General features: G+C 42.0%; 2 protein-coding genes across 11 annotated transcripts; one reads left to right on the top strand and one right to left on the bottom strand.

The window, feature by feature from the left end:
• Positions 1–14224: 14224 nt before the first annotated feature.
• On the bottom strand, positions 14225–32182 carry ANKRA2 (ankyrin repeat family A member 2). Of its 4 annotated transcripts, none has more exons than XM_034773357.1 (10): positions 31877–32178; positions 29633–29733; positions 28800–29204; positions 26530–26688; positions 24765–24830; positions 23057–23154; positions 22276–22401; positions 17799–17865; positions 17602–17682; positions 14225–16158 (listed from the first exon to the last, which is right to left on the bottom strand). In XM_034773357.1, the coding sequence occupies exons 3-10, from the start codon at positions 29086–29088 to the stop codon at positions 16103–16105; spliced, it is 942 nt and encodes a 313-aa protein (XP_034629248.1). In that variant the 5' UTR covers positions 29089–29204; positions 29633–29733; positions 31877–32178; the 3' UTR covers positions 14225–16102. The 4 variants fall into 4 exon arrangements, with proteins under 4 accessions (XP_034629248.1, XP_034629249.1, XP_034629246.1 ...); XM_034773358.1 differs by having other exon boundaries at positions 32031–32178; XM_034773355.1 differs by lacking the exon at positions 29633–29733 and having other exon boundaries at positions 32031–32182.
• A 109-nt stretch (positions 32183–32291) lies between these two features.
• UTP15 (UTP15 small subunit processome component) lies at positions 32292–44452 on the top strand. Of its 7 annotated transcripts, none has more exons than XM_034773347.1 (14): positions 32292–32463; positions 33038–33090; positions 33324–33514; positions 34304–34396; positions 34507–34691; positions 35714–35892; positions 36958–37083; positions 37970–38105; positions 39266–39350; positions 41224–41373; positions 41731–41832; positions 42035–42162; positions 43041–43099; positions 43752–44452. In XM_034773347.1, exons 3-14 carry the CDS (start codon positions 33425–33427, stop codon positions 43973–43975), a joined length of 1557 nt encoding a protein of 518 aa, XP_034629238.1. In that variant the 5' UTR covers positions 32292–32463; positions 33038–33090; positions 33324–33424; the 3' UTR covers positions 43976–44452. The 7 variants fall into 7 exon arrangements, with proteins under 7 accessions (XP_034629238.1, XP_034629240.1, XP_034629243.1 ...); XM_034773348.1 differs by lacking the exon at positions 32292–32463 and adding an exon at positions 32492–32592; XM_034773349.1 differs by lacking the exon at positions 33038–33090.
• The last annotated feature ends 27637 nt before the right edge of the window (positions 44453–72089 follow it).

The following is a 72089-nucleotide window of genomic DNA, read 5'->3' as shown; positions in this document are numbered from 1 at the left end:
CTGTGCTACACTTTCTCAGTTATTCCCACTCAGTTTGATATGCTGCACAAGGTCTCAGATGACATACAATGGCAACCTCTGCCTCACTCCGAACCCTCTTTCCAAACACACTGAGTAATGCATTTCTTCTGCAACCGTCATGTGACTCTTTGTGCACTGCCTGCTGGTTCCATGCTTAAATGTCAAGTGTTCACAGCTGTTACAAATATGTTATTAATAATTTAATATTGCTATTCATTTAAAATGCAGAACTGGTGTTTCATTTAATTTTTTCCTAAGTTAAGAATTCAAAGACATTTGAGAGTTCTGCCTGTTGCATGTGATGGGGTGTACCAGCCCCGCACTTGTTCAGCAGGGGTTAATCCTACTCCATGGGCCAAGGAGGCCATGTTCCCTCAGCTGTGCTGAGCATGCTCCAGTTGGAACCAGGATATAAAAGGGAGCAACTTAGCTCAGCCTAGGCTGACTGCCAGAGGGAGTGGAGGTGCGCTGCAGGCTCCTGTGGAAGGACTGCTGACATTTCAGGATTCAGAGGGCAGCCAGATGGTGATGACCCATGACCTCCAGGCTTCTGAGGCCACAGAGGGAGGAGAGACCATGAACCCTGAGACGACAAGCTGCAGAGAAACGGGTAGGAAGTAACTCATGGGAATTTAATGGGGAATGGGTTGTAGAACCAGAGATTAGCGTGGCATTTTTTTTGGCAGGATCCCTGCCAAGCTGGTGGTGGGCAACCCTGCCACCGCCAGGGCCCTGGGTTGGGACCCAGTGGAGAAGGGAGGGCCTGGGTCCCCCTTCCCCAGCCGCCACCCAGTTTGAGGTGGCAGCCTACCCCTCCAACCCATCAGCCACTAGGCCTCACAGCCCTGACAGAAAGGGCAGCCCTATTGGCTCTGGCCACTAGGCCTCACAGCCCTGACAGAAAGGGCAGCCCTATTGATCTCTGCCATTAGGCCACACAGCCCTGATAGAGAGGGCAGTCATATTGACTCTGGCCATTAGGCCACGCAGTGCCACCTGGGAGGGAAACCCCATTGACTCTGGCTATTGAGCTTCATAGGAAAGCCCAGCATAGGAAGGCCACCTTGTCGACCCCAGACATTGGGCCATAGGGCAGTCATTCAAACTAAGCCGCAGGACCATAATGCCCCTCCACCTCTCCCCCAAAGGGTGATTGGCTGTACCACTCTCATGACACTGCAGTTGAAGGGAGGGAGAGAAAGCTCAGTGGTTTGAGCATTGGCCTGCTAAACCCAGGGTTGTGAGTTTAATCCTTGAGGGGGCCACTTAGGGGTCTGGGGCAAAAATCAGTACTTGGTTCTGCTAATGAAGGCAGGGGTCTGGACTCGATGACCTTTCGGGGTCCCTTCCAGTTCTATGAGATAGGTATATCTCCATATATTAAGAAACCTCTGGGTCCTAGAGGAAACCCAACTGCAATACAGGTTAAATAGCTAATTTGATCCAGTGTTGTTGTTTTTTTTTTAAAAAGGAGCCACTGAGAATATCGAAATATGCTGACTGTAGGAACTCTGCTAGGTCGCACCAGGCCTGAGCCCTGTTATTTCAAGAGAGTCAGCCAGTAATGGAGGAGCAGACTAAGACCTCTTTTACACTGGCTTTACAACAACATTTAAACACAGTCTAGAGGTCAGATCTGCTCTGAAAAGTGACCTTTAAGTGACAGTGCGAGGTTCCATGTTTGTGTCTCAGCGATTTCCATAGCAACTGTGCTCCATTTACAAGTAAAACGATATTTTAACTGCCAGTCCTGAAGACTCAATTGGGATCTAAGAGTTAAGCTGCGATCTTTGCTTCTCATGCATTAGGACCTGTAAAAAAGGTTCTGCAGGCAAAATCAGTCCCTCAGCTACATATATGAAGCCATATGGTTAAGAACTGAGAACGGCCATACTGGGTCAGACCAAAGGTCCATCTAGCCCAGTATCCTGTCTACCAACAGTGGCCAATGCCAGGTGTCCCAGAGGGAGTGAACCTAACAGGTAATGATCAAGTGATCTCTCTTCTGCCATCCATCTCCAGTGACAAACAGAGGCTAGGGACACCATTCCTTACCCATCCTGTCACATTATGCCTACAGTCATAATCCCTGGGTGAAACTATCTGCAACTTAATAAAAAATAGAATAAAATCCAGTTTCTGTGTTAACTGTGTTGTCTCTGCAGGGCTAACATGAGCAAAAAGCAATGAAAACTCATTTTAGCCACTAAAATGGGCCACATATGGCTCTGAATACCCAAAGGAAGAAAGCTGGTACCATTTTTACAGTACTTTTTTCAGAGTAGAACCCCACTTTAAGTTCCATTGCAGTCAAACTGGTTTCTAAAATTGCTTGGCCTCAACTATGCAGGCCACTCAACCAACATTAATATTCTATATTACTGCATTATGGCAATTCCCAAAGGTGCCAAACAAAATTGGGCCTTATAGACTCATAGACTTTCAGGTCAGAAGGGACCATTATGATCATCTAGTCTGACCCCCTGCATGATGCAGACCACAATGTGCCTTGGATAAGCCCATAGTGAGAGAGAGTCACTGCCCACATATTTTACAATCTAAGGTCCCAATCCTCTAAAGTTACACAGGAGTGTAAGTGTTTACAGGATTGGGAGGAAAGCAAAAACCAAATTAAGTGAGGGAGAGCTGGACAAAATATAATACCAAAGTCATAAAGCACATAGTATGTTAGTTCCAGCTTTTGATTGGGCATTTTTATTTTTGTTCCCAGGACAAGGGACAAACAAGGGATAGGAGACAGAGATATAAAAATGATCATCAGTCACCCTTCTGGCTGCTTTGCACTGCTCAGACAGCACACAGGAGCTGGAAAGTTGCCTTATAGAGGTAGCTGGGGATCCCTCTGGTACAGGGGGATTCTTGGATGGTGTAAAGCCATCATAGCCAGCTCTCTGCTAGCCAGCCACTCTTGTCTCCAGGGTTAGGAATAGGGGGACATGATTGGTGCAATGTGGGGATATGATGGGACACGACTGGAGTGTGTTATGCTCCAGTCATCCCTAGCCAGAGGAATGGTCTTCAACAGACTGTTCCTGTCAGTGTAATTTAGAGCAGCCTAAAGGCCCCAGGATTGGTGTAACATAGATAAGTGCCAGCACATTAAACATGCTAAAAGGGCTACATGACATCCATCATTCTCTGTCTGATAATGATCTGGAAGGGTTGGCTCATTCATAACATATTATCCCAGGATGCGTGCAAGAAAATAACTGGATTTCAAAGATACAGTATGTGAGGAGAATGCCAGCCCTAAGGCCACATTTTGTATCCGAAAAATCAAAATACTAACATATCATAAAATTGTGCTGGCTATGGAAAGGTCTGTCATCCAGCTGTATTCGCCACCCTTTCATGCAGCTGCTCCACAGAACAAATGAGTCCAAGTAATTTACCACCAATACAAGCAGTGCTGCTTGTTAGGTTTCTAACAGTTCAGAATTTCTTTGGGGTACCCGGGATTACTTAGCCTCCTTCAGCAGGAAATTCACAAAACATACAAGGATCTGTGTGTGGATAAACTGCTGCAATTCACCTTCCTGGCCCTCTTTGTGCTGTGGCTACTTTGTGTTCCAGACTATTTCCTTCTTTCCACCTAGTTTTGCTACTCTCCCCAGATCCTCTAATTCTCTTGTGTGCATGGCTGACTTCATCAGTGCTTGTCTGTTGAAGACGGATGTGCCCTTCAGTCCTGTATGCCTAAAGAACTGCTAGCTTCATTTGGTGACAAATCAACCTCAACTGAGAGATCTATTCAGACATCTTCCCTGGGAATAACCCCTAACAATATCTTTGATCTTTAACGTTCCAAGTGACTGGATTCTTAATTCACCCAGTTGATACATTCATTGCCAGACATTGCAGTGTACTTCCTGAAAGCATACATGTTGCACAGCAGGAGGTGCATGCAAGCGGAACTGCTATAACAATACTAATGAAGATCTGTCCATTGCCAGGCTATGTCTACACTCCATGGTTTTATACCATTGTTTGGAGAAAACATTGCTGTCCACAATGGTCAGGGAAACTGTGTGCTGGAATGCTAACAACCATCTTTCTGGTGTAGGAGTGAAGGACTGGAGCAGTCATCACATGATCAGCCTTTTCTTGTTTCCATCCCCCGTCATAAGAATGATGAAAAACATTTTCTTTAGTGAGTCATGAGACTATGGAGTCACATATGGTTCATTTTGCAGTAAATGTGAACTATTTAGGAGGAATAGATTACCTGAAATTGTGGATAAACTCTGTTTAACTGCATCTTTCATTGGTGATGATATACTGCTTCCAACATGCTTGTCCAAAAATGAAAGCAATCCTAAAATAAAAATAAGAGCAATAAAATATCTTTGTCTCTAGTTTATTGCTCTCTATACATGTTCTCAGTTGATTCAGGACTCAAAGCTTGCTTCAAAATCATATAAAAGTTATTAAATTATGAGGCCATAAGAAAAGAGGCACCTTCTCTATGGAAATCTAAAATTAGTCCTAGTTTGTCATGGCTATAAAAAGGGCAGATCGTTAATGACTGACAATGAGATTGTTGCTCAAGGCATGTTTACTCTGTGGAGTGTGCTTGAGATGGGCCATTTTATTTGCACAAGGAAACATAAGAGGCATAATGAAAACAGGCCAAGAATAAAGGATAGGAAGTGGACAGTTTTCAAATCTGGCTCACAGGATTCCTTGTGTGGATACCAAACTACTCTTTTATTACTATTTAATGGCTGATTTTAGTCCCCTCGAGAGATCCGTAATCAGAATGTTTCTTCAGACCTGGATAACATTTGTAGACAAATGGTTTGAATTAGCTACATGCAGAGAGCTAGAGCATCTCTACATGAGAGAGGGCAGAATGGCCAGGGAGTGGGACTCGCGAGTTTTCCCTTTGGAACACAGCCTACTCCCACTGGTATGGCCAAGGGTTGTGGTCTCCCATCATGGATCTCAAGACAATGTGGAAGCCTGATACTGTGCTGCAGTACTCCCATTGGCTCCCCACCCATGCCAAACCTATCCTTGGTTGGGGGGAAGGAGGAGTAACAGCACAGCATGCTGATAAGTTCAAAAACACGATGGAAAATCCACACAAGGGTGAAGGGGAAGAAGGCTGCAGAGCAGCAAATGCTGGCTTCAGCCCCTCCCAGCTCAGCCACATCCCCACCAAAAACACCAAGCAGCAAGCACCTGGGAGGGACTACCATGAAGAAAATGGTATATGGTTAAGACCCCACCTGAATCATGGATGATCTTCAAATAATTGCACCTGAGTTGCAGACAAGACATGGAAAATCGCAGATAAGTAATAATGGACCTTTTATTAATAGAGGTAATTTGGAAAAGCCACAGACTTATTTGCTTAAGCCACAGTAGACTTATTTGCTTAAGCAAAAATTGCTGGAATGCTATAAACACTCCACTATTGTTATACCTGTGAAATTTTTTGATAACCAGACAAATTGGTGCATCTATATTACATTCATTAAAAAAATGACCAGTACAATATAAAATTCAAAAGACTAAAAGTCTTAATACAACTGCTGTAGAAATTGAGCCCAGTCACTTTAGCCATTTACATTTTTCAGGCATTGAATGTTAGTGCAGTAAACCCTGCTGCAGTGGTTTCCTTCACGCCCTGTCTTTCCTTTGTGAAGACTTGTCCGTACTGAAATACTGCACGCTCGGCCTCCACATAATCAGGCAAGTTCAAAAGTGATCCCTTTGCTGTCTCTGGACAATGCTGTACAACTGCAGGTGAATCCCGAATCTTTCCAAAATAATTTAATGTACTAGTGTGTGTTGCAAACCTCAAAATGTGTGCAAAATTGTGAACTGGGCAAAGTAAGTTCATTTAAAACAAAATTGCGGTGAAAACCTAATACTGCGGAATCTGCAATTTTTGCAATATTGCGAATGAAGTAGGACCTTATATATGGTCACTATAGATGGGAAGCCTCAGGTGTAGAAGGGAGAGGGAGGGAGTTTAGAATACATTAACTGGGAGCTTTTTGAAGGGCATAGGATACATGAAAGATCACACCAAGCTGGGAGTGGATGGATGAATGAGACAAAGGAAGCTAGCAGGAGAGAAGTTAATTTTGTATCTTCTGCTGCTCCCATTGAAGCCAAATGACAAAGTGCCCACCTGGCTCCAGTAAGAGCAGGGCCCTTTGCTAGTACAAGTCTTTAACAACCAAACTTTAGAGAGAGACTTGCCAGCAATGAAATGCATTGCTGTACTGTGCCTTGCCATTTCATCACTGACATCCACTCCCAGCCTCCGTCCGGGTTTTGCCCCCAGATGTAGACAAAGTAAAAAAACCAAACAAACTAGTAAAATGCAAATGGAATAAGAAGTATCTCTAATCTGAGCCTGTTGTGATCCTTTGTTTGTCATCCCAGGTTGTTTTATGTCTAACTTAGGGCCAAATTGTGATCAGCCTGTGCATGGGGGCACACGCAGGGGAGCCAGGAGCCTTCTTTCCCCCACATGCAAAGGCTAAGCTCAATTGTATTCTTTGCACTGGGGGAATGAAAGGCCGGCTCTCTCGAGAGGCCCAGGAGGCATGAAACATGGCGGTGGGGAAAGGGTAGGAGTGGTCATGTAGCCAGAACCTGCCTCCAACTCCCAGCTGTCCCCACGAAGGATATGTCTACAGTGCAGGTGGGAGCAAGCCTCCCAGCTCAGGTAGACAGACTCATGCTAGCAGGGCTTGAGCTAGTGCGCTAAAATTATTGGTGTGGATGTTGAGGCTCCAGCAGTGATTCAGGCTAGGTGGCTCAAAATCCCTGTGACCGGAGTCCTGGGGGACCACACTGGAGTTACTCAATTAGGGTGAACTGCAAAGAAAGGGGCAGACAATCCCCAAAGCTGGTGAATATTCCAATACTTAGATTTAACAAACCAGCACAAAACAGCTTCTATAATACCTTACTGGTTACCCAGAAGCCTTAAAGCAACCCAGCCTTCGGCCTCCACCCAGACACTCAAGTCAAATATGATGAGGATTACTGAAAATTTTATTCATAATATAAGAAAGTTCTACCAATCTCAAAGGATCAGACACATTACCTCCCAGGTTAATGAATATTCCAGCTCGTACCCATACATGCTTACAGACAATTCTTATTAACTAAATTAAAATTTATTAAAAAAGAAAAGAGAGAGGGTATTGTTAAAAGAACCATATACATACAGACATGAGTACAGTTCTTGAGATTCAGATTCATAGTAGAGATGGTGAACTTTGCCATTACAAAGAGTTCTTTCAGAATTAGTTCATAGGTGTGACGTTATTGACATAAACTGGGACCATATAGATCACTGTTGCAACCAAGGTCCTGTAGTGGCACCCAAATCTTGTATAAAGGGGGTCAAATGGGGTGTCTAAGACAAGATTATGGTTTACTGGTTATGATTATGCTGTCTATATGTGTGTATCAGTTTTGTAGTTGAAGTTATGAATATTGGCTCTATACTGTCTCCATGGCAAACTTATGCTATGCTTCTGGGTGACATCTCAGACAAGCTGGGATTAGCTCTGCCTAGCCCGCTTGATGGCCCATTAAGGACCATAGCTATACAATGGACCCATTGAGAGAAGGCAAATATGCCTTCAGACTCAGCAAAGTATGCAGGAACTGGCCCATGTGACTCCAGACTCCATTTTGCTGTAATTTTCCACAGTAAGAACAAAGAGGTGTTCTTACACCTGGAAAAGACTATATAAGGCTGATGCCTCATCTCCATTTGGTCTTCAATCCTGCTTCTTACCTCTGGAAGGACTTTGCTACAAGCTGAAGCTTTGAACAAAGGACTGAGGACCCATCCCAGCGGGGGATGTATTCCAGAGACTTAATTTGAACCTGCAGTTTATTCTGTCAAAGCTACAAGCCTGAACCAAGAACTTTGCCATTGCTGGATGTAACTGATTCCATTTAACCAATTCTAACTCTCATCTCTATCTTTTTTTCTTTTATCAATAAACCTTTAGATTTTAGATTCTAAAGGATTGGCAACAGCGTGATTTGTGGGTAAAATCTGATTTGTATATTGACCTGGGTCTGGGGCTTGGTCCTTTGGGATCTGGAGAACCTTTTTTCTTTTATGAGGGTATTGGTTTTCATAACCATTTTTCCCATAATGAGTGGCACTGGTGGTGATACTGGGAAACTGGAGTGTCTAAGGAAATTGCTTGTGAGATTTGTGGTTAGCCAGTGGGGTGATACCGAAGTCCTCTTAGTCTGGCTGGTTTGGTTTGCCTTAGAGGTGGAAAAGCCCCAGGCTTGGGCTGTAACTGCCCTATTTAAGCAATTTGTCCTGAGTTGGCACTCTCAGTTGGGTCCCGCCAGAACCGCATCGTCACAATAGGTTATAGTCCAATGTTTATATTCAGAGTGATTCCAGGTTAGGACTGGAGATCTCAGCCTTTTGGCTTAAGCTTCCCCTGCATGAAGCATCAAGCAGATCTGAGATAAAAAAGATCAGGACCCCAGACATTCTCATACAGTTCTAGGTCTTCTTTGACAGCTCGGAATCCTCAGGTGCACAATAGGCAATTATGGAGATGTTGAAATAGACCTATTTCCTAAGCATCACCGATAATTAGCTATATGGCTTAACATAAGGCAATTGCCCGTTTTCCACCATTCTCAGGTGATTTGCTATACATTTCAAAGAGAGATGAATACAGTGATTTACAATGTTTACAGTTCATTTAAATGTTATTTCCTTTTTGATCGCTGAATTAATAGCTATAGTGACAGACAGACAAACTGTCTGTTTACATGGCTAACATCTAACATGATATAAATACATACACAGTTAGTATCACCTCCAATTCTCTAACAATACAGGTTTGAACTTCAAAGTTCTAGCCCAAGGGGAGGCAACTTTTCAGAAGTGGTGTGCCGAGTCTTCATTTATTCACTTTAAATTAGGGTTTTGCGTGCCAGTAATACATTTTAACGTTTTTAGAAGGTCTCTCCCTATAAGTCTATATTATATAACTAAACTATTGTTGTATGTAAAGTAAACAAGGTTTTCAAAATGTTTAAGAAGCTTCATTTAAAATTAAATTAAAATGCTGATCTTATGCCGCCAGCCTACTCAGCCCGCTGCCAGCCTGGGGTTCTGTTCACCTAGGCCGGCAGCGGGCTGATCGGGGCCTGCGGCCGAGATGCCAGCTGGCAAGGGGCCGGCAGCCGGGATCCCAGACCTGGGGGGAGGGTTCAGGGGTCAGGGCAGAGGGCTGGGGGTGTGTGGGGGGTGCAGAGTAGAAGGCTGGGTGTGGGGGGGGTTCAGGGGTCAGGGAAGAGGGCAGTGTGGGGGTGCAGGGCAGAAGGCTGGGTGTGGGGGTTCAGGGGTCAGGGCTGGGGTGTATGGGGGTGCAGGGCAGAAGGCTGGAGGTGTGTGGGGGGTTCAGGGGCCAGGACAGAGGACTGGGTGTGTGGAGGGGTGCAGGGCTGAAGGCTGGGTGTGGGGAGGGGGATCAGGGCTGAAGGCTGGGTGTGTGGGGGGGTTCAGGAGTCAAGGCAGAGGGCTGGGAGTGTGGGGGGCTGCAGGGCAGAAGGCTGGGGGGGTGGGAATTTCAGGGGTCAGGGCAGAGGGCTGGGGGTTGTGGAGGTGCAGGGCAGAAGGCTGGATGTGTGTGGGAGGGTTCAGGGGTCAGGACAGAGGGCTGGGGTGCTCAGCTCGTGGGGGTGCTCCCAGCCCCCTGCCCTGAGCGGCTCATGGCAGGGGGCTGGAAGGGATATGCCCTGTTCCATCCCCTTCCCCAAGACCCCATCCCTACCTCTTCTCTGCCTCCTCTCCGGAGCAGCGACCACGCTGCCACTCCTCCCCCTCACAAGGGTCATCAGCTGCTCAGCGCAGGGAAGGAGAGGAGGAGGGGCTGGAAAGCACCACGCTGGGGGAAGAAGCGGGGGAAGGGAGAAGCTTAGCTGCTGCAGTACCAAGCTTCTGCCTCCTGCCCCCGCAGGGGAGAGTGGTGGGTGGGCGGGCGGGCTGAGTGGGATTGGGGGCCGGGACCGGGACCGTGGCAGGCAGCAGCGTGCCACTCAAAATTGGCTTGGGTGCCATGTTTGGCACGCGTGCCATAGGCTGCCGACCCCTGTTCTAGCCTATCTAACATGGAGTGGCCCTAATTACCATTTATATACTTTTCTAACATGGCTCTACAGGTTGACTCCGGGTCATTTAGCCTGCAGGATACTTAACCCTTTCTGGCCATGTATTACACTTTGAATAAGATTTGTTGCAATTATATAACAGTGGTAGCAACAATGCTTTGCATGGTCATATTCTAATTAGATAACATCACATCCCCCAGGCTTGAGCTCAGGTGCCTAGCCCAAGTCTCCACCAGAGCTGCAGAGTCCACACAGATGTTTGTAGTGTCCCAGCTTGAGCCCCACTAGTGCGATATACTGATCTATCTGGGCTAGGAGGCTTGTGCAGACATACCCATACGGGCTCACTCCAGCCAGCAGCAGGAGTTGCTTAAGGACACAAGGGGAAGCCCTAGAGACTACCTTTGGCTGCTTAAACTTTGGAAGTGTCTTCTGTTTGGCTGGTTGCATGTACCTGTCTCATAAGCACAAGTGAGGAATTCAGACTGGGAGGCTGATGGACCGAGAGGGCAACAGAGTGGAGCCAAGAGTGCAGGGCCCCATAGCAGAGGAGAAGCAGCAGGGTTGTATATACAGCCTAGCAGTTTTATAAAGTGCCTAGCACACTTTGGACACTAAATAATAGTTATTCCCATTACTTGTGGTTGAGAAGAAATTTCCCTAATGAACAGATCCCCCCCCCCCCCACCACCACCAATTAGCCATTATAAGGATTCTTGCATCTCCTTCTGAAGCATCTGTTACTGGCTCCGGTTAGAGGCAGACACTGGACTGGATGGAGCACTGGCTCTAATTCACATATGCTAAAAGACTGCATGGTTTCTTCGGGCCTGCCAATCATTACAAGCTACCACAGGGAGATGCGTATGGATTTCAGAAAAACAAGTTCTTAAGTTTCATCTTTTGTATAAAACTCTCTTAACAGGATTGTAATCTCTTGCTGTGTAAATTGTGTATCTATTTATATTCTCTTATGAGGACTATTAAATGAACAGACCTTTTTTAATAGTGTAAATATTTAAAGTGTTTTATTTGCGGTTATTCTTTATCTTTCCATCACTGCTGCCCCTTTCTCTAATCATGACCACAAGCCAAATAAGTTCCCCATCTAGATCATTAACTCTTGAAATGACATGGAAAGCAGAAGTGTTAATTTTCAATTTTTAGTTGCTGTAACTCGTACTGCTGGATTACATGAACAGAGCTTCACTTTTTTCTTTGGCTTTCATTAGCCTGTCTTTAAGATCACTCAAGGTTGTCTTCTGCTGCCAAGTGATCTCAGCCTGTCACTAACAAAGTAGCAGCTTTGTCAATGTATTGCAGTCATGTACTTTTAGTTCTAATTAATTTATTATGTGCCCTCCCCAAAGTAGATCACAATACACTGCAACTTGGAAACATGAATGAACAGGAGAAAGGCTTTTACACCGCTCTGGAAATGTATTGGATACTGCACCACATAAAATCGTAACAAGCAGTCTGTCCTTTGTGAGACAGACTGCAATAAATCTAGGATGGAAGAGCTGCTCTGGTGGTAACAGGCCCATGGTATACAGAGTAGGGCTGGCCAAAAATTTTCTGTTTAAACTTATCAGAAAACTGGGTTTGTGACTAAACATTTTTTTGCAAATTGTCTACTTTCCAAGGAAAATGTTGATCTTTTTGTCAGAAAAACAAATGCCCCAAAATTGAAATATTTCATCTGAAAATCAAAATATTTCAACTTGGAAATGCAGCTCCAGGGCCTCATGGGAGGTATAGTTTGGGGATATGAGGCAACTGTTCTCCTCTATAGCCTGGACACCCCAGCCAGACTGTGTCCCATGATACACCAGGGTCAGGGACTCCCAATATGCACCACTTCCCTTCTCAATATGTGAGACTGTGGTGTACCATGGGGAACAGTCTAACCAGGGAGCTCAGCATGTAGAGGAGACTTGGAGCATAAGGCTCCTGAACTACAATTCCTGTGATAAACCATGGCAGTATTTTCAAATAGAAATATTTTGTGTTTTTTGAATTTCTTCTGAAAAAAAAAATTAAAAAAATCTATTTTTTTGTGAAAAAACATTTTTGACTAATTCAAATGCAGAGTGGCAACACTGAATATAATACTTGGTAGAACTGTGCAGGGAAATTGTTTTCTTGTGCCATGAGAATCTGAGATATAAAACAAAACCTTCTCTTACATCAGGATGGAATGTTAAAAATTTAAATTTTTGCACACCAAAAATCCAAAATTTTTTGGAATGGGTCAGTCAAAACATTTTGTTTCAATAATTTCTACATTTTCTTTAGATTTTGACCTTTTAATATTTTTCATTATTTATTATAATTAAGAAAAAAATGTAACAAAACAGGTTGTTTTCAACCAAAAATTGAACTTTTCCTTTCAAAAATGCCAAAATGGGACATTGAGAATTTAAAAAGAAAGTCCAAAATGTTTTGAAAAGGGAAATTCATCAACACCAACCTTTTCCCATGAAAGGTTTCAGTTTTGATGACTAGGCATTTTCCAACAAAAACATTTTGTGAAAAAATTCCTGGCTGACTACTAATTTGCAGCACTTCACAGTATGTTTTGAGCTTGATTTGCTACTCTCTCACACCAGCCGTATTCCATTAATTTCACTGGAGTTTTTGCTGATTTACACTGGAAAGAAGAAAGAAATCCTTCATTTTCAGAGCACTTCAGCATCCTTGTGAGGTAGGTAGGGAAGCATTATTCTGATTTCCCGTAGGGAGAGACTGAAGAAGAGAGATCAAGAGACTTGGCCAAAGTCACAGAGGGAGTCGGCATAAGAGCTGCAATCAAAATTAAGAATCTTCTCATTTCCCGGTCCTATGGCCCAATCATAAGATACGTCTATATTCAAACCCAGGATTTGGCTTACAGGTAACCAGTAGTACCATCAAAACCATATGACCCAGAATATGAAGGCTAAAGAAGTCATTTATTCTATCAAAGCAAGGGTGGTGGCCTAACTTTTGGAATGTGAGTAACTGTATCAGGGTTTCTCAGCTTGTTCCAATTTTCCTCCTTTAAGGTACAAAACAAACCCTTTTGTATTTTGTACCACTGTTGTATTTTTATACTGAGTAGTGTTTACACCAATAATAATAATAAAAAAAGTGCACCTACATGTGGACTAGGGCCACCCTGTTGAATACAGAACAGTAACAGATGTCTGCACTTTTTTTTGACTCAAATGAAAACAGAACAATAAAGGTAGAAGAGTTTCCCCCCACACACACTTAAACTCTCCCTTACCAGTTCTCCTGCTCTTGACTGAGCCTCCCCCCAGGATGCTAGAATCATAGTTCATGAAACACTTATCTATTCCCTATAGTGCCATCACAATGGCTACTGAGTGAACTTCAATTCCAGTTGCACTGCTCTAACAGCAAAGGGTCAAGCTACAGAAAGTGCTCCTGACTTCAGAAAATAGGTAACTTTCTAAAGATGAACATTTTCAACTTTATTCATAGGCATTTGTATGACAACACTGTAAAGCCCACAAAATGGTTTGAAAGTCTACAGCAAAAAGGTGAAGACAATTCGTTTTTCCTACTTTATTTCTTTCCATTTATTCTATCTTTTATCCACCCAATCTGAAAATCCAAGTTAGGTCAAATCACATTTTAAAACTATTGGACAGCAATAAATTAATTTATATCAATTCAATTTATTCAGTAACAACTGAAGGTTAAAACAAAATTTGAAACAGCTATTGAATGCTTATACTTTAAATGACCCCCTTTCTAGTATATAAATCCACAGGAAAAAGGATATTTTTGTTCTTCATACATATTTATATCCCATATATACATGAAATATATTTGAAATGAAGTATTTGACAGATCATAAAACCATTAATTTCAAGAAAAAAATGGTTTGCAGTATGATACAATGTATCAACAGATCTGAAAACAATTAAACAATTTTAAACATCAGTTAACTTCCCCACAAAGGCCTTTACATCTAAATATTTCCAATATTGCAACTCTACAATAATTACCATCTCCTTCCGGCTTTTTTTTTTAATTAATTATTATTATTATTAAAGAGTTTACTCACATTACAAGCAATAGATTTAAGAACTTGCTAATCTATTTCTAAAATTATAATAGAACATTTTTACCTTTCCCCCTGACCTCAGAGTTGTTGTTCTTTTTACTTGATGAATATATATAATTTAACTAGAGCTGTGATGGGATGCAAGAGATATAAATGCTACATAAGAAAAAGTATGTAGTGTAGTTGTAACCATGTTGGTCCCAGGATATTAGAGAGAGAAGGTGGGTGACCTCACCCACATAAGAAAAAGGGCAGTTAAAGATGTTGAAAGATGAAGTGGTACACATAATAATAATGCTCAGTCAGCTAGGATTTTACCAAACCATGAAAGATCAATGACATTTTTCTGTTCAAAGCTCCTTCTTTACGGTTCGCGCTGAGATTTTGACTCTCTGAAAGAGATCTCACTGTCACAGATGTTTCACTGGCTTTCCTAGCAACCAAAATTCAAAATCTAAATTCTGCCTTGACTTACACTGTACCTTCACTGAGGTTGTGCCAGGTGTAAGTTAGGGGAGAATTTGGCCCGAATTCAAGCTAAATTCATGTAGCTATTTAAATTTGCCCCCTGGTTGTTTCATTCACTTTGAAATGATGAAACCAGTATTTTGTATTTTATTATATCTCTGGCTCTGACCCAAAGATTAGTCTGGGGGTCCATGGGCCTTCCCAAGCCCTTTGTCTGAGGCTCAGTGTATACATTTTACATGGTGCTAATTTCATCCTCTTATATTTTTGAGGATAATTCTTAAACAGCACAGTGTAAGGTACATGTAGTGGAAAAACAGTGTTAAGAATCCGAAACTCTCTAACATTCTGTTTCAGAAGTTGATTTGTTGTTTGTGCAAAGATAAAGAATCACATTCTTTGCCTTTTTGAGTTTAGGCTTGGCAAAGCAGAGGGGAGCCTACTAGGGAGCCAGTTACCACTTCCTGATTCTCTGCCTTTCCCCAGTGCAGGTTAAATCAGCCTAACGACTGCTCTAAACCTGCATCAGCTGGCAAGGAGATCCTCAAGGGACGGACGATCTCAGCTGAAAATAGTTGGGGTACAGTGCACTCTAGGCACTCTTCCCCCCCCGATCGCAGACATCCACTCTGCCAGACACTCTGAAGAGGGTGGTTTAGGAGCCAGGTATGCCGGGTCTAAGACTGCTGGAGACTCCCCCATACCAGGGGAATCCCAGCTAAGGAGATGCTGTCTCTGCACCACCTGATTGGCAAAAAAGAAGCAGAGCAGAGAATCTGCCCCAAAGATTTTAAGGACCTAAATCAGAAACAAACTACTGAGTGGAATTGAGCTCCCAATGCCGAATTGCTTCCCCCCCCCCCAAAAAAAACAGGTTAATCAGACAAATACAGAAATTGACAAAGTATTTTAATTCAACTGCATAAGAATTTGTAAACAACCACACATTGTGCACTTTTTTTGTCCTATAAACAATAAAGAAACTTGTCTTCTGTGGTACACACCTAAAAATCTAAAACGAAGTCTATGTGGATACCATATCATTGACACAACCTAGTGGAATACTCTGTAGAAAGTCAACTACTGTACTTAATGTGAACATTTACGCAGCTATAATTATATTTTTTTTCAAGGTTTTCATGCAACACACTGATTACATTTTTTAAAATTTACATAAAATACATTTACAAAAGGATCAATTATCACAGATTTCTATGAACATCAGTGAAATACATAAAGAAAGTGTACTAAAAATCTTACTAAAACCAGCAAATATTTTCACTGAGGTAAAGTTAAATAAGTTAACAAGCCTTTATCACTGATTGTGGGGCTAAAACACAGTCCAAATCTTCAGGTCTGGACCAATTTTCTATGAACAGCAAGCCACTACTCCTTGATATTTTGAAGGAGCTGCAATAAATGAGCCTCAATAACCTGTTGAACTAAAGTGGAGAAACAACCTAGTTAATTACTGTTCAATGATTTCCAAATCACTACTGTTGTTGTATTTTACTGCTAGATGCTGACTTGTTTATTTTGATTAGATGATTGTACAGGACATGAACTAATGCACTACGGATTTGTCACCTATGAAAATTAAAGCATCATATAATGCAAAACAATGAATACACTAACAGAGGGCCAGCATGTTGAGTGAGAATGGGAGGAAGCCATGGTCTGGTTTGGAAATGTAGATGGGATAGATTAAGGTAGGGCATGGGGGGATTCTAACCTAGAAGTGGAGAGTGGGTGAGTACTAGGGGGTAAAATCATAGTCACTGTTGAAAACTTTGTAGTGATTTTCCTCGGTGTTCAGAATTTACACACTGAATCCCCTATGGGTTCCAGATCTGAGCCATCCATGAAGTTATCAATTCCAACATAAGCCCAGGGGCTTGCAGCAGTTACATGCCTGGGTGGGCTTATCATTTTTTATTTAGTTCAGGGTTTAAAAAAAACCAAAGATTTCACATGGTCCAGAAGCCAGGGTCACCACTGAAGAGGCCCCTTTTTGACTCTGTACAACCCAAGGAGGCCCTGAAAATGGATAGCCAAACTTGCCAGCCTTTCATGCAGGACACCAGAAGAAATGCCCTCTCCCCCCAGGAAATGCTTGTGGTTTTAGATGAAAAAACAAACAATTTCAAATCGTTCCCAGAGGTAAGTCCAAGAAAACTGTGACTATTTAATGTACATGACAGCAGAGGCCTGGCCCAAGTGCTCAAAAAACCAAACAACAAAGTTCCCCTCTCAGAGAAAGCTGGACTTAGGCTGAAAGGCTGCCAGGAGAAAGAGGGCAGCCTCAGCAGACAGGACTCCTGTGTATCCCCACACACAGTTTAATGCTGTCTTCCTATGGCCAAACCCTTCGGGGTGGAGGGGTAGTAGTGCCCTCTCCTAGAATAAATCCCTCCTCTGGTACAGTTGTCTCCACATAGACAAAGGAGTTTGTAAATTAGATACACTCCCAACTGTGCCTAAAAGCATGGCTCAAGAACAGTGACTTTCTTTCACTATTGACCTAGGCTCACAAACTAGAGGTGAAAGACTCTGTATCTGTTACTAGTTCCTTGAACAAGTCAGGTCTGTCCTCTAAATTACATATTGTAAGATGTATACAGCACATGCTGCTAGAGCTAATATTTTAATGGATTTTGAAAGCACAAGTCAAACAAATAAAACGTGAGTTTAGTCAATTAACATTTACATAATTAAGATATTTAATTAGCCCATAATCAACTACAAACAGCCTAACAGATTTAGCAATCTACAACCATTTTGGGACAGGGACTTTTGTCTTCTTACACGTGTAAAGCACTGTTACTGTAACTACATAAACAAACTGTAATAAAAATAGCCAAACCTAAAAGGCTCTAAATACTCACCGCTCCGATGGCCTAAAGCCACAGCCAAATCCATGGAATTATAGCCAGAATCTGTCTCAATAGTTGGATCAGCACCATTTTCTATGTAAAATAGAAGGAAAAAATCCCTAAATTATGCTGGTAATTAATAGTTTATCATTATCAGTAATAAAATTATTTTAGGTTTGATTTCTTAATGTTATCCTTAATGTGCTCACCTAAGAGAATTTTTACACATTTCACATGATTTCCATGTACTGCATATAGAAGAGGTGTCCCTCCATTCTGCAAAAGAAGAAAAAAGACTTACAGTCTTTAATAGCTGGAGTTCATGTATCTAGTTCAAAAACTGAACAGACTATATCTGTAATTCCCTCCTGATAATAAGTAGTACACATATGAGTCCTTCAGATAACAGTGGTGCAATGTGCAATGAAAAGGTCACCAGCTCTTCTCCAACTAGGGTTTTCTGTGTCCCCCATCTTCTATGGGTCTATTTTTAGGCCACAATCTTGGAAGTGGGTTGTGTCTGCAGACCCCTGTCCCTGTGAGGAGTTCTAGTGAAGTAAAAGGAGCTTTGCATGGGCAAATCTGTCTCTGTGGGTCAGACTGCAGAACCTGAAGTTTGTAGACTCTTCAAGGCAGAAACTGGCCCAAATTGTTTGTGTTTCCATGAAGGCTGTTCTAAATTATAGCAGCTGCCAACAGCCCAAAGAGCAGGAATTAGCAGATCAACTCCTACACAAGGGGTGATCACTCCAGGGCTGGTTATGCCAGTTCCATGCCCAGACTCCAGAGTGGCACAAATTAATCAAACCACACCTCAATTCTGGGTCACTGTTTTTACTGCTATTGCTTAGTACTGAGCACACTGTTGATGCAATAGAAATAATAAAGTGGCAACAGACATTTTTACTGCATTAATATGGAAAATATTTAACTTGTACAAAAATTTCTGAAGCACTCATCACGTACAAAAATTCCAGCCACTTTAGAAAACTGTCTATAAATTCAAAATCTGAAAACTGAAACCTTTTCAAATGTGACTATTAACCCGAAATACATTCTCATCTCACTTATTTATATTTTTTACTGCTGCCAGTGTTCTAAAGGAATCCTTATGGTGAAATGTAAATAATTCAACAATAACATTCATCACACCATAAAATTGATTAATTTGACATTTATGTTAAAAAAGGGAAAATTGAATAAGTGAATACTTTTTTAACTTAGACCTTTTCTCTGCTATGTTATGATACAGGCTTTTTTGCCCTTATGTTTCTGACAGTGCAGTTTAATCAATGACATCTCCTTTGAAATGCAAAATTCACAAGAGTCAAAGGCCAGTTTTTGTTTTCTAAAAGCAATTGCATTTTAAAGGTTACCTCAGATTTTGCCCTCATCCCAGAGAGATTTTTTTCCTGGCTTCAGGGAGTAGCCCCCCTGTGCTGATAATATCATAGGTAATTCTCTGTAGTTTTCTGCATAAGGAACTCTTCTATAAGTACTGCTATAGCAAAGTTCTTCTGTGGCAAGAAGACCTGGGTAGGGAACACCCCACTAGTCTGGGGAAAAACAAACATTTCACCTCCCCATAAGGTCCATAGTAAGTCCTGGGGTGTGAGGACAAACACTCAAGGTCCCTGATTCACATCCATCAAGTGAGCCCAGGAACAATCTCATCTAGCCCTCCTATTTCGGCTTAGAAGACACTCCCCTATCCATCCCACCAAGAGACTACAATTGGCCACAGAGACCTGAAAAAACTCTCTTGGTCCTGTATAAAAAAGTCCTCTCAGGGACAATACATTAGTACACCGTGTCCTAGGTTTTCCAAGCTTACATTTCTGAAAACTTAATATGGTTTTCAAATGCACGTCAGTTCTAGAGTTAGGAGCAAATTTTTGACCAATGCACACTAAGATAACACTGGTCTACAATTTTTGAGAAGTCGTCTGCTTCAGAGATAAAATGTGCTATTTATTATGTATTTTGATGTGCTGAATTCAAATATGACAATTAAAACAACTGATTGGCTACTGTTTCTAAGATATTTAAGTTTTTACATTTTATGTCTATGTATATTGTGTAGATAGAGTTTTAATCATAAACTGTAAACCTAGGACTTTTCATGTGTTTATGGTTGCTTTACATGATAATATTTCACCTGTCCTGTTTATGTAACACTTTAAAAATCAGCAAAATGGTTATATAAATAACATTTATTATGAAACAAAAGGCAAAAAACTATTATGTACATAGTTTAGTCCCATTCAGTGTCTACTCAACGCTTCTTGGCTTGTCTCTTGTATTCATTAAATGGAGCATCTCTTGTCACTGTCCAGCGATAGTCTGCAAGCATTGATGGGCTCCATTTGCCCTGATAGCATTTCTCCATTGTTGCAATGTCCTGGTGAAATCGTTCGCCGTGCTCGTCGCTCACTGCTCTGCAGTTCGGTGGAAAAAAATCTAGATGCGAGTGCAAAAAATGTATCTTTAGTGACATGTTGCAACCAAGGCTTTTGTATGCCTTGAGGAGGTTTTCCACCAACAACCTGTAGTTGTCTGCCTTGTTGTTTCCGAGAAAATTTATTGCCACTAACTGGAAGGCTTTCCATGCTGTCTTTTCCTTGCCATGCAGTGCATGGTCAAATGCATCATCTCGAAGAAGTTCACGAATCTGAGGACCAACGAAGACACCTTCCTTTATCTTAGCTTCACTTAACCTTGGAAATTTTCCACGGAGGTACTTGAAAGCTGCTTGTGTTTTGTCAATGGCCTTGACAAAGTTCTTCATCAGACCCAGCTTGATGTGTAAGGGTGGTAACAAAATCTTTCTTGATTCAACAAGTGGTGGATGCTGAACTCTTTTCCTCCCAGGCTCCAATGACTGTCGGAGTGGCCAATCTTTCTTGATGTAGTGGGAATCTCTTGCACGACTATCCCATTCGCAGAGAAAACAGCAGTACTTTGTGTATCCAGTCTGCAGACCAAGCAAGAGAGCAACAACCTTCAAATCACCACAAAGCTGCCACTGATGTTGGTCATAGTTTATGCACCTCAAAAGTTGTTTCATGTTGTCATAGGTTTCCTTTATATGGACTGCATGACCAACTGGAATTGATGGCAAAACATTGCCATTATGCAGTAAAACAGCTTTAAGACTTGTCTTCGATGAATCCATGAACAGTCTCTGCTCATCTGGATCATGAATGATGTTGAGGGCTGCCATCACACCATCGATGTTGTTGCAGGCTACAAGATCACCTTCCATGAAGAAGAATGGGACAAGAATGGGGGGGAGGGATAGCTCAGTGGTTTGAGCATTGGCCTGCTAAACCCAGGGTTGTGAGTTCAATCCTTGAGGGGGCCATTTAGGGATCTGGGGCAAAATCAGTACTTGGTCCTGCTAGTGAAGGCAGGGGGCTGGAATTGATGACCTTTCAAGGTCCGTTCTGGGAGATAGGATATCTCCATTTATTTTATTTATTTAAAGATCCTTTTGACAGTCATGGAACATGGAAACCCTAACATCACCTGCCAGGAGATTTCACTGCTGTAGTCTGGAGCCCAACAGCTCTGCCTTACTCTTGGGCAGTTCCAAATCCCTGACAGTTCACCTTGTGTTATGAGGTGTGGTTCAGAGGAGGAGGGTGGGAGAAAATGTGGGTCCTGTGACATTGATGGTTCAGGACCAGAAGTTTTATCCTCTCTCTCTTCCTCGTCTGACTCAAGTGAGAATGATTCTGGTGCATCAGGAACTGGCAGTCCTTCTCCGTGGGGTACTGGGCGTATAGCTGATGGAATGGTTGGATAATGCACAGTCCACTTTTTCTTCTTTGACACACCTTTCCCAACTGGAGGCACCATACTGAAGTAACAATTGCTGGTATGATCTGTTGGCTCTCTCCAAATCATTGGCACTGCAAAAGGCATAGATTTCCTTTTCCTGTTCAACCACTGGCGAAGATTTGTTGCACAAGTGTTGCAGCATATGTGTGGGGCCCACCTCTTGTCCTGATCTCCAATTTCGCAGCCAAAATAAAGGTGATAGGCTTTCTTAACCATAGTGGTTATACTGCGCTTTTGTGATGCAAAAGTCATTTCGCCACAAACATAGCAAAAGTTATCTGCACTGTTCACACAAGTACGAGGCATCTCTGCTCACTTTGGCTAAACAGAAATGTGTCCCTTTGCAAAATCAAAGGCTGACAAATAAGAGAGCACGACACTGTATGATTTCTAGAGCTGATATAGGGCAATTTGTTCAGCAGAGTGATGTAAGCTTCATTATGATTGCATCATCCATGACTTCTAGGAATAACATGACGCAATTCATATCATGTATGACGCAATACCAGCTTCAGATTGCATCATTCATTGTTTTGCCTAAAAAGCAAGTTCTGTCCAAAGCCAGTCATAGATTTATTCATAGATCCAGTCAAAGATGTATTTTAGTCATTTCTGGTTTAAATTGAGATCCCTTCCCTTTATAACTCACTTATCCTCCGCCATTCTCAAGTCAAGGGTCGTATATACTGACCCAATAGCATATCTTGAAAACTAGAGCCAATCAACAATTTTAAGCATCATTTTCGTTCTCAGTGACCTAGAATTAGTAAAGTTTGACTACATTTATTTCAGAAGCATTTTGGCTGTAGAGCAGTGTAATGTACACTCCAGTGATAGACTTACCCAGTCATACTCATTTACATCAACTCCACAATCAAGCAGCATTTTGACAATATCTGTGTATCCCTTACTACAGGCCAATGATAGTGCACTTTCTCGCCCTTTCCCCAAAATCTGAGCATCTGCACCCTGAAGAAAAAAAAAAAAAGGGTGTTAACAGTCCTATTTAAAAACCTTACTGTCACAGGCTGGAGGGCCCTTTAAGGCAAGCTGCCCATGAAAGGGCAATTAGTGATCCCAGCTGGGTGCACTAGAGTTAGAGTGATAGACCCCAGCTGCAGCTCTAGAGAGAGACTACAGAGGAAGCAGAACTCTACTACAGACAGAAACCCACAGGGATGGAGTGGCGGGTAGTCCCAAAGAGAACCATAGGGAGTAGAGTAGGCTCGTGTGGGAGTGGCCCTGAGACAGGATTTGTAAGTAGAAGACTTCAGAAGCTGAATGGAGCAAGAACTTTATTCAGATTTGTTTGGATTTTCATTTGGACCTTTCAGTTACCTTAATGGGGATTTAAGGTTTATGTGACTTGGCTGGAGGGCTGAGCCACAGAAGAACTGGTGAGAGAAAGATACTTGCAGGAAGTGCTGGAGCTCAGGATACCAATGACATTATGCACTGACATAAGGCAGAGATCCAAAGCAGAGTGTTCCCCCGCCACATTTGCCTTTTATTTCCCCTTTATGGGGCAATTAATGTTACTACTTTTAGAGATGTAGTAGCATCTGCAAACTTATCGATATCAAATGAACTAAGGATTTTGAGAAGAACTATATTTTCGCCTTACATTCTGAAGCAGAAACTCTACCACTGCTATCTGTCCATGCGCTGCAGCCCACATCAGAGGGGTAAAACCTTCTTCATCTTTATGGTTGATTACATTTTCTGTTTAAAAGAAAAATACAGTTCAATGATCATTTTTGCTGCTGTACTGCAAGTGCTGTTAGAGTAAAGGTTGTGTCAACATTTCTGTTATGAACAGCTGCGTTTATAATTCTACCAGAAAGTCCACTCTAGTCTGACATTTTACATACAAAATCTAACCCTGACAGTGACAGAAATACACTTATCTATGCTGCGTGGGGGAGGGGGAAGGAAAACCTAGCTTCTGATGACTTTCACATTTCCACAAATAAAGCTTTATTTTTATACTAAAATATTGCAGGTCATTTGTCCATAATGTTGACTATGGATCTTTTTGGAGATAGCACAGCAGATGCCTCCAAAATAAACAAACGTTCCATATTAATAGTTATTAGGCAATCTAAAATGTGCTTTTCCAAGATAGTGAGCTATTCTAGTCTCTCAAATAAATAACATGTAAATCTACGGGACTAGAATAAAGAATTGGCAAATTCGTGTATTTGATTGGGGTTTTGTGAAAAGGGTTAAGTGTATTCCCAGAAATGAATGGGGGTAGTAAGTGTGTTTTTGTAGCTGATTCATTGGCTGGATGAGTTGAGTTAATTTGTTCCTGATGGATGTTTGTTTTTTCAATGCTGCTGAGTATATTTACATTGTTGTAAGATAAATTAGGTGTCAGGGTGCCCAAAACTCTTATACAGGTAACTTTTTTTTTTACCATTAGTCAAATCTAAATAAATATATGCTCAAATTTTTAAAAATGAATTTGCTTTCTCTGGATTCCCAATCCTTTGCTTCCTACAAAAGCGAGACAGTTTTATTTGCATGAATGCCCACAAAAAGCAAGTTTCAAATTTGTATATTTAAGCATACCACCACCGTAGGCCAACAAACAGATGTCAGATGGTAATGACTTTCAATAACTGCCTACGATGGCCAGATTCGTACCAGAGAAGTTAATGTAAATGTTTGTATAGTCTGTTGAGCCAGCCAGTGAGTCATCCATATTTACGCTAATGTAATTACTTAAAAGGAGTGATGTACAGTATATGGATGCTATTTCGCAGTTTATTTTACAGAAAATAATATCCATTATAAAATTACAATAGTTTCACTACAGGATATTGCATAACTCAGATTTGGAATGATAAGCAGTGAAGAGCTGGCTGAAACTACAATATAATGCTGTATAGGTTAACTGATAAAATTATGACTATAAATACACTCTAGTGGGAATTTGTTTCAAACTATAAATGCAGTAAAGAACACTATGGTTAAATCATCTCAGAACTAATTTGCAGATTTTTGCATATCTCACTTTCACAGTTTATCTATATGCAGTCTATAGGGTTTTTTCCCACTGCTTCAGTACAGAAAGGATTTACATGTAATTCCCATTAACACTAATGTTACTTTGCACACCCAAACTGCAGTGATGGGAGACTAGACAGCTTTAAAGATACAGACAGATATGAAAAAGTCCATATCCATAAAGAATGGATATTATGAGTTTATGGCGTTTGTGACAGATCTGTGGGGGATTTTCTATGCAGCTGATGCATGTTGGGGGATATAATCCATTAAAAATCCTCCACAGAAAAGATGAGGTTTAAAGCCCCTCAGACTCTCACCTTGTTCAATACGTGTGGCCAAATAAAGCATTTCCCCTTGAGCAGCCAGCTGGTGAACTGACAGAGCTGCAAAAAGAGCACAAAGATGTATTATGTGCACATAAGACATGGTCCTGCTCTAGCTGAAGCCAATGACAAAAGGAAGTGCTCATATTTCAGCTTAACTTCTGAATCAGGTTTGCAGTCTTCTTAAAAGTGGTTCCATATGGCTTAATATTTTTCCACCCACTCTCTATCATATTAGAAGGGCAAAATATTTTCCACTGATGTTGAATTACAAACTTTATTATGTTGCCAATATCTCATTGAGATGGCTTCTTGCCACCCAGCTTGTAATTTAATGTCACATTGCCATCAAGATTATATTGCCTTCAAGAACGTTTAAAGGAGAAAGATTAAAAATACCAATTCACTGATACACTGAGGACATGTTCTTTTCCGTTTTGAAACTATTAACCACTGTTTCCTCCAATGTTCCTTCCTTTCTGTTTAATTCTTAAGCTTATCTCAGGTTTCTTCGTCAACACTGAATTTTTATAGAGACCTGCTGCTGATAATGATCAGACAAAGGGAATATTCTCACTTGTTTTAGGACTTAAGAAAGCTGCAAGCACTTATCAACTCTTTGTTGCATTAGAATATCCAAGACACACTGTGACAGGTCACATAGTGTTCAGTATGAACCTAGTTGACTGCCTGTTGAAGTCAATAGCATGACTCCCACTGAATAAGCATTGGATCAAGTCTTTTGTAAACATACACAACATGACCTACTTTTCTACTGGGGAGGAAAATATTTTCATTAACCTCCTTTCCCCCACCCCATCCCCCCAAAAAACTTGGGAATGGAATCAGTTATTACAGCAGAATGCTTTAATAATCTAAAAGCAAACATTTAAGGTCTTGATCCTGAAACGTGCTTTGTACAGGCACAGGGGTCTGCCTATGTCAAGCTCACTGTGGGTATAACCATTCTGTCTTGGGAAAAGGCCATATTATACATACTAATTGATAACACTGTTGTTGTTTGCCAGTGGCTATCCATTAAATAAATGTCCATTGTGCTATTCCTATTCACTGTTAGGTGTATCCTTTCTGAGAAATCAAACTTTCATTCAGAAAAGACCATTGTATGGTATACCTCTGTATTCACTTGCCAAATAGGAAAGGGGAAATTTTATCATTGAACTTCTGAGTTTAAGAGGAATGTATGCTTAAGATTTCAAACTGTGGCCATTTGTAGGGTGAAAGCTCTACTAGGTTATCAGTTTAAGAATTTTTTTTAAATTAATTAATTTTACAGTTTCCTCTGTCAGTGCATCTTCTGTCTCCTTGATTATAATTGCTACAGAGCAGAGACTCTCTGAATATTTATTGTATAACATCCAGGACATTGTTGGCACTTACCGATTAATTAATAAGTTCTACTTGCTGTACCTACACTGATAACAGATTAATAGGGTTAAAAAAAATCAAGTACTTTCATTTAAAGACTACAAAGAATCAGAAAGTTCATCTGTAAGGTCTTCAGCTCAAGACTTGGATACTTTTCCTGAAGATGTGCTTAGCTAAAGCGTAACTCATTGGCTTCAATACAGAGTGAATGGATGAAATTCTATAACCTGTGCTATGCAGGTCAGGCTAGATGATCTAATGGTCTCTTCCGGCCTTAATCTATGAAAGGTCCCAATGAAAAAGTCAAAACATCTGACAAGCAGTTATTAACTTACAATTCACAACATTTACTATATCACAGAATACTTACAATTTACAAGGAGAGGTGTTGTAGAGACCTCATTTCCCCTATGTTTGTTAGTTAAAGTAGTAGACTGTTTTATGGGCGAAAAATGTTTAGTTGTTGATGGAGTGTAGACATGTCTTACTTGAATTCCAGGAGAAGGGGAAGTATGGATGTTGCATTCAGCTAAATTCAACAGGGAAAAGATAATCGATTTTAGTGACTTTAAGAATGCTAAAAGGAAAGCTATAGATTCTAAATCAAACTAAGATACGTTAACGTTATAGAATATTTAAAACACGCATTAAATAAGAGTGATGGAATGTATTTCTTTCCACTATTAATTATATGTACAGAGTAATAAAGTGAAAGAGCCAAATTCATCCCTAAATCAATGATGCTCTAGGGATGAATATGGCCTACAATCATCCAAAAACCATAATGCAAATTTTCTACCACGTGTCTACATGAACTATGTTTCCTTGTTGGTACAGTTTCACCATTTAGCAGAACTACAACTGCATTGTGAATGATGTCTTATGACTATTGATCTAAGAGAAATGGAGACTTCCCAAATTAATTGATGTCTAGCTGTTATAGTGTGGGGAAGCTAGAGTCCTAAAGGTCACTCTATGCCAGGTTTTATCTGCACTTTGCAAGGGCTTATTTTCCTAGCTTTCCACTAGATGAGCATAGGAACAGTAATTTAAAATGATATATTATATACATTGTACTTTGGATTCCAATTCTCAGGAGGGGTTATATTACTTCTGAGAACTTAGATTAGAAGCCACAAATAAAACAAACCCAAACACTTTAAATGTAGGAAGTCATAACTAGGATTAAGCTGCATTACTGGCTGAACTGATTTGGCATTAGTGTGCAATAGTAATTAAATTATTTGAGGTTAATTAACATGTCAGTAACTCTGGAGTCATACTGTAAAGAACTTCTGAGTGCAAATTCAGGAAGAGAATTGATTAAAAAAGTGTGACACCCTGGGGCAAATGTTGTTCAAGCAAAATTACATTTTACTTGTAGGCCAAATAGCTGCAGCTGTGGTTACAGAGTTAAATGCCCTAACCTGGTGGCTGAACTGCAGCCAAATACAAGAGTGGGAAAAATGAGTCGGGAAACCCGTAATGAGTCAAAGCTTGTATTCATTATGGCAAATTGATTAGATTCAACACCATGACCAGACTGATCACTGATTGTTTGCTATAGTACAGAAATGTGAAAATTAAGTTTAAAATCACAGATATTTAAAAAGTAACAGACATAAGCCTAGTTCTGCAAGCTGTTCTGTGTAAGCAGCCCAATGCCTGCACAGAGCTCCCCTCAACTTCAATGGGACTGCACACACAGGTATTAGGGTCAGCCCACATGGAACAGCTCACAGAATTGGACCCAGAATCACTAGCCACTTTCAAAAATAGGTGAAAATGACTCAACGAGGCAATTATTGCAATGACTGCAGGTCTAGCAGCATCATACTGATAAAACAAGATCAAAAGAAGCCACTGTCAGCGACAAAATAACTTAAAAGTTTATATAAATATTAGGGAAAAGATAAAACTCTCTAAACTTTCCCCAAAAGTGTATTAAAGCTAACAACCGATCTTGCAATTCTTTCAGTGGGGCACTGTGTGGGTACAAGAGTCTACGTGTGCAACACATTGCAGGGTTAGGGACTAAGCCATCAAAAGATTATATTCTCAATGTGAGAGTAGTTTAATTTTTCCAAAAAGATAGACATCTACCTCAGTGTAGACTCATGGTCTAAGTACATTTATGACTTTTCTTCGGTCCTGTTGCTTTAAAAAAAAAAAGTATGAAAGATATACATATGTATGTACTCTCAGGCGGGAAATGAGTTTTGAATTAAACCATTTTTGAACTGGATGTGTAATAGAAATGTTAGGGAATAAATTATAGAAAATTGCTAATGATTAAAACATCAAGAGGCTAGGCAAGATAGTTTTACAAGTCAGCTTGCATGATTTGCAATGGAACTTGCCTCCTGCACCTAAAATTTTCACAAACTTTAATGGGAGTTTTGGATGCATAAGGAATACAGGAATGGGCACTACTTATATTTCCCTATGCAATCTTTTGCAAATAGAAGACAGTGGCATAATCATCCTGAACTTTGCTTTTTAGTTTTAAAACCACTCTAGAATGTTAGGAAACTATATGAATTGATCTATAATCTTGAGGATAAGCAGCAAAGAAAATACTGAAAAGTGAAGGGGGAAGGGTAAGGTACTCCACACATAACTTGTACCATAAAGTTCAACCTTTAAATAAGACAGACGCCACTTCAAGGTCAGAGTTGACCTGGTCTTGAATATTTTTACTATCTTCTTCATTCAATGACTTCACAAACCGAGAACAGACATTCATATCAAATCTATTAGGCAAAATGAATTTCATTCCCATGGCGACACTCTGAGCTGGGCCTTCTTCGGTGGTGGAGTCAAGCTGATGCTCTACTTTAATGTCTGGCATGTGAGACAGACTATAGCTGCTGGTGCACTCTTCCACAATTATCTGTGCCCCAATATCTAGATTTGTTGAAGATGCCATGATTTCAATCTCAACTATGTAAAATGTTGCTTCATGGTTTCCAGTTGGTAGTGGTTTACTAGCATAATTTCCAACCAGTCAAGCAGTCTTTGAAGAGATCTGGACTTCAGAACAATCTACAATTGAACACAAATAATCTTAAGGTTTGAATACAATGTCACAACTTCATAATGAAATAAAAATACATTATTACTACTACCTTTAAAGTAGCTGCAATTATGTTACTATGGATACAAACTTCAGGCCAAATCACAAAATCTGTATTAGATTTTATTTAGTTTTTATTCAAACAAAATTCTAATTGAAGCAAACAACAATTGTACCTAAATAAGAATTTCAGGATTTGACCTTTTAATTACTAAGGTTACAGCCAACTCAGTGCAAAGAAATAAGACATAACATTATCGATAGCAAGGGATTTTGCTTCTTTGACTATCATTTAGCTGTCCCCAGCTATTGCATGGAAAACGTGGTTTGAGGAAGCACTGAAAATGTGTAGTTTGAAACTCTGATTTATTACTATGTGACTGCCTGAAACACTCACCCTTGTGAAGAATACTTGTGAAGAAAGGATTACAGTAGGTGCATTTTATGACTCATTGAGGTAGGTGGTTCACTTTTTCCCACATGGACATAAGTGACTCACTAGAGAAAAAGAATCAAGACTGAGCACTAATGAGGTAGGAATCCTAGAATCAGCCACATCTCAGGAGAAGGCTTAACCTGAACTCTGTTGTTAATTTCTGTATTAAAGATACCCGAGGGTGGGGGAGAGGGGAAGAGCTTGATCTTTTTGACTGTATACAGTGCATAAACTTTGCTCTAAAGCAGCTTGAGAAAAGCATCTCCTCATAGGGCCATATCTTGTAGGCTTCATTAAGAGCTTTGTCTCAGTAAGAACTGTAGGATTTAGGCCTAAGGCTACATACAGAAGGAAATAATTTTTCTTTGAACAGAAAAAAAAAATTGTTTAGAAAAAAAAGTACCGTTTCAGTATTAGGTATTATTATTTCCCCCCCCCCCCCTTCCCATAGCATGACTGTGTGTTTCAGAAAAAAAACTAATCCTGAGTGTAGCCTGCTGGTTTATAGTGAAACTGCAACATAATTATTGGGCCTGATTCTGATCCACTTATGGTTGTTTTACACTATTATATAACTCAATTGACTTACAAAAATGTAAATCAAAAATATTTTTTCTGATATCAGGACTAGACACAATGTTGTTAAACAAAGTTTTTGGATTTCAATAAGCATGATAATTCATTGACCCATGAGAGTTAGGTGACTTCACATCTCACAGGATTGTATCGTACATCAAAGCCTAAATTGCCATAGACAGGATCCAATTAGTAAGTTAGCAAGAAACAGTTGTTGTTCATTATCGTACTGTACGTCACCTTGCAGAATCAAGATCTTAACAGATCATGGGTTAGGTAAAACAAGTGGCCATTCATTTCACTGTACCTAGGAAAACCTTTTCCAGCTAATTTGCTCTAAAAGGGATGTGTGTGAACTGCAATACATTCAGAGCTAATTCAAATCTCTAACTTGTGTGGACAAAATCCAGACTATTATTAAACCAGAACAGAGTTGAGGACTCCAGTCTTCTCCTCCTTTTTCAAAATAAATAAATAAAAATGATAAACTCCAAGTGCTGGATCCTATAGGGAGGAAGAATGGTTTATGGGTTAGGGCATTCCCAGTTCTGTGTAATCTTGGGGAAGTCACTCATGTAAGTCTTCCTGTGCCTGCGTAAAATAAGGATATTTCCCTAACCTGCAGGTATATTACAAGGCCTAATGTGTAATGTTTATGAGCTACTCAAAAACTGTCACGATCAGTACTAAAAATGCCTATAGGTAAATTAGACTGTGCAGAAGTACATGTTTAGTGCCTCCAAATTCAGAGTCTTCTGTCACTCAGTCTTTCAGAGAGAACAAAGATGAGGTGGGAAGGAAAAGGAAGAAAACAAAATGGAAAAAGATTGTAAACATAAGCACGGGGACCCTAAAATGGCAAGAATTTTTAATAATCATATGTTTGTTTTATTTTTATTGTATTTAGAATAAATAAAAAAGCACCCTCCCCAGATTGAACCCCCTACAATTATCTAAAATTATATAAAAAAAATTTCAATTAAGTCAGCTTATCCTTTGTCCCAAGCAATTAAATACTAACACCCCCACTGGACCGAACTTTAGTTACTGACTCTCTTCATAGGTCAAATGAAACAAGCACTGAAAGATGGTAAATCCAAGCTATTTCACACGGAGGCAGAAAGGCAGTCCAGAGTGCTGGGGTCTTTGTTATTATACTAAGGTGGAGTTGGCATCAGTGCCTCCAATGAATGATTACATCTGCAGCAGTGTATTATGGAGGTAGGCTAGATTTAGGTTATTTATGAGTGTGTATATATATATATATATAAAAACCAACACCTTAAGATCTATCCAGAAGCTCACAGATACCAACTACAGATCCTGAGTATAGGAGTCATCTGATCGCTATTAGGAGTCCTGCTTATTAAGCAAGCAACCACTTTCTACTCCAGTTCCAGCTTCCCACTCATTTTAAGCGGTGACCTCCTATAAACCCGAGGCTCGAAGCGACGAAGACACTAGCTAATGGCAGCGGGATCCACACCCAGAACAAACGTTGTACTCGTTGGGCCACAGCTTCTAAAGCAGCTGTTAATCTAGCAAGAGCCGCACGTGACAAGTGCTGGTTGCACTTCATTTCCGGAGACCTTTGTTGCCTTTAAGACAACGCCGCTGGCAGAGACTCACCCAACGCTGCCTGGGGCGAACCCTAGGCCCGCTACCGCCACTTTAATACTCAGCCGCGAGCCTGGTGTCACCGCTACTCGCACGGCGAAGAAGGGGGTGGGGAGGGAGCTCTAGGCGCGAGCCGTGACAGGTCTCTGGGGCTGGACCTTCTCACCTGCGGCTCCTCGGTACTGTTACCGACGTTGTTGTTGTTGTTCTCGGTAACGTCACTTCCTCTCTGTTTACAGGATCCGGAACAATGAATTGTCTTCCAACCTCAAGGGCGCGCGCGTCCCGGAAGGGCGTTCCCATTTACGTTACCAATAACGCTCGGTGCGATTGGACACGATGGTGCCCTTTTTCTTTTTCTCATTGGGCCTCTCAAGAGGTCACGTGGGTCAGAGACGTGGGTGTGAGAGGGGACGCGCAGCGCTGCGTGACGCAGCAGTGATGACGCAGTTCTTTGGCGACAGGACCAACCTGATGCTCGATGGTAGCCGCCGTGGGACACAACGTGACTTCTGCCTGCTGGGCGGTACCGGGTCCGGGCTCCTTCGTCCAGAGCTCTCCCAGTGACATCCAGTCGGGACAGAGGATCCGGCTCCGAGGTGGGGATCGCGATGGGAGAGAGCAGCGCCCCCCGCTTCCCCCAGCATGGCCCGGGAGGGAGCCGCGCTGCGCCGCTCGGCCTGGAGAGCAGCCGGGCCCCGGTCTCTCCCGCCCGCCTCCTGAGGCTGGTGAGCTGCTGGCTCGTTCTGCTCCGCTCGGCGCTGTAGCTCCGCTGCTGGGTAACGAGCCCCTGTGCCTAGATACCCCCGCCCCGTGCAGAGCGCGGCGCCAGCCCGCCTGAGCCGGGCCCGACCGGCGTTGGGCTGCCCCGTCCCGTGTCCTCCAGTTGGGGCCTGCTGCTTGAGCGACGGGGCTGCCCCTGTCCCAGGCATCTGGCGGGGGGCCGCTACTGCGCGCACCGCTCCGCAGCGGCAACTCCGTAACTATTGGCCAAGCTGGAGTCCTGCTGTGGCGGCTGGGAGCGGGGCTGTCACAGTGGCTGGGAGCGGGGAGGGGGGTAGCCGGGGTGGCGTGGAAAGGCGGGGGGGGGGGGGTATCACAGTGGCTGCGTTGTGCAGGCGCTGACTAGTGAGTCCTTAGGCTTGGTTTGAAATGTATCTATCTCCTGAGCAGGGCGCTGTGTTACTGACCTGTGTCTGTTGTGATGAGCCTGGATGGAAGCTAAGGTGAGCTCACGTGTGCTCTGATCCAGCTTCAACACTCTAGATGTAAGGCTGCTATATTAACCTACTGCATGCCCTGGCCTTACCTTCCCCACTGTCCCCTTCATACTTGGTCTTGCCCCCAAAACTTAAAATCAGGAGACTGGATAAGATATTTCAGCACATTCATAATGGAATTTCACTTGCATTTTTTTATGGTTCAAATTTAAAATTTATTGTACACTCTTGTTTTTCAGCTGCACTTGCATTTAAAAAAAGAAATACCACACTTGCTTTACCGAGAGCATAACAGCAGGGGCTGCACTTGCTGATTTTGGGAACCTAACTATATGAAATAATGGCTAGTTATAAACCTGTAGTGGTTCAGTCATTTCCCAAGCTTGGTGAGAAAATCACACAAGATACTTTGTATTGGAAGAATTACAAGGTAAGAATGCATAGTTAATATATGGGAATATAATTTAAGTGTTTGTGTAGTAGTTTTTGCTTAAAGATTTTTGTCTTGATTTTATGCAACAGTATAAATGGCCAAAACTTAAAAACAAAAGACTTTCCTATCCATTGTTGTAACTGGACTATCTCTTTATGCACTTTATAGCAAAATAGCTTCAGTAGAGGTGACAACCTGATGGCTTGTTTTTAAAATCAAGTATGTATCTTACTCGTGTAATGAGTTTAAGTCAATATTTCAAGACCCCAAACTGACTTGAATCACAAATTGCTTCCTCTAATATATGCAGTTTGCTCTAATAAAATATGGTCACCTTCATTTATCTTACTGGCAATCATTTACAATAAGTTAATTGTAGAAAGTCTTTTTAAAAATGAAAATGTATACCAGACAGTTTAGGTATAATGTACATATGGGTGTTTGAAAAGTACATATTTATACAATATGAACATGTTTTGTATTTTGGCAAATTCCCTAGTAATGAAAGAACATAACGCTTAAAACATAAAATTAGAAACAAAAATTTTTTAAAGCAAAAAAAGGAAGTAAAATTTTGGGAGTGGCAACTCATTTTTTTTAAAAACACAGCCATGATTTTTTCTGTTCTAATTATTTAAAAGGATTTTGTAATTCATTTTAGAAATTAGACAATGGTAGAGTATCCATGTCAAGCTTTCATGTCTTTGTAAGACTCCTGCTAATAAAAAAAAAAAAAAAATCTTTGATAAAGATTAAATTTCTTTAATCTCACTTCAATTCATTTAGACTCCTGTTCAAATAAAGGAATTTGGTGCAGTGAATAAAATTGACTTCTCTCCAATTCCTCCACATAATTATGCTGTCACGGCCTCTTCAAGGGTAAGTTTTCATAATAAGTCCTATTTTGTTTTTCAATTAGTGTTGTATGAGAATGTACTAATTTAAAATTTGTGATTTTTTTTTTTTTTATTTATTTATTTATTTATTAGATCCATATTTATGGTCGGTACTCTCAGGAGCCAATCAAAACGTTCTCTCGCTTCAAAGATGCTGCTTATTGTGCTACATATAGAGATGATGGCAGGCTGCTTGTTGCTGGCAGTGAAGAAGGTGTCGTTCGGCTATTTGATATCAGTGGAAGAGCAGCACTGAGACAATTTGATGGTCACACTAAGTAAGACCACATGGATTTATTCATTGTGTATAAAAGCTTTCTCATGTGTAAATTTTATGATTTGAAATACCATCGAATACTTTGTGAAGGCGAAGACATTAACAGGGCTCAAAAAAGAACTAGATAAGTTTTGTTACCCTTAATTTTATGCGCCAATTAAAATTAGCATACATTAGTGTTTCTAATTTAACAAAAGGGAAACAAGGTTGTGGCCCGCCCTAAAGGAATTGCCAGGGTGTTATGGACACGTAAGCAGAAATTCTTCGAAAACAAAATAATTATTTATTTAAAAGAAATAAGTGGTTACAATGTTTTTAATAAAGCAAGAAACAATACATAGAACATAGTAAACTGCAATAGAATTACATTTAAAGAATCATTTAATTAAAGCGGCGCACCAAAATAAAAGACACAGATTATATGGAATATTCCTATATCACATCTAGAATTATAATGTAAATACATTTAAATGATGTTACAATCTGATATTACCATTCTGTGGCTGGGGGCCAACCAGTCACAGAATGGGATGGGATAGGTGTCACTCAGACACAGGCATCCGGCTTTATTGACAACCACACCCAGTCACTCCTTAACAAGAAATATACTTCACTTGCACCACAGCTCAGAGAGCCGATAAAATCAGACTAACACTCACACCAAAATCCCTTACAACTTTTGTATAGAATTACTAGGCTCCTACCGTATTTAAATCTTCCCTTTATATACAAAACAATACGTAATTGCCCTTGATGGAGGGGTGGAGTGGTATTAATGCATATTCTAAGAAGAAAGTCAGTATAGCCCACATTTTGTGTTCTGTGCTTTTAATATAAACTTTGAACTGCTGAAGGAGTATCTAACTTGCAAGCTGTGGCACTATATTTTCCAGTAGCCGATATTTTGTTAGTCAGTTTATCATAGCACTTCAGATTAAGTGGACATATTTTCCTATAATAACTCTGCACTCAAAGTTTGAAGTACTTGTAGTAATCTTGGACATTGTTCGTTTTGGTTTCTAGAGCAGTACACGTAGTGGACTTTCTGTCTGATAAATACCGTATATTCTCTGGTGCTGACGATTATACTTCGAAGTTGTGGGATATTCCAAGTGCAACAGAAATTGTGTCGTACAGCGAGCATACGGATTATGTGAGATGTGGCTGTACAAGTAAACTGAACACAGATCTTTTTGTAACAGGTTTGTTCTGTAAAATACTGATCTGTCTTGAATTGGACTCCTATAAGGAATTCAGAAAAGCAGTTTCTTCTTGATCTGGGTTCCACATCTAAATGGCACTAATTTCCCCTCCCCTGGACTGGGAGTCTCCTGCCTTTCATGTGTGTTCTCTCCCTGATTTTTCTGTTTAAAATCTTGATTATCTTAGCATTTATCTTTACAGGATGATTCTTGTTGTTACAGTAGGACAGTGTGCTTGCCTCTTATGCCAGTTCTTTGTCTTTTTGTTTTCTACCGTGTTTCATAGTGAGTAGAACAGTACTCTAGTCCTTTAAGGTTAATGATTCTGCTAAAATACTTACTAGACTATTTCTTGAGGTTTTTAAGAATAAGTAAGTAAGCATTCCACTTACCTAATACATCAATGCAATTGAAAATTTTTGCTAAGACTTTAGGAAAAGATGGCACCAGTGAACATGGCTTGTGTGGTCTAAAAGTTAAAGTTTCAAAACTGGAACAAATGCAGTTTAAGTAGCTATTAGAACCAACTGCTACTGAGTTTCCTGATATTTTCATAATATTCTAGATTAAATAACATGCACACTTGCACAGAACACTATCCGTTATATTGTGCTATAAGAGTTATCTAACGTAAAGTTGTGGTTATCAAACCACTGGTTGGACTATAGTAATGCTTCATTACACTTGAAAACTGACATTCCAAGTTTTTACATGGTATTAAACATTGTCTTCTAGCTCTAGTAATTCTTGTGATTCTTGCTGCTAGAGTCCTATGAATTCAAGGGTGGGTAGGAAGAAAACTGATCTGAATGACACGGATTGTAAGGTCCAGTGTCTTGGCAGGACTAAAGGTGAGATCCTTATACCATCTGAAAGATGGAAATTCACTTATGTAAGATACTGGGTATTTAAACTGTGAAGCAAAGTGCTTTTCCGTTGGTCAGCAGTTCCTATGGACTTTGGTTTGAGATTGAACATTTTATCTTAGATGAGTGTGTGGGGTTTTTTGGTACTTGAAATGTTATGGATTCTTAAATTAAAACTGTTCACTGGGGTATTTTTCAGGTTCATACGATCACACTGTGAAAGTATTTGATGTACGGACAGAAAAAAGTGTTATGACTGTAGAGCATGGACAGCCTGTGGAGAGTGTTCTTCTCTTCCCTTCTGGGGGTCTTCTAGTCTCTGCAGGTATTTGAACAAAATGAAATTTCTTTCCTTTCTTCTCCCCCTTAACTTGCAGCCACAGAGCGGGTTATCACATTTGTCATTGCTGAGACTGAAACACCAAGGCTGAACACTTCTACTGCGTTATGAATTAATATTGGATTGAACTCTCGATTGTCATGCAGCCATAAGTGGCCTGGTTCCAGCTGTCTGAGATCCCACTATAGTAGTGAATTTGCTGTCTGTCCCAAGAGCTAAACTGAAGGAGTAGGTAGCAGGAGAGAGTCTTCATCTCTGTAGTCTGCTCCCACTTGCTGTTAATCACAACTAAAACAAGAAACCTTTAGGACTGGAAACTGACTCTCATTGGCGTAGTGCAATATTGTGCAAGGGTGGAAGAATGGGATAAATTGTTTCATGGGACAAAGATTATTCTTGAAAGATGTGACTTTTTCTCCCTTGATCTGAAGAGCTAAGAATCTTCATCTTCTTCAGGGTCTTCCCCCCCCCCCCATTTGCTTGAACACAAACAGAAGATCCCCCAACTCCATACTGAGCCTCCATAATATTCTTATAGAGGGAAGTTACAAGTTTTCTCCTTTTTAACATCTTTAATAGACCACGATTGACACCCACAGCTGCTATACCCTGAGTGATACAATATTTTTCTCCCAGTTGCTTCTAGAGGAAGATCATGTCTCCTATAGAATATAAACTCAAATTGTTTTTGTTTACAGGTACTTACGTCATAATCATAAGTGGACAAGGGTGGAGGCAGTAAACTTAGTGTTAAAAGGAAGCCATGACTTTTTGCTAGTTTGTTCTTTTGTGCTCTTAACTTGAAAATTTATGCAAAGAAGCTTAAATGTGTACATGTCAAAACTGCTTTGCATGTGTTTCCTGTTTATAGGAGGCCGGTATGTTAAAGTCTGGGACATTCTAAAAGGAGGGCAATTACTAGTATCACTGAAAAATAACCATAAAACTGTAACCTGTTTATGCCTCAGTAGCTCTGGGCAAAGGCTGCTCTCAGGATCATTAGACAGGTTAGTATCTTTCACTTGATCTAACTTTTTTTTTAGGGGGGTTTGTTATTTTTAAATTTGGGAAAAACACATTGTAGTCATGACTGCTATAGATCAAGGCAGTAGACTTAGGAAAACACCAGACTAAAGTAATAAAAGCAATATTTTTCATACTAATACTTCAGTTACTGGTGCAAGTAACTTTGAAACACATTCTGGGGCTTTGTTCTACCTTTAATTGTGCACTCGTAATTCCCATTGCCTTAAGTGGCAGATGAATAAATCATTCTAAGGGCCAAACTGATTTTTCACCAAATTGCTATTCTGTTTCCTGAAACTCCAAACTTAAATTGCCCCCCCATGCCAATTGCTCCTATTTTAATATGAAAAGAGAGCTATACTTACTTACTAGTGCCTCTGATTTCAGTGTAGATAAGAGTCCTCTCTTGCTAATAATCCTCACTTGCACCTTACATCAAAAATGGCAACCTCCACCCCACTCTTTATTCATATTAGCACTTGTTCCCTACCCCCAAAAGTGGCTGCCCTGGTCCTTACTGTCTACTCTTGATCCCTGGATTGGGTCACAGTTTCCCTTGGAGCTCTTTTGCTGAACTATCTCCTCTACTTTCTTCTGAGTATTTCCTTCTAATTCACTAGCAAGAGGGGTCCAAACCGGCAGAGGGAAGTACCTAGTGCAAGAAGAGATTAAAAAGATAAAAGGTTCAAATGACTGAACCATTGTTTCTGGCTTTTCCTTTGGTGCCTAGGGAAGGCAGTAGTACCATGACACTCAGTTCATGTTTGGAAAGTTATTTGAAAGCTAGAAATTGAAATATTATTTTAAATAAAAGCTTAGTTTCTGCAGAATCTGCATATTATAGACCAACCACGTAAATATATCGTGGAGGCCAGGTCTGGACCATGAGCCAGATGTTTGAACAACTATCTGATGGTACAGCAAGTGTAAGAGTTAGAGTATGAAATCTTTCTGCAGGCTAGAGAGCTGAAGAGACCAGTAAAGGTAGAATCTGTTGTAGAATGAAGCAACTTTTATGTAAAATTTATTGAAATCTCTTTAGATGGGTCTGTGACATTTGTAAGAGAAGTGAAATTCCTGTAAAGAATCTAGACTGAGACATGGAAATGTAAAGTTGTAAATAAGTTGCTTTTCTGTGCAGGCATGTGAAGGTTTACAGTACAACCTCCTACAAAGTAGTCCACAGCTTTGATTATGCTGCATCAATTCTGAGTCTTGCATTGGCTGTAAGTATAATATAAAAATTATTTTTTTAAGCTCTTTGGGAACTGGTGTATTAAAAAAAAAAGTGGTTTACATAATTGATTTTAGCTTTTGTTGCAATCTCTAAATGTCAGAGGGATGTTATGTGTGTGAGGATCACTAAATTAATTCTACACATACAAGTATTACCTGGAGACTTTGAGTATTATACATTAGGCTGCCATAACAATCTATTGGCTTAACATGCTGTCCCGCAGCTGAGTCTGGCACTGGTCTTAGCAGTGTACTCTGAGCTGGGAGTGTCTTGAGCAGTGTGCTCCCCCAAGGAGTGAGTGATTGGGAAGGGAATGTTGCTGTGTTCTGACCTTCACTTTGTATAGAATGCTGAACTCTTTCTTGTTGGGGAGCCTTCTGCAGCTCCAGCTGGAAGTGGACCAGTTGTTGAAGCTAGTCAGCGGTTGTGGGAGGACCTGCACCAGGAGCCTTTTAGAGCCAATCTGGTCTGGGGAGACATGGATAGAATCAAACAATTCATCTGCCGAAACCTTCCTCACTCTCCATGCAGGCTTCCCCTGTGATGAAGGGTTAAGGATAGAGACGTTAGAAACTAGTTTCCATAGGAGGAGCTATGGACAAACAACCTCCTGGCAGGGAATGCAGGAGCTGCCTGACAGCTCACTCCTACTGCAGGCAGAGCTAGCTGTGGCTGCTCTCCTGTCAGAACTTCTGCAGAGGAGGAAGGGAATGAACTGCTTGGCAAGCCATCCCTTTACCTTCCCTGCCTGAGAGTCAAGGGAAGAGCCAAATTCTCTGCTTGGTGGGGCCGAGAAGGCTGGTCAGACACAGCTCCCTTCTCCCAGCAGTGGTAGTTCAGAGGGCCACCCTGATAGCTGGTAGAGAGTCTGGCATCAATTGACTACCTCTTCTCCCTTCCCATAGCCCTCCCTCCCCCCTTCTCTGGCTCTTCCAGAGGTCTGCTTGTCTTGGCCCCTCACAGCCATCTCTTGGGGGCCAGAGGGGAAGGGAGGTATGAGTCTCAGGGAGTCTGTGGTATTTAGATAAATATGAGCCCAAAGAGTCAAAGATGCTAACATGACCCTGTCACTGTACAACATTAACAGTTTTAAACAAAGGTCAAGGTTCAGCGTATAGAGACCTCAGCCTGTTTAGTACCATGGGAAACATAAGAACTACCATACTGGGTCAGACCAATGGTCTGTCAAGTCCAGTATCCTGTCTTCCATCAGTGGTCAGCACCAGGGATTCAGGGTGAGTGTACAGAACAGGGCAGTTTTGGAGATATCCACCCCGTTTGGCTTCTGGCAATCAGAGGTTTAGGTTTGCCCTGAGCATGGGGTTACATTACTGACTATCTTGGCTAATAGCCAGTGATGGACTTATTCTCCATGAACTAATTTAGTTCTTTTTTTAATCCACTTATCGTATACTTTGAGCCTTCACAACATTCACTGGCAATGAGTTACACAAGTTAACTGTATTGTGTGAAGAAATGCTTCCTCTTGTATTAAACCTGCTGCCACCTGTCATCAGGTGATCCCTGGTTTTTGTATTGTGGGAAAGGGTAAATAGAGAATTTGTTTTTCCCCCCCACCATTAATTATTTTGTAGATCTCTATCATATTTCCTCATAATCATCTCTTTATTAAGACGACCAGCCCTAATCTTTAGTCTCTCCTCTGGGAGTTGTTCCATGCCCGTGTGTGTCCAAAAATTGTGCTTAGATCAGCAGGCCTTAGTACTTTGGGGTTTTTATCAGACCTGATTCATACAAAATATATTAACAATGTTTATATAACCTGAGAACTCTGCCTGCTATGGAAAGCTTCATCACAGCAAAAACATTTGGTTACTTACTCAATTTCTTGTTCATTTTAGCCTGAAGATGAAACTATAGTTGTAGGTATGACCAATGGGGTACTAAATGTGAGACACAGAAAACACGAAGAAAGCAAAGAACGTTTTCCAAAGAAGAAACGGCCAGGATACAGAACCTTTGTAAAAGGAAGAAACTACATGCCGAAGCAGGTATGGGGGAGAGGAAGAAGCGTGTGTGGTAGCTGCATTCTGTATAACTCTTCAAAATAAAAATTGCGCTTATTTTTTAAAATCTATCCATCTGATATTAGTATGAAGGGTTTTAAAGGTAGTGATCTAACTAGCTGTGCTGACAACTGTATTTTTAACATGACTTTCCAAATACACCATTTCCCCCCCCCCCCCCCCCCCCGAAAACTTTCCCAGAACTCTGATAAGAACAGAAGGCACCTGGACAGCAGATTGCAGTATCTGGAAAAACAATATAAAGAAATTGAGAAGTAGTGTTAGTGCTAACAAAACACTTAAACATGTTTGCTCTATCCTGAACTGTCCTTTCAATTCTAGGAGGATTTCTTTGTCAGTAAACCTGTGAGAAGTCACTTGAAAAAGTATGACAAACTACTAAAAAGCTTCCAGGTATCCAAGGCTCTTGATGTAGTACTTGAGGTAAGGCCATTACTGCTTTGTGCGTCAATACTCAGTGCTTTCATTTGAAATTTATATTTACATATTATGAAATAATATAACTTTGAGACAGGCCTAGAAGGGGAAGAAATCTCTCTTGTGTACATAGACCTGCTTATGCGTATGTAGGTTTCATTTCATGTTGAAGATGAGCACTGGTACTAAACTCTTTACATACACTTAGGCCCGTAACAGGACGCCTGAAATTACAGTTGCAGTCATGCAGGAGCTAAATCGCAGAGGAACACTGAAAAATGCACTTGCAGGACGAGATGAAACACAACTTAGCATCCTCCTGGCTTTCTTGATAAGGTATCACTCACCTAAATTACCTCTGACAAGGCTATTTCATCAGGCAGATGTTTCTTGTTGCCAGCTTTTGCCACTCTTTTACCTGCAGACACCTCTTTCAAGACTGTTGGAGTGAAACTTGGCCCCACTGAAGTCAACAGGAATTTTGACCTCAGTGGGGGCACAAGCTTAGAATTTACCCCTACCGTTGTTCACAGTTACTCTGTGTTCTTAATGGACTTGTGCTTATATGGTAACTACACTGCCTTTCATTTATAAAATGCATGTTGATCAAGTTTGCTGCTCTCTTTTTAGAGGAAGTCTGAGACCACCAAAAAGAGGTTTCTTTAAACTTGCCTTCTTACCCCTTTGCCTGCAACCCTCCCACTCCACCTTAATGAGTCCTGTTGTCTGAAGCTTGTGTTTTATCTTCCTGTATTTAAAAAGAAAATTGCCACCTTTCCAAGTCCCAGTGCTTTCCTCATTGAGCGGTTGCCATGTGTGACTTCCTGTTTATCCCATCCCTTGGACTGCTTTTACCAGTTGTCTGGTTAAACTTTTGTGTGGTAAATTGTACATGCGTATAGGGAAACTGTTTATTCACACTGGTGGTGTGGGAGTAAATGGCTAGTATCTTAATTTTATACCTCTCATAGAACTGGAAGGGACCTTGAAAGGTCATAGAGTCCAGTCCCCTGCCTTCACTAGCAGGACCAAATACTGTCCCTGACAGTGGGGTTTTTTTTGTTTGTGGGTTTTTTTTGTTTTTTTTGCTCCAGATCCCTAAATGGCCCCCTTAAGGATTGAACTTACAACCCTGGGTTTAGCAGGCCAATGCTCAAACCACTGAGCTATCCTTCCCACCTCCCCGCATTTTAAGAATTGTTCTGTCTCTGCAGGTATGTGGTTGAGCCAAGATTTGCCCCTATGCTGATAAAAGTTGCAGAAATGATTATTGGTAAGTAGCAACAAAGAGTCCTGTGGCACCTTGGAGACTAACAGACGTATTAGAGCATAAGCTTTCGTGGGTGAATACCCACTTCTTCAAATGAATGTTCTGTAAGTACTGTACCAAAAGGAAACTCCTAGTAATCCAAGCTAAGCTTACACTGTTCCAAAGAGTAAAGTTCTACATTTTGCCTAACGACCCAGCGTGGAATTTAAAACTGATATAATAAAAAGCCAGTGGTCAAAATAGAGATCAGAAAATTCCAAGCTTTATTTTTTTCTTGCCAGATGATTGATCAGACTGTACACTTCACTTTGATTAATGTTCATTGTACAGAAGAGCACCCGTCCCAGGCTCTGAATGCCCTCAGCACTATTTTTATGCAGTTGTGTGGTATGACTAGCTTCCCCAACTTCTCCCAGTGCATAATACCACAAGTAGTAAACATTTAAACAAAATTTAAGCCCCCTTCAGGCTTACTAGCATGAAAGTTACTATAAGATATATCAATAACTTTTCAGAAGGCTAAAATATTCTCCATCTTGCCACGAAGCAAGTCTTATCAGAAATAACTATATATTTAAAAAATAAAATATATGCTTATAAAATATGAACCAGTGGATATCCGCACATAGACTAACTTTAACTTTCCTTCATCCAGATATTTATCTCCCTGTGGTTGGACAATCGGCAGTCATTGATAAACAATTCTTAAGACTCCAAGAGATCATAGAAAAAGAAATTGATTACCAGGCGGAACTACTTGAAGTTTTGGGAATGATGGATGCACTGTTTGCTACCATGACGAGGAAAAAGGCCACTTCTCTAGAGGAGAACAAAACTCATAGTATTTTGAGGGTTCCGGAACAAGCTACATGTAACTAACTGTCTAATTCCATACATCATATTTGTGGAAAATTCATTGGATTTAAAATCTACGAAGCTTTCCCCAGATAACTTTTTTTCTGTAGCAGCTTTCAAAATACTACTTTGCTTCAGGAAATGGAAACGACTCCTGCAGGATGTGTTTTGAAGAGACTGGATTAATGATGACAGAGCGGACCCTTTCAAGACAGACTTTCCATGTAATTTTTTGACCACAAAGATTTTAAAGTTTTATTCCAAAGCTATTTAACTACTAAAATACATCTTGTGGATCAGTACAAAGTGAGACTTTGTTCCTCCAAATACGTCTATGAACTTCATTTTATATTGCTCCTCTTTTCTCCTCTTCTTCCCCCCCTCCCAAAAAAAAAAAGATTGTTTGTTTAACTTTAATATACATCAATCCTGTAAGAATTGGTATATCTCAAATCTCAGGTACTTGGCCACAGGAATAAAACCAAGTATGACTTTGACATAGCTTGACTGCATTGTGGCGTTTTTTTCATTCCCTTTTCATTACCCAGTTCAAATCTTTGGTATCTTAGTAAAAAGCAATTCTCTCTCTCTCAGAAAATAGTGGACAACAGTGAAGCATTTTTTTAGGGGTACAGGAAGAGTCTGAGTTCAGTATCTTTACTGAAATCCTTGCAATGTATTCACTTTTGAAAAGTGAATGCTAACTCATAAGAATTCTAGGCAAAATAGGTTATTTGGATTGAGTTTTTCCCTTAAAGCAACTTAGGTTTATTTATTTTTTTAAACTAACTAAATTACTCCTCAGTGAGGAAATCCTCAGTTACAGTTCCAGCACCAATATTAACTTTTGCTCCTTCCCCTGCCACTCTCCCCATATCAGCTGAATCCCTTCACTTGCACTTAAATCTGCCTTATTGCTTTTATGAGTTGTTTGTTATAACCTTGCACCCACCCTTTAAACTTCTCTCAAGTGTTGGGGAAGGGAATTTTTGGTCTATATTGCCAAGAGGCTTCTGGTGGTCAATAGTGCATGTGTGTAGGTTGTGGTGAGGACACAAGTTGATTTCTAACATGCATCTGCCCTGACCTGGATTTGGAGGGTCACTGGGATACAATATGATTTGAAGCTACAAAGGGTGATACACATGATCTCGGTGTCTTGGCCCGATGTGGCAGATACAGATATTAGTGGCAGAAATAAAATGAGAAGTTCATGTAGATTTTAGCTAAAATCCTGGGTATCTTGCAGTTTAGAGCGATTGAATCTCCAGCCTGTGTACCCATTAACATGTGCAGGCCAGTGTGTATTTTACTTATGGATACTAAACAGGGAGGGTGAAGGAGAGAGGTTACAATTGATACTGGAACACTGAAAACTTTGACTCCTAAGCATTAATTAATTAGTTTATTTTTAAAAACATTCCTGGAAACAGTGTCTGAATGGTGACTTCATTTTTTATTTGGAATTTAATATATTATAACATTAATATGTTAAAGTAATTAATCCAGGTTCAATCACCTTAGAGACTTCATGTGAGTTGCAAGGGCTGCTGGCACACAGGTGGTGAGATGTGTAATTTTACTCAGGCCTCTTAGTCCATGAAGTGCTCTTGAAAGTTTGCTCACATGATCCCTCTGGTGGGTGAATCTGAATGCAATTTTGAGTCACAGAGGTGGAAGTTTCTCTTAATAGCCAGATGTTTTACTATCTTAATAGGGAAAACATCTTGGAAAGCTTTGGTGATGTCCAGCTTCAATCTCCTGTGTAAAGAAATCTGGGCCTATGAGGCGGGTATCTGGAACTCCAAGACATGCTATTATATGGATAGCAGAGCCACAGGAAGAAGTGCAGTTAAAATGGTGGAATAACCAATAGCCCTGAGTTGGAAATTTAATGTAAAAGAAGAATTGGTCATCTGTGGATGTCTTAAAGATGAGCTTGCTAAAGTAAAACAGTGGAGGTAGAGTGTAATTAGAAATATGTAACTAATGGAGAAGCATGGCTCTCTTGTACTCCTAGTGATATGAGACCTTAATTTTAGGAAGATTACTAAAATAACCTTGCAGGCTTTTGATAGAATTTTTTACTGGTACAAGATTGTACGATCCTAAGATTCATGTCATCTTGCTTGAGATGAGTTTCTCTCTAATGGTAGGTCAGGTGGCCATTGCTATTCTGACACAACAGCACTGACAGAAACTGGGAGTATCTGGGTGGTAATCAGGTTCACTGCCTCATATGGCATCAAGTTTTAGCTGGCTGGGGGGTGTCTAATGTGATGGCTGCACCCACAGCTACTACTAACCAGGATTGTGTTCATGCTGTCTGTTCTGAAAATTACCCCAGGATTTGAGAGACTACCATCTTTTTTGTTTTTTTTTTTTTTAAATACATTTACATTTTTCTGTGGGGGTCTGTAAAGATGAGAGTTATTTGTTACCAATAGGGCTTCTGTAATTTTTCTAATTTTAGCATTATAATGGGAGAGACTATCAAACTGAACAAAAGAGAATAAATGACTGAAACAGATATAGACAAGTAAATATCTACAATGGTCTCTTTATGTATGCTAGCATATGTGCTTATTTTTTTTAAAGCACTAATGCATTGTTGATTGCAAATGTAAGCATACTTAAAGAGAAGCTAAGGTTCTCATAATACCATTAATTTTCCTGAAGTGCATGTACTACGACTAATGTTCTATGCCTAACAATCTAGTAATCCAAAAACATTAGAATGCAGTAGGATGGCTTTAAATAGCTATAAGAACCTTAACCATGTGAATGTGTGGAGCTTTTCTCACCTTAAAGGGGGCAAGAGGAAGAAACCTTTCATGTGCATGCTCCCTGGACCAGCAGGTCACTTTGGTATTACCAGGTTGGTATGTCCTTGAAATGCACAATTAATACACTTTCACCAGTCCAGTTGTTATACAAAATGATCTGATTTTAGGAAGGCTTTTGATGGGATGTGTTCTCAAGTTGCCACTTTAAAATAGCTTTTGCATCTTATACCTTTGGTCCTCCCAAAGATGGATAATGTGGAAGGATGACAGAAGAGAGGCTGCCAAGTCCCTTTTCATGCACCCGGAAATGGTGCTGGGTTTGGGGATAAAGAGTAAACTTGTCTCTTCTCATTCCTTTGACACTTGAAGTGCAGGGGAGGAAGGAGTGGGTGGGGCTGCCCCTCCCCCACCCCCATTTTACTAAAGCAAGCATTCCTCAATGACTGACTTCTCTTTTTTTGCAGAGCAAAAAAACCAGACTCCAATGAGAAACCGCAGAACTGGAATTAATTTGCAAACTGGACGCCATCAAATTAGGCCTGAATAAAGACTGGGAGTGGATGGGTCACTACAAAAAGTAATTTTCCCTCTGCTGATACTCACACCTTGTGAACTGTTCAGAATAGGCCACTTCCACCTTAATTGAAGTGACTCGTTAGCACTGATCCCCCGCTTGGTAAGGCAACTCCCATCTTTTCATGTGCTGTAATATATATATATCTGCCTACTGTATTTTTCACTCCATGCATCTGATGAAGTGGGTTTTAGCCCATGACCGCTTATGCCCAAATACATTTGTTAGTCTCTAAGGTGCCACAAGGACTCCTCGTGGTTTTTGCTGATACAGACTAACATGGCTAGCACTCTGAAACCCATCACAAGTAAATATTTCACAAGTACAGCTCAACTTAGGTTACCTTATTAGCCTCAGGGTTTTTATTTTAACCCAAATATTAAGACCTTAGATGTATCATGCTGCTTGATCTAGAGCAGTTTCACAAAGTGTGATCTGTGGACTACTGCTAGTCCATGGAACACTTGCCAGTGGCCTCTAGAGCGCTAGCTGGTTATGTCGAGTTTGCCCTTGTTTACAGGAGCTAAACTTCTTTAGGCTAGCTTAAAATACATTACTGCTCCTCCGTGTGAACAATTCCTGTAGTTGCCACATAGATGTCTTATCAGTGCAATTGCAGCAGTGGTGGTGATTTGAGAAACTTTGGCTTTGAGTTCTTTTTAGAATTAGCAATATTAAGGCCTAGTTTCTTTTGCCAGCAAAATGGAGTAAAATGGTGATGTCACCACAATGGCCTGAAACCCCAAACTGCTACTTTGTTCTCTAATGTGGGCGTAGAGTACAAGCAAGTGGAGAAAGGGACAGAATGGTAGATATAAACTTGGAAAGATGCAGCTCAAGTTTCAACCTACTGTGATAACTTTCTCCCAGTCCATTCTTCCAAAGAGTCTTCCAGCAAGAAGAGGAAAATAGGAACCTGATATTTATATAGGAAGTGTTAAAGCCTGTGTGAACCCAGATGCAATGGAAAAATGGTTGGGCAGCAAGGAGGAGCGGAGAAAGGGCCTTGGAAGAGAGGAGGTTGTAAAACTTAGCTGGATTAAGACTGGAAATTAGGGTGAACTGTCTTAAATTCTTTTTAGCTAAAGACAGTAATTGACAATGACATCACTTATTTATTAAAGGGTGTAAAAAGTAAACTCTTAAAGGGTTCATTGCTAATACTTATATGACCACATTAGAGCCAACCTGTACAGGTCTAAGCACTCCTGGGTTTAGCCTGTTTATAAGTATCTTGATCAAATGCTTATAAATGTTTGGTTACTGTTTTAGATGTAGTAAAATTGCTTATTAGTTAGGCTTTTTAGCAGAACCAGCCCACAACATTTTGGCACCTGAGGAGGGGAGCTCAGATGACACCTCTATACCCCCTTGCTTGGGCCAAAACTTTGAAAGGTCTCAATTCTGCCTTCCTGTTCTTCTCCTCTCATGGTACTGTTCTGCTACCTCCCCCAATAAAGGAGAACTAACAACTTAAAATGCCTTGTTCAAAAATTTTAAGTAACACATTTGCTGTTCAGGCATGTGAAAGTTAACTTTTCTTGTCTGCATAGTAAACACTGGCATTTTTATCTGTTTGAATAATCAAAGTGGTGCTTTCCGTGCCTTCTTGGTTGCAAAGATTTGAACTGCTTCCTGCTGAAGGTCCACAGTCTGGGCCAGCTCATGCTCTATTGAGATGGTTGCAAGGCTGACCAGCAGGATTGGGTCATTGTGGAGCATAGACGTGTTTTTATTAACTTCAGCTTGGAGAAGCTGCATTCTCTACTGGCACCTGTTACAGGAAGTGTTAGAAGTATGCGCAGAGCAAAAAAAGCATTTGGAAAGAGGGTGGTCATCTTATTTGTGCACATATATTCCAGAACTGCCTTTGGAGTTGATCCTGCTGAAATATATCTTGAAAGAACTTTCAGTTCATCACCAAAATCACTTGCATCAATATCACGCATGTCATCATGTGTCAACACTGTCTCTAGTGTCCTGCATTGCTGGTGTAGGTCTTCTTCAGGTATAGTGAGGAGTTTTGGAATATCATACAACATCCCAAATACACTGCTGTGTTCCTTGAGCTGCATGAAATGTTCTTCAACTGACTGTATTGCATAATCTAGTACCTGGTTAAAGAATTCAACTTTGAATTGTTTGGGGTATCTCATGGGATTATCCCATGCCTCGTAATCAAAATGTCTTCTTTGGTGACTCTTTATTTTCCTACCCATTCAAGAATACAGCTTCAGTGTGAAGTTCCTCTGCCAACTTCTGTGCACTCTTCAGAACGTTTTGAAATCCCTCATGTGACAGGTAAGACTGTAAGTATGACTTTGCTTTGTCCAGTCTTCCATTGCTCCAGATATATCAAGGTCAACTCCTTGGAGTCTCTTGCTTACAACGTTTATTTCAAACAGTATGTCATGCCACAACACTAAGCCACACAGAAATTTGAAGTTATGTTTCTGGTGATTCCATTTCCCTCTGCCACTGTTCTTCCACGAACAGTTCCTGTCATAGCATTATCCTCCATAATGGCAACTATGGCATCATCTATCTTCCCAATTTGGTGTTTGATAGGCTTTATCGCCTCCACTCGACTTTCCCATCGTATGGCACTCAGTGGTTTCAGTGTCAAAGAGGATGTCCCCAGATGTTGTCAAAATTTGCTAACGATGAGTTGATGCAGAGAAAAATATATAAATGCTTTGAATTACATTTAAAAAATTCAGCAGCCTCACTAGAAGTTGATGCTGCATCAATGACCACCAAGTTCAATGAATGAGAACTGCATGGGACAAAAAAAGCTCGAGGGTTTAACTCTCGGATCCGTGGCTGCACTCCTCTTTTCTTTCCTCTCACGTTGGCACCATTATCGTAGTCCTGACCTCTCATGTCCGCTATCGCAATTCCTGTATCTTCCAGCTTTTTAAGAAGCACATTTGTCATACCAGCTCCTGTAGTATCATCAATGTCAATAAATTCTAGAAAATGCTCTCTGACAGTCACCATTGCAGGGACATTTTCACTAGGTTCTGTTGTTTCAAAACACACCATTAAAGTGATTTGTTCTGTATGGCTGATGTCAGGTGTGCAGTCCAGAATAACAGAGTAATATCTTGCTGACTTCAGATCTGCCACAATCTTCTGTTTGACTTTTGTTGCCAGTAACTGTATGATCCCATTTTGAATTGTTTTTCCAAGGTAGTGGTGTGTTTACATTTCTTGGGTGGTGACTCTTCTTAGATGCTCCTGGAGTACAGCATCAAACTCAGCCATCAGCTCCCCAATTTTAAGGAAGTTTTCATTGGTTGGCACATACGGCTGAAGTGCCACACAGTGCTAGGTTTTGGGTAGCAAGTATTCTCACAGTGGCAATGAGCCTTTTCAGAATATTTTGCCAGTAAAGAGACTGTGATGCAGTCTTCTCTTGATGCTGATCATCTATGGTAGCCTTTAACTTTAGTCTCATCTCAAGCTCTTTCCAGCTATGGAATTCTCTCTGGTGATTTGCTGCCTCCTCATGGCATGCTAGATTTCTAGCCAGATTTTTCCAGTCCTTTGTTCCTGTAGAACCCAGTGTGGCTGGAACATTAGACTGGAAGAGTTTGCACCAAAAACAGTATGCAGCATTCTGGGTTTTTGAGTACATAAGCCATGGCCTCTCCACTTTGTCACCATTGGGGATTTCACACCAGTAATGTGTTGGATGGGAACTTCTATTTTCATTGTCTTTGGGGAACATGAAGTTTTTCACTTGCTGTGGCCTATGCAGTACAAGGAAGTCCCTCAGGCTACTGCTCAAGTGGGTCCACAGTACGGGATCATCTGGACTTAAGGAACTAAACTCAGCAGCAGCTGTTTCTTGTGCCTCCACCACACTCATCTCTGATCTACACTTTTCTTCAGGAATGTGCATGGTTATGTCCATTTGAGATGGAGATATGGATGCTGCAGTAGCGGCCAGGTCACCTGCACTCTGACTAAGTGGAAGATCTGGCATCTCCTCATCACTCTCACCGTCACTGGGGCCGGAAGCCTCACCATCACTGGGGCAGGAAGCCTCACCATGAACATTTGTGTCTATGTATCTCAGGAGAGCTCCTTCCTGCTTAGATAGAAAAGCTTCCTTTGCTTTCTTTCTCTGAATACTGCCTCAGAGGGGTGTTTTCTTTTCACTCATGACTGCTGTTCTGTGTCAGCTATAGTGGCTCTCAACATTGTGATACTTGGTTTGGTGGAAGGAGGCTTCAGGGAAGTTGCATGAAATTGTAAAGACTCGGCGAGGTGCGGGTAGTTCATCATCCTTTTGTCTTCATCACAGGGTTGCAATGGAGAGTCTGAGGTTCCACGCTGACAAAAGGGAAAGCTTAGGGGCATTGTGGCTGAAGGATGAGAAACCAGAGCTTCTTAGCCTCTGGGTTTGAATTTCTAGTAAGAACAGGAGATGGTACCACTGTCTCTGGGTGAATGGGAGGCCCCCCCCTTCTTGAAGCTTTATTCACATTTTGATGTACTCGAATAATCTAGTCTTGGTTTTGTAGCAAACCGGTGTGGACTGAGAGACAAGGCCCAAAACCAGCTCTGAGGTAAACCAAGTAGGTCAGTTGCTGGCAAGAGAGCAGTGGTGTGGCAGAGGAGTGAAGTATAGTGAAGCCATATTACTCATTTTTAATGGTGGAGAGCTACATCAGCCACCCCCATTCCTGGAGTACCTCCCTCTGCTTCCTGCTCTTCTCGGGACATAATTCTATTAATAATGGTGCCATAAACCTCATGTCCTGGATTTAAAATCTCTCACATTCAGTTTGGTTTGCTGGCTTTTGAGCTTTACCAAGTGGCAGCCTGACGAACCCAAATCTGGGAGCATTACATCCAACTCGGGGCCACTCTCACTTGGGGTCCATCCTCAGGTAGCCTCGGAGCATGATGAAGCAGACATAAGGCATTCCCTGAGTGAAAAATGCAGTTTATTGTTCTCTGGTATCTACTTTTTTGATTGTTGGAGAACAATTTTTTCCTGATCTGCCCCCACAGAAAAACATCAGCATTATATTACAAAGGTTTATCTGTACTAGAGACTTGTCTCTAGTAGCACCAATGTGGGCATCATACCTCTAGAATGCTGTTTGTACATCAAAATACTCTTAATGTTGCACAGACATGATCAGAACTATTAACTATACTGCAACTGAAGATTAATTTCCAGATGGGTAGATGCACGTGGGGTAGCTTTGCTCGAATTAGGATACTAAAAACAGCAGTGTGGCCATAATGCCACAGGCAATCGCTCATGCCACACGAGTAGAATTTTTTCAAAGATCATATGTATGTACTTGGATGTCTAGCACTGCCATAGCTACACTGCTATTTTTAGTGCACTAGTTTGATCAAAGCTAACACATGTACATTTGTCTGAGCTGGCAGTTAACCTCCAGCTACAGTATCGCCCTTACCTGTGTATATCATACATTCACCTAATACCTTTGTGTACGTAATCACTATCTTCTGCAGTGTTCTGTACGCTACTGTTTCTCTCTTGAGTTGCAACAGAATCTTCTGCTGTAAATGACAGGAACTTCAGAGCCTTTGAACCCCTGGGCCTACAATCACAGCCTGCTGCTATTGGGTAGGGTGAGAATTTGGGGGAAATAATCATTCAGGCAGGGTATTATACAATATTTCAACATAAACCTTTAAAAGAATTAAATTAGCTGGACATGTGGTTACTAAAAGATATCTAGGCTTTAAATTCTATAGGGGTACACTATATTTTTATTACAGAAAGACAATGGAATATTTAAAATATGGTGAAATTCCTGTACAGTCTCTATGAAGGAGCACTCTCTCGCTGTGCCTGTCTTAAGAAGTGAGTACAACTCAGTTTAAAACAAAACTGATTCAAAACTCTTCCCATGTGAGCTTTTTAGCAATGCAGGCACACAAATATTCTGTCATTTCCATAATAAAGTATTTCCTGGATTTTGTAGAAGAGTAGGATTTTTAAAAAACCCTACATCTACATGACCTGTCACAAATTGTGCAAACAGTTGCCAGATGAAGGATGACTAAAATGGTAGTGCTTTTTAATGAACAGGTTTGCTCTGATGAGAGTTGTTTCTGGAGCACTCTGTGTTGCATCTTTTAATTCCCAACGTGTTCTCATTTTGGAACAAATTAGGTCTGTATCTCATGCACAAGAGAAGAATGACCTCCCTACTTGTAGCAGTCTCCTTCTTGGAGTAATGTGCAACATTCATGAGATGAAGAAATGATCCTGTCATGCTGGCTCACAATGATACTTTGATTATGTAATACTATCTTAAAAAATAATTTTGAATAAGGATTCAATTTACTTTTTCAAATTGAATCAATTAAAACTCAGCAGATCAAAAGTTTCAGTTTAAATTATGTGGGTTATTTCATAAGAGGCATCAAAGAAAAAAGCAGACACAATCAAGCTGCATAATTTTTTTATGCAAAATTGCATAATAAAAGGATTGTCCAGTAAACTTGGCCTGTTAAATGGAGTCAACAACTCTTGTGTTCACCCACATAAATATTGCTATGTGACACCTTTATTTCCTTGGCTGTTATTCTCTAAATAGAGACACACAGTTCCTGTATTATGAGAGTAACAGATATGAATGACCTTTACTTCATATTTGCTGTGCAGTAAAAAGACATTCTATATAGCATGAAAAAATTAAATAAACATTAATTAATTACATTTAACTGCATGACAACTCAGGTAACTTGATGCCAGGAACACTGCAAGCAGTGTATTTATCAAATATCCTGAATCTACATGTGATAAATAAATATTTTAAATTGGGGAAAAGACTTTTGAGTTACTAATGCTAAAATCTATATTATCTCCAGGCAAACAACCTTGAGCTGTGGCCTATGCTAAGCAGAGATAAATATGGTCAGCATTTGTTTGGGAGCCCTTTGAAGATACTTAGGGCATGTCTACACTGCATACTTTTGCTGACACAAGTCGCATTGGCATAGAGCTGCTGCAGTTAGTATATCACTTGCACGCATGTATACCTGCTTTGGTACTGACTGTACTTAACAGAAGTGCTTTTTGTGATGCACCAGGGGTAGGTATCCCAATGTGCAACTTTCCACTGTCCAGCGCCCTGACTTTTGGGAAGTTTTGGCAATGCATAGTTGGGCAGAAACAAGTTGCACAAAGGTGACTGGAATGAGGGGTCAAGTTCCCATCATGCAACTTTCTCTACCCCATAATGCCATCTCTATCCCATAATTTTCATGCCTGTTTTGAAAATTGCATGAACCTGTGTGGGACTTGTCACTGTCCAACATCTCTGACAGAAGCATGGAGCCTGTGGAGCTCTGCCCTATTGTTGTTAGCGTTGTGAGCACAGAATGCACAATCATCTGATATTTTCAGAGCTGCAAGAAGAGCTGTGGGAACATGATGATTTCCTGGAGGGCAGACTGCTGTGGGACAAACCATTTCAAGGTTGTTGGTGGCATACATGAAGCAGGTACAAAGGGTGGAGTACCACTTCTGGATCCAAGAAATGAGCACTGACTGTTGGGATCGCATCATAATGCAGCTATGGGATGACGAGCAGTGGCTGCAGAACTTTCAGATGCACAAGGCCACATTCCTAGATTTGTGTGCTGAGCTTGCCTGCCCTCCAGCACAGGGACACCAGATTGAGAGCTGCACTGACAAGAAGTGGGTGGTGATCACACTGTAGAAACTTGCAATGCTGGATTGCTACTGATCAATGGGAAATCATTTTGGTGTTGGAAAATCCATTGTCGGAGTCATTTGTCATGTAAGCATGCAGGGCCATTAATTGTCTGCTGCTATGTGAAGTAAAACTATTTCCCTCCCCCCGCCTACAGTTCCTCATATCTCCTTGTCAATTGCTGGAAATGGGCCATTTTCATTACCACTACAAACAGTTATTTTTCTCTCCTGCTGATAAAAGCTCACCTTAACTGATCACTCTCCTTATAGTGTGTATGGTAACACCCATTGTTTCATGTTCTCTGTGTGTGTATGTATGTGTATATATACACACATATATATATCTTCCTACTGTATTTTCCACTGCATGCATCCGATGAAGTGGGCTGTAGCCCACGAAAGCTTATGCTCAAATAAATTTGTTAGTCTCTAAGATGCCACAAGTACTCCTGTTCGTTTTGCGGATACAGACTAACACAGCCGCTACTCTGAAACCTATACAGGACTGTGACTCTTAGCCATTTGTGGGACATAGTGCATAGATTTGCAGCAATGGGGTTCCTGAATAGCAGTGGAGCAATAGATGGCATGCATGTCCCTAACTGGGCACCAGACCACCTTGCCACAGAGTACATCAACAGCAAGGGCTATTTTTATATGGTTATGCAAGTGTTGGTGGATCACTGGGAATGCTTTACTGACATCAGTGTTTGATGGTTAAGAAATATATATGAAGGCTTCGTCTTTAAGAACACAGGATTGTTCAGAGAGCTACAAGCAGGGACATTCTTTCCCAAGCGGTGGATTACCAGTGGCGATGTTGAAATGCCAATAGTGATCCTAGGGGGACCCAGCCTACCCCTTACTACCCTGGCTCATGAAGCCATACACCTGCACCTCGACAGCACCAAGGAAAGACTTAAATACTGGCTCAGCAGGTTCAGAATGATAGTTCAATACATTTTTGGTAGATTGGAGGGATGCAGGCCTTGTTTACTCACAAGAATGGATCTCAGTGAGAAAAATATCCCAATGGTTATTGCTGCTTGCTGTGTCCTGCATAATATCTGTGATGCAAATGGTGAAAAGCTGCTGCCAAGCTGCAAGATGGGGGTGGAGTGGCTGTCTGCTGAGTTTGATCAGTCAGATGCAAGTGCTATTATCTGAAGAGCTCAGCACAGAGCTATACGGCTCACAGAGGCTCTAAAAGAGCACTTTAAGAGAGCCACAGTAATGCATTGTGGTGTACTATGCTCTACCAGGCCTTGCAGTTTGGGGGCCTGTTAGGAATTGCGTGGTGCTTGGTGTACATCTATGAATATAAAACTGACAATGCATCTATTAATTTTGTGGTGTTTGCTGTACATTTGTGATTATTACACAGAGTGTCACTGATCCTATGAGTAGTATCAAAGTATACAATCGCAAATAAGTTGGTGCTTTCAATACCACCAAGTAGTCTGCAGCATATGTTGGGAACTTATAAAAATGACTTGTTTTCCAAACAATCGAGTTCTATTGAGTAACAAAAACATTTAAAAAAATTCTGTGCAAATTAAAAGAAAAGACATTAAAACTTTAATTTATGGAACAGAGCTTAAAGAAAGGGAAGGAACATTCGTGTCCATTTTAGCTACACATGCATCAGCCGTGGCCTCTTAGGTCAATGTATGTGAAGCTGTGATTTGTCCTTAACATCCCCCCCGGTGTGGAGTGGTAGGAGCAGGGATGCAGTCCCTGATGCCACATGGAAAGTTGAGGGAGATGCTATCCTGGAGTTCTCCAAGGGCTGCAAAGGGAGGTGAGTCCAGGATTGTTGAACTTGCTGGTCCACAATAGTCTGAAGCATCTGTGTTTTCTGCTGAAGGAAACCCCATTATGTCCTGGTACGTTATGTCCCTCTCCAACTCCTGAGCCTTTCTCCTGTCTGCTCTTTCCTTCTACATACAGTCTGCATTATTCATCCTCCAGGCCTTCTGTTCACAGTCTGATGCAGCACTGGCTCGCAGGATCTCACTGAACATGTCATCCAGAATCGTCTTTCTCCTTACCTGGCTCGGGCATTCCACGGGTGTGGAGAGGGAACCCCTCAAAGCTGCATTGGCCGCTGCTACAGATAAAACAGAGGTACCCATAGGTGTGCGCAGCCCACTTCATTAGGGTGTGCACCCAGGGAGCCCCGCCCTAGCCCTGCTCCCACCCACTCCCTCCTACTTCCTGCCCCCTGACTGCCCCCCTCAAAACTCCCAACCCTCCCTGCTCCTTGTCCCCTGACTACCCCATCCTGGGACCCCTGCCCCTAACTGCCCCCCAGGACTCCTCCCCCTATCTAAGCCTCTCTGCTCCTTGTCCCCTGACTGCCCCCCCTAGGACCTTACCCCTTACCTGTCCCCTGACTGCCCCAACCCTTATCCACACCCACGGCTATCCAACCGCTCCCCGCTCCCTGACAGGACCCCCAGAACTCCCGACCCATACACCCCCCCCGCTCCCTGCATCCCCCAACCCCTCTCCACACTCCTGACAGCCCCCCGAGAACTCCCAACTCATCCAACCCCCCCAGCTCCTTGTCCCCTGATCATCCCCCTCCAGAGACCCCCACACCTAACTGTCTCCCCCCCCAGGACCCTCCTTGTTCCCTGTGCCCTGACCCCTATCCACTCCCTGTAGGGTGACCAGACAGCAAGTGTGAAAAATCGGGATAGGGTGTGGGGGGTAATAGGAACCTATATAAGAAAAAGACCCTAAAATCGGGACTGTCCCTATAAAATTGGGACATCTGGTCACCCTAACTCCCTGCCCCCTGACAGACTACAGGACTCCCATGCCCTATCCAACCCTCCCTGCTCCCTGACTGCCCCCTCCAGAAACCCCCTGCCCCTAACCCCCCTCCCCCCCGGGATCCCACCCCCTATCCAACCCACCCTGGTCCCTGTCCCCTGACTGCCCCCACCCCTTATCAAACCCCCCTGGCCCTGGACCCCTTACCATGAGATGAGGCTCCTAGCCTCCCCACGGAGGCGCACAGCCCCAGCTCCACAGCGGGGATGGGAGACAGAGGGGCTCGGGCCAGCTCCACACAGAGTGGGGTCAGGGCTTCAGCCCTGCAACTTTTGCCACTAGGGTGGCTGGGGCTCCCTGAGACGGGGACTTCAACCCCACATCTTCTGCCAGGGTCCAGGGCTTCTCCTCCCTGCCCCAGTGTGGCTCCTCTTCCCCCCCACCCCCCGAGTGCAGCTCCTGCTGGGGTCCAGGCTTCTCCTCCCCACCCCACAACAGCTCCTAAATATATATATGGAGATATCCTCTCTCCTAGAGCTGGAAGGCACCTTGAAAGGTCATCAAGTCCAGCCCCCTGCCTTCAATAGCAGGGCCAAGTACTGATTTTGCCCCAGATCCCTAAGTGGCCCCCTCAAGGATTGAACTCACAACCCTGGGTTTAGCAGGCCAATGCTCAAACCACTGAGCTATCCTACCCCAATGTGGAGCCTCTCCTCCTCCCCCCAGGGCCACTCCTGCCAGGGTCTGGGCTTCTCCTTCCCCCCCCAGTGCAGCTCCTGCCAGGATCTGGGCTTCTCCTCCAGCCCCACTCCCTCCCCCCACATGGCTCCAGCCCTGTCCAGGGCTTCTCTTCCCCCACCCCCGCATGGCTCCTGCCAGTATCTGGAGCTTCTCTTCCCATTGCACCCAGCCCTAGCCTAGCTGAGCTCCCGTGGGTCATCTGCTGCCTGCTGTGGCCGGAGTCGAGCCTGGCTGACAGGGAGCAGCCATACACGTGGACGCCATGGCCACCAGCCCAAGAGGTGCGGGGTGGCCCTAGGTAAGCAGGGGCTGGCTGTGCTGCTGCTGATAGCTCCGCACTCCCACCTACACCTAACCCTAAGGCTTTTTTTTTTTTTTTTTTTTTTTTTGAGACTCACTCAGCCCCTGCTGGAGCAGGGAGCAGTTGATCTGAGCCTGCCCCGCAAACAGCTGAGGAGGGGAGCGGGGAGGAGCAGCCTTCCCAGCCGGAGCGCAGGGCATTAGGATGTGCCTAGGCACACCTGGCATACCCCGTGCCCACACCTATGGAGGTACCATTGTTAGTATAATCTCCCTTCTCTTGATCCCCCAAAGTTTTAAACAAGACATGCTGATTGTCACTTCTCTTTCAGAGTGCTTTTGCATGGTGTCACTCACAGTGCCAGCTATGGTGAGTACGGCCTGCCAGAGGTGAGGGAATTGTTCAATTGCATAAAGCTATGAGTATAGAGAACTGGGACTGAATACTGGCACCATTTTCCACAGGCAGAGGTGATTTTAGCTGATATTTCACTACAGCTTGGCACTAGCTCATCTGTTGTTCTCTTTGGCCTTCTGATATGCCTGATGCAGTACCTTTGCTCTCATAGTTGTGGAGAGAGAGCTCAAAAACTGAAGACAAAGCAAAAGAGACAGTAATTATTTTTAAAATGTAATGTTTTTAAAGCCAATCTTCTGACTTTTTTTCTACCGTGAGAATTAAATGCTTGGGTTGGCAATTTGTAGGCCCATTGATTTCACTGGGACTGCTAACAAGAATAAAGTTTATGCAAGTGCTCAAGTGTTTGTAGGATCAGGGCTTAAGTGACACTTCTCTCTAATTCAGTTATGAACCAATGTCCCAGCCTAATGCTAGAGGCCACTGTACTGTTGGAGATGAGATGTAAATGAAAGATCCTGAGCACTTATTTTCAAGAAAGTTTCCATAGCACTTTTTGCAAAGGGAGGGGGGAAGGGAAAAGAGATCTTCTTTTGTATAAGTAATTCTTCACTTGCTTCATAAATTTTAATGAAGTGTGCAGGTGCCAGATGGATTGCTTGCAGAAGAGGGGTGGCTGGATTTCAATGGCAGTGAAGCGATCCCTCTGTATGCTGTCTGTAAAGCGCATCTAAAAGACCAGTATGCAAGATCACATCCTGGTCCCACTGAAGTCAATGGGGTGTTTTGCCATTGGACCTCACTGTACCCTGGATTTGGCCCAGAGAGCCCTGGAAGTGACAAGCTTGGTGTTAAGCTACAAAGAATGGAGGAACGAATGACAGTCAGCAGATTCTGAAGGCAGGTTTATTTTCCTTGTGGAGGGCAAGGTTCCTAGCCTTGCAAACAGTGAGTACATCACCTTGTTCTGATCTCCTTCAGAGATTCAGTTCAAACCCTGTGGGGCAGGGCTGCCTCTCTGAGCTGTATTTTTGTTGCAGCAGAGTGATAGGTCTGCTTCTTTAAAAGGGATGGCAAAAACTATTTATTTTTAAATAAAAGAAAATGATGGGCAGGTAAGCCAATAATTACATTGAGGGCATCTAGTGAGAAGACCATAAATGAGAAGCTTGAGCCTTCCATTATATAATTTGAGTCTGGTAATGACCTCATGTTCTTAGCAAGGAGCCTCCAGTGTACCAACATTCTTGGTCACAACTTTTCTATAATTAATTTAATGTGTGATGTGTGGCTCTTGCTTCTAACACAGACAATTTTGGACCTAATTCTGTAGCTGCTTTCTATGCAGAATGTTTTATTTATTTATGCATGCACGCAGACAGCTTACCAAGTGCTGTTCTAAATGCAGACATCCTTGCTGCAAGGGGCTGGCAGTCTGAAAGGCCCACAAAGATCAGAAACAATAGATTGGAATCCCTTGAGCCTGGTAGTACATACGCTGCTTTTCAGTCAGCAGGTTAATATTGTGAACCTTGCTGAAGTGAGGTTTCAGGAGAGAGTTGAATGAAGAGAGTGGGCACTCGGCACACTGCGATAGGGAGAGCATTGTAAGCATGGGAGAAAGAAATATTGCATATGCAGCAGGTTTATAGTGATTCTCCCAGGCAAGGAACCAAAGGAAGACAATTGCGTTCCAGATAATATATATTTTTTTTAATTCCAAGGGAGGCTCCCACAGACCACGGTAACAAAACCTCTAGCAAAGTGAACTTGTCACATTAGCATCTGTGTGTATTGTTGGAATAACAGGTCCTGTGAAAGAAACATAAAAATATAAATACACGCCTGGTAAGGAACCATTTTCCCAGTTCTGCAGACCTTTGCTCCAAGCTACACTATAAATTCTACCCTTTGGGCTGATTGGTTACTACAGACTAATGCCCTCATAGGCTTAACACATGATTTTTGGTCATGCCTGTGTAGATGGGACCAAACCATGTCTTAACTTTCTTACCAAACTGTGCTATAACCCAGCAATATCTGGATTAAGTAATTTTCACCGTGTAGAGGGGGATGTTGGCCCACTGCCCTGTCAGCCACTTTGCGGAAAAGTCAACATCAAGTCTGAAGGAAGGCTGGGAGAGCACTTTGAGCATTTTCTCCTTGTCTGGTAGAGGAACAAAACATAATACAAGCAGTTTGAATGGGAGGTGAGCAACACCATGGATAGGCACAACAGGGTCTGTGGAAGATTCTTTAGGAAATACTTCCATCATGATGGAAGAGGTTGTGCATTCATCAGGATCAGCATTTCCAGCAGTTCAGGTTAAGACTTATGAAGTAAGACACTAAAACTCAGGACAACCATAGTAACCTTTTAAAACATGTTGCAAAATGTAAATTTATGCTAAATGTTTGATTATTTTAATAAAAATAGCCTATACGATATCATTTAAAAATGGGTAGGGAATCAAGAACAAAAAATTCAGCCAATCGGACTCAAGAAGACAACAGGTTATTTATCATTTTATTATCTATTAAAATTGTAAACATTAATAACTGAACTAAGACATCCCTTATTCTGCCTATTCAATGACACCACAGTGGGCCATTTTATTTGGGGATGAGACTTAAAAAAAAATACAGGGAAAACTGTTAATGGTGGGCATGTAAGTGACTATTTTCTGTGAAGTTCTAACAAGCAGCTGTATAATGTAGTATAACGGAGATTGAGATTTCGTTGCCCATAAGGACAGGTTGCCAGGGTTAGTAGGTGACTGTTAACAAAAGTTTCACTGTAGTTGCACCTGTTGTATCATACTAGGAAAATGCCACAGACATTGACAAGTGTATACCTGAATAGATAATTTATCACATTAGCACTACAAAGGGTATACATATATATATATACACACACTGTACAAGGATGGTATGGAAAGTACAATGTAATGTGATCCTTTAGAATGAAAGTATTATTATGTAAAAGACTATTGTATTATCTGGACTCTAGGGTATATTTTGCAGTACCACTGCCTTGCTGTGTGGCTTTGAGCTAGTCAAGAATTCTTTTTTGTTTCTGTTGCCTTGTCTGTGAAGTGGGGATAAGAATATTTATACACCTCACTGGAGCTGAGGGGCATAAGGATTAAAGTTTGTGTAGTGCTCTCTGTATTATTAGAGCACAAACCATATAATGATTATTAATAGTGTGGCAAATCTCTGGCATTCAAAGAATGAACATTTCTCACTATACATTCCAGCTGCTCAAAAGGTGATGGCCGAGTGTAGAATTTAGAACTTTGATCCCAAAGCACAGCCTCCTACAAATTGAGTAGAAGGAAAGAAACGTTGCTAGCTATACACAGACTATGGCAGGGGTCGGCAACCTTTCAGAAGTGGTGTGCCGAGTCTTCATTTATTCACTCTAATTTAAGGTTTCGTGTGCCAGGAATACATTTTAACCTTTTTTAGAAGGTCTCTTTCTATAAGTCTATAATATAACTAAACTATTGTTTATTAATATTATAGTTAAATATAGTTATATAGTTTATAACTAAACATTATAACTAAACTAAATATTAAACTATTGTTTATAACTATATTTGTTTTTAACTAAACTATTGTTGTATGTAAAGTAAATAAAGTTTTTAAAATGGTTAAGAAGCTTCATTTAAAATTAAATTAAAATGCAGAGCCCCCCGGACCGGTGGCCAGGACCCGGGCAGTGTGAGTGCCACTGAAAATCAGCTCGTGTGCAGCCTTTGGCACACGTGCCATAGGTTGCCTACCCCTGGACTATGGCATCCCTCATGCCTTGTGAATCCATCCAGTAGAGGGCAGTGGTACCATCCTAGAGCGTGAATTACAAGCACAGCCATACTAGAGAGACAAGGTGGGTGAGGTAATATCTTTTATTTCAAAAGCTTGTCTCTCTCACCAACAGACGTTGATCCAATACAATATATTACCTCACCCACCTTGTCTCTCTTATATTCTGAGGCCAACATGGCTACAATAACACTGCATACAAACATAGCAATATTTTTTTTAAACATTAACATAGCAATAGATTAATCCTAAAAGAACTTTTATATATCACTTCCTAGTTAGATTAAGGACATTGCAGATCATTGAGCTTTCTTTCTCTAGGTTCATGGAATTAAAGTTGTAAGCACTTCAGGGCAGAGACTGTGGTCCAGACCTTAAAGGTATTTAGGCACCAAACTCCCATTGAAATTGGTGGGATTTAGGTGCCTAAATACCTTTTGAGGAGCTGAGTCTGTCTGACTATGCGTTTACAACAGTGTCTGTAACAATGTGGCTTTTGTATGCTACCACAGTATGGCTAGAGCGAACCACCCTTAACACAGTTCCTGACTTCCACGACGGGAAAATGCTATGGTGCTGCCCCCTGTAACTTTATTGCTCATCTTATGATAGTTGATGGTTTTCCTTAAAGCCCCAGCTTCTGGACTCTGGAGGCTAGTGATTCCCTGAGACCCTCCAAAGCACAGGTGTGGGGGAAAAATAACCTTTGAAAACGATCGCAAACCAGAAGGCAAAGAATAGTCAGTTTGGGTCCCTTTTTAATTAAGAATAAAATCTCAGGGAGCCTGGCAGCCTGACTCAGGAATTTTGAACGTTTGGGTCCCACCATGCTCCGCTGAGGGGTGCTACAGAGGCAGCCGGGCCCTTTCCCGATGCCTCTGTCCCCCCGGCGGGGCAGCGGCCAAAGCTCCCCAGGAACTGGCAGTAGGGCCAGTGAGTCTCGGCCGCTGGAGAGGGCTGAGCGCGTTCCCCCCTCCCGCCGCTCAGGCGCGGGGGAAAGGCGGCGGCGGCGGCGCTCACACGCAGCTGCAGGTCTGCTGGGCTGTGCAGCGCCGGGCTCCTCCCCTCGGCAGCCGGCAGGGAGGCGGCGCTGCAGGCAGCGAGCCCGGCGGACGCTGGTCTCTGGGCAGCGTAGGGCGCCTTCTCCATCAGCGGGTCTCCAGTCCGGCTGCCCGCCTCTCCTGCAAAGACGGCCCCGCAGGTGAAGCCTGACGCCGGCCGCCCAGAGCAGGGCTGAGCCTCCCTCCCCCCAGGTAAAGGTTGCAGCCTGGCGTTTGCGCGGTGCTGGGGGCTGTGTGTCCAGCTGTGGCCCTCGGTCAGGTGCCTTCGCCCGAGGCGGCTGTTCTCGCCTCTGCTGCGGGTTCGTGTCCCAGGGCTAGTCAGAGTCCCCTGCGGGGCGAGCTGCCCCTTGGGCAGTGTGACAAGCAGCTTGGTGGAGCGGTGCGGGAGGCAGAACTGACCGCCATTAGTACTGGGGTTCTTGAAGGGGGTGGGGGGCTGCCCGGCTAAGGATGTGTTTGCCGGAGAAATCGCACACCTGAGGGAGGGTCTGCTCTGATGATTACTTCCCTTCCAAGCGCAGCGTGATTCCTGCTAGGGCTGTGCAGGGAGAGCTCATCTGCCAGGTGTCTGTGCCCTAGGATGTGTGGTGTAGCCGCGCGGGTTCCAGGATATTAGAGAGATTGGGTGAGTGAGGTAAGATCTTATACTGGACCAACTTCTGTTGGTGAGAGAGACATGCTTTGGCGCTACACAGAGCTCTTCTGTAGGTCTGGGAAAGGTAATCCCAGTGTCCCAGCTAAATGCAAGGTTGAACAGAATGAATATGCTAAACCAGGGGCAGTCAACTGTTTTTTGTCCAGGTCTAAATTTCTTGGTTAAAGTGTAGTGAAGGGCTAGACTCCAAAAAATAAATCAATAAATAAACCAAACAAACAACCCCCCCCCAACAATGATGATAGGTAAATAAAAATATTTCAGGGTCCATTCAAAAGCATCTGGTGGTCTGGATTTGGCCCGTGGTCCGCCTATTACCTACCTCTGTGCTAAACTAAGGGACGATTCAAGGTGAACTGGCCTATTAACACCGTAGGACAAAAAAATCATAGGACAAAAAAAGGCAATTAGTGGGTTATAGATTGTTGTAATAAGCCATAAATCCAGTGTCTTTATTAAGACCATGATTTCTAGTGTCTAGCAAAGTTATGGATTTAAGCTCTGAGGCTGGTCTTATGAGTGTGCAGATCTGACTGGGCTGTTGCAGGGCATCTGGTGAACCAGGTGCTGGCTTCCAGCCAACAAGTGGATTCCCAGAATGATTCTGGCTGTACTGACCCAGGGTGTGAAGGAAGCAGCAATTGTGCTCCTGCTAATTTTCCTCCAAGTTTGAGCTAAGCACCAGCACTTTTGCTTGTTTTGATAGTATCTCAATTAACAATTGAGTAGCAGAAGGCAGAAATAATAAGCTGGGACTTTCAGTGTGTCACTTACATTATAGCTCGGGGGTGGGCAAACTATGGCCCACGGGCCGGATCCGGCCCGCCAGCCGTTTTAATCCGGCCCTTGAGCTCACGCCGGGGAGTGGGGTCTGGGGCTTGCCGCACTCCAGCTGGGGAGCAGGGTCGGGGGCCGCTCCACGCGGCTCCCGGAAGCAGCAGCATGGCCCCACTCTGGCTCCTAGGCATAGGGGCATCTGGGGGCTCCGCTCTACATACAGCTCCCGCCCCAAGTGCTGCCCCTGCAGCTCTCATTGGGCGGGAACTGTGGCCAATGGAAGCTGCAGGGGTGGCGCCTGTGGTTGGGGCAGTGTGCAGAGCCACCTGGCCACGGCTCTGTGTAGGAGTCGGAGTGGGGACATGGCTGCTGCTTCTGGGAGCTGCTTGAGGTAAGTGCCGCCCAGAGCCTGCACCCCTGAGCCTCTCCCCACGCCCCTTCCCAAGCCCTGATCCCCCTCCCGCCCTCTGAACCCTCGATCCCAGCCTGGAACACCCTCCTGCACTCCAAGCCCCTCATCCCCAGCTCCACCCCAGAGCCCGCACACCCAGCCGGAGCCTTCACCTCCCCCCCGTGCCCCAGCCCAGAGCCCCATTCTGCACCCTGAACTCCTCATTTCTGGCCCCACCCCGGAGCCTGGACCCCCAACCAGAGCTCTCACCCCCTCCCGCACCCCAACCCCAATTTTCTGAGCATTCATGGCACACCATACAATTCCAAGATGTGGCCCTTGGGCCAAAAAGTTTGCCCACCCCTGTTATAGCTGTATTGAAAAATGCTTATACTGGTACTTCGGAACTGGAGCAAAGCGTTGTTTCAACTGAATATCAACAACAACAAAAATGAACTGGAGAGCTAAAAGAAATAAAATTCTGAAAGAAAATAGGAACAGTTTATTTGAGACTCTGATGGGAATGGTTTCTGCCATGCTCGCAGGTATTTTATCAGATTGCCTCTGAGCTTCCAAACTCATACTTGCACTGTAAAATTACATGAATTTTCACCCTGATCATTGATATGATACAAAGAGAGACTTTAAAATAACTTTTTTTATTGATTTATTGCTGATGATATACTGAGCACTGTACAATGACAAAAATGAAGACAGTCCCCCCCCACCCCCCAAGAATTTGCATTCTAATATGCAGACACATGGAAGACAGGATGTACTGATACATCTAGAGGGGGGATAATTGAAAGCCTTTTGTATTGTTTTTATAATTATTATAAGTTGACTTCTTGTATGCTTGCAGAAATAGGTTTTTAGGAGGAATTTGCATGAGAAAAGGCTTGGCAAAATGACAGAGGGGCCTGCGTGGAATAGGATCAGATACGAGAATGGGTGTAGGAACAGGGCATTAAGTCTGGTGTCACTAGTGGAGGGAAAGAAAGGGAAAATGTGGAAGGAGACAACATCTGCCATGTATGATGAGGGAGCTGTGCCAAGGCCTTGAAGGTGAGGATGAGATGCTTCAACTTGGTGCAGTGTACAAGAGACCATGAGTGGAGGAATGTTAAAGGGCCACGTGTCAGATTCCTGTCTCCACAAAACTGTCTGCATTAACAAGCCAAAAACAAAAATCAGAGACTGGTATTTTCATAAATGTTTATACTAAAAATATGTTTGTTTTGGTTTTCTTCTTCCAGGGTAGTTTTTGTGTACTTGATGATAAAATAATGAAATTGATGAGCAGATCCTATGGTCTGGTTTGTTTTAAAAATAAAAGGTCAGGTGATTCAGCTGGTCTTCTCAGACAGAAATGCTTGAGTTAAAGACTAGGTTTTGAAGCCCACAATCAGCTATTTAATATACAGCAGTGTTCTCCAATGAGCTTAAAACTGCTGTCCTCATACAGCCAAAAATCCTATTGACTCCATTGGGAGCTTTCCCTGTGGAGACATCAGCATTGGGCGCCAGTGACATTTCAGAAAACTATGCTGTACAGAATGGTTTAACTTTCTTTTAATCCAAATAACAGTTTTTAAGTATGTGTTTCACTGATGATAGGAAGGATGGTCTATGGCTAAGGCACTGGGCTATGATTCAGAGATCTGGCTTCAGTTCCCACCTTTGCCACAGACCTCCTGTGTGGCTTTGGGTCAGTCACTTAATACTTCTGGGCCCTAATTTCCAATCTGTAAAATGGGTTGATAATACTGTAGACTCTTTGGGGCATATACTCTTACTTAGTATGTGTTTGTACAATGCTTAGTAGAAAGGGGCTAGTAGGTGCTATTATAATACCAATAATAAAAATGATACCTGTACTGCTAGATTTCATCTTATCATAGTCAAAGGTTATGGTCAAGTGATGAATTTCTGGAAATACTTATTTACACTGAAAGATCCTTTATTCTAGCAGCAGTAGTTGGTGATGACATGATACTGAACCCAGGTTGTTCAGCAGGCTCTTCAGGTTTATTAAAAATGCATCAAACTGTATTTTATTGGTTCAATATGGTTTATTGTTTTTACTGTAGAGATGTAAAGCTTCCTAAGTCACCAAAATCACAGCCATGCTTCGTTGCTTTTACTTGCACAAGCAAGACTTTGGAGAAAGGTGCTCTATCTTGTGGCCTGGTGCAAGGTAAAATATAAAAGGAACATAAAACAAACCTTCTGCCGAGTGCCCAGCTTAGATTCTGGCTATGCGTTGCACAGATATAGGGAAGGGAAGGGGGGCTCAAGGGAGGAATTCTCCCTGTTCCCACAGGCAGCTGAGCCATTCTGGTGCAATGTATCAGATAGCCTCCATGGGCCCTTACGTAGCTGTACTTGGTGGATGATGGGAGAACTTGCATGCTGCTACGCAGGCAGCAACATAGAGCAGAGCTCCATGCTGTACACAGGGTGCACACGCTGATACATTTGAAGTCTTTAAAAACACAAGAATTTTCCTATTGACTCTTCAGATTCTGCCTCAAAATCTCTCTTCAGCCTGGCACATTAACGTTTAATGTTCACTATAATAATAAAATCCTGGTCTCTGAGCAACTCCGTTTCCCCACACCCATTCACTCTCCATAAATCATTTTCCAACCAGCCATACCACTTCTATAGCTGCTACCTGTGTGATGTACTGCAGTCTGCATAGATGCATTGTACTTGCATTTATAGACGGTAGTCAAATGTGATGAGGTCTGTGATATTTTCATATACAAGACCCAAAACAGGTTACAAAACAGTTTAACAGTCCTGAAAGGAGAAGTGGATCCAGCAACAGTAGTTAGAAGGATAACTTAAACGGCTCAGTCTCTGCACACAGCTCCTATTGATAGCATTTGGAGCATCTCCATGGAGCAAGAGCAACACACAGCTTTAGGCTTATATCTGCATCACCCAAACACTTGCAGTCATTGTGGCAGTTATATTAACATTCAGTGGGCCAAGGTGGATGAGAGAACCTTCACTACATTTCTAGAACTTAGATATTTTTAGACAACAGAAAAGATGATTTCTTATTCCAGCTATCAACTAATGTGTGACTCCCTTCATTAATATAAAAGTAAGGGGTTCACACAACTCTTGTGTGATGCCTGCTTAGGTGATGCAGGTGTCTGAGACAAAATTGAAGAAAGAGACCATATTATCAGGAGTGTGTGGTGTGTATGGTAGAAATTGATCTATTTTACTAGTGCCTTATCTAGAGATTGGGAAATGCTATTGTACATCAAAAAGCAAATTAACTGTTGTTGCGTTAAGATCATTTGAGCTGAGCTACATAGTTTTGAAAACAATGGACTCAGTTTTCAGAAGTGGCTTCCTAGAATGCAGATTCCTCATTTGCATGCATATATGAACACTTAGGTGGACAGTTCATAATTTTGTACACCCAAGAGCCCATTTGCAAATGTAGACCACAGGATTTGCACATGCATTTCAGATCTACGTTTGACAATTTGTGTCTGTCTATACCCAAACATTTAATTTATAGTGTAACTTCGTAATAAAAATTGTATTTAGTATACTTGTAAATCAGCTCACATATATTGCTACAACCACAGCTTTTCATGCATCTAAACTTCCCTAGATGTCACTTCTCAACTCTATCTACTGATTGTGTTTTACTCCTTTTGGTTCTGAATCGCTTTTCTAAGCATCTTGACACTTTTCAGATAGAGTTTCAATATTTTCTTCAAAGTTGTACATTGATAACTGTTTAAAAATATATATTGATTTTTAACTTACTACAGACTTTTTGATCCATATGATCACTTACAGTCTGAGTATCATTAAGATGGATACTGAAAGCCATAAACCAGGAGTTTCTCAAACTTGGGATTGTGACCCCTCAGGGGGTCATGAGCTGTCAGTTTCCACCCCCAAAGCCTGTTTTGCCTCCCGTATTGCATTTACAATAGTGTTAAATATAAAAAATTGTGGTTTTAATTTATAAGTGGGGGGGGGGAGGTTTGCACTCATAGGCTTGTTGTGTGAAAGGGGTCACCAATACAAAAGTTTGAGAACCACTGCCATAAACAACACACTGAATTGTATTTATGATCAGAAAGAGACAATTTAAAAATAATGCCATCTTACCCAACCAAATCTGCTCCCTGCAACACTCCGAGTCGTATCTGATGACTTTACTGACATAAATGTTACTATTACTTACTTCTTGATTGCTCTGCAATGCTAACGTGGCCATGGGAGAGTGAACAGAAATCTGTTCTGCCTCATAAACAATTATGTTAATGATGCAAGCAAGTTTAAATGGCAGAAACGTTATTATTAATGACGGCGTGTGAATAAAACAACCACACCTTGATTCTTAGAGCTCAGGTTGGATTTGCAGTGCTGGCAGTTGACTGGGAGGGGGGAGATTTCCATAGTGCTGCCGCATTTTAAGGAAGATAGCAGGAAAAGTAGATTAGTCTGCTACAGTCCAGGACTGAATATGTATCTTTTGTGAGCCTTCGTACATCTACAGCTCATGCTAAGGAGGAATGGATTTACCTCCAGCCCTTCTTGTGGAACTTTCAAACTCTCACTTGCAGAGCTCATGAGGAGAGGGAAGAGCAAAGGGAACCTTCATTCTTAGGAAATTAGTTCTGCAAGAGGGGGAAGAGAAGGGGTGGGTGGCTGCTGGAAGAGCTTGTGGATTTTGAAAAACCTGAAGGCGTTTCCTAGCAAAAAAGACCCCTTCAACCTGCAGTTAAAATTGAAAGCATGTATTGCTTTAGGTCAGGGGTTCTCAAACTTCATTGTACTGTGACCCCTGCATGATTACTGCATATTACACCTCTACCCCGATATAACACGGCCCGATATAACATGAATTCAGATATAACGTGGTAAAGCAGTGCTCCGGGGGGGCGGGGCTGTGCACTCTGGTGGATCAAAGCAAGTTCGATATAACACGGTTTCACCTATAAAGAGGTAAGATTTTTTTGGCTCCCGAGGACAGCGTTATATCGGGGTAGAGGTGTACTGCATGATCCCAGGAGCAGGGACCAAAGTCGAAGCCTGAGCCCTGTCGCAATGGGCGGGGTGGACAAAGCCCAAGGCCTTCAGCCCTGGATGGGTGGACTGTAGCCTGGGCCGCGCCGACCAGGGCTAAAGCTGAAGCCTGAGCCCTGCCACCCAGGGCTGAAGTGAAAGTATGCAGATATATAGCTAAAGTTACCCAAACACCTTAGCTCCGCTCCATAGCGTCACCCTCAGAACAAGACAGAATGCTGAGACAACCTTATGTCAACATAGATGTATTTCAACAATTCCTGATTTAGACAAATAGCATACCCAAAGCAGCCTTTCCCACTGCTCAAAAAGGCGGATGAACTGCAAATTATGAAAGTGTCATGAGACACACAGCTAGTATAGCTTGCTATAGAAACCTCCTAAACTTTATTCATGAAGTTAGAGCACTTATATGGAAAAGTCAAAGGTTAAAGAGGTGATGAACCATCACACTTAGTATTAGATTATATGTTTGAACAAAGTTATAAAAGCAGTGTTCTAGGAATCACTTATTCAGTACTCTTACAAGGGCAGAGTTTTTATGATACCTCCTGCCTATGACTGTGAGCTTTGTGGGACCCTTATGAGAAACGATGGAGAAAGAAAGATTGGTTTTAATGGTGGTACAAAATTATTGCCCCAGTACAATGGCTTCTTTAGTATTTAAAATATCTTCATCAATAGGCTGGTGCCTTCTAAAACTGTTAGAAAAAACACTCTTAAAAAGTAACACGGCTTCCAAAACTGGTACTAAAGGAGCAAGAATGGTACACTGGGAGTCTGGCAATGCTATAGGAACAACATTTAGTTGGTTTAAGTGATCTTAACTATACATATATATACTTTTTTTTTTAATAAATAAGGTGTAACAGCCTTAAATTTTCAAACAACTCCCATTTTTATTTTGGCTCTTTAAATATTTTCTCTGCAATGCAACACAAAATAGTGGTGGCTTTAGCTAAATGAAAGCATTAGTATGTTAACTGAGCAGTGAATTGGGTGATAATCTTCAGGAAGATAAGTAATCTTTTATTTTAGTCCCAAATAAGATGCGAAGTGTGTTTCTCTTGTTGATATGAACAGTGTTGTAAAAGAA

This window comes from Trachemys scripta, chromosome 6, assembly GCF_013100865.1.
Source record: "Trachemys scripta elegans isolate TJP31775 chromosome 6, CAS_Tse_1.0, whole genome shotgun sequence".
Classification (NCBI taxonomy): domain Eukaryota; kingdom Metazoa; phylum Chordata; order Testudines; family Emydidae; genus Trachemys; species Trachemys scripta.
This window is presented reverse-complemented; position numbering and strand designations above follow the sequence as displayed.

Coding starts and splice junctions, on each gene's coding strand:
- ANKRA2 (XM_034773355.1), bottom strand. CDS start 29,088: ATGGCATCTTCAACAAATCTAGATATTGGGGCACAGATAATTGTGGAA. Junction 23,155..24,764: donor GGCCACACGTATTGAACAAG/GTGAGAGTCTGA, acceptor TCTTTTAAACAG/AAAATGTAATCAACCATAAA. Junction 22,402..23,056: donor TAGAGTTTCTGCTTCAGAAT/GTAAGGCGAAAA, acceptor TTTTTTCTTCAG/GGTGCAGATGCTCAGATTTT.
- UTP15 (XM_034773349.1), top strand. CDS start 33,425: ATGGCTAGTTATAAACCTGTAGTGGTTCAGTCATTTCCCAAGCTTGGT. Junction 41,374..41,730: donor GAAACTACATGCCGAAGCAG/GTATGGGGGAGA, acceptor TTTCAATTCTAG/GAGGATTTCTTTGTCAGTAA. Junction 42,163..43,040: donor CTCCTGGCTTTCTTGATAAG/GTATCACTCACC, acceptor CTGTCTCTGCAG/GTATGTGGTTGAGCCAAGAT.